We start from the raw sequence: 72,089 nt of genomic DNA, 5'->3' as shown, positions 1-72,089 counted from the left end.
TCAAAAGCGTTTCCTCAACCGCAGTTGCTAAGTCTGACAACATAATGTGCAAGTGAGTAGGGTGGCTGGCAGGTATTTTAATATTTTGGCAGTTAAACTGCCTTTGAAAAAATGCTGTTAAAAACAAGTAAAAAACCCTGAGAATCCTCTATGAGGAGATGGAGTAGTCAAAAAAACTGTCGGTTCTGTCAGATTTTAAAAACTTACTTTTTTCGCTGGAGTGGTCCTTTAACTGGAGCTGTATGTATGAACAGAATTTATAGCGCTGAGCATACTTAAAGAGAAACTCTAACTTTGTTGAGTTCAGCTGTATCTGTTGCTAAGATTAATGGCAAACATTATTTCATCTTGCTTTTCTTGTTTTGCGAGCATACAAAACACTTCCATTCCACAGCCTTCTTAATAGGCATTGCAAGAAGCAAAAACTTCTCCCAATAATTGCCTTAATCCAGAGGCTAAAAATGATTGACAATGGCTCTTGCCCTATGCCCATTAATCCTCTGCATTTTCTAAACCCAGTTCAGGAAGTTTTTATATGTATTTAAAAAGGCACGGCAGTGAAATGAAGTAAAACGCACTAAATCATTCAGAATACTCACTTTTACAGTCATTTTTGCTGAATACAGCATCAGAAACACTCCCTGTATACTGCTATATATTGAATGTAGCCACACCCTCCCAGTGATGTTTAGCCAAGGCTAATTAGCTATCTGGAATACTCCCCCACCCACCAAGCATTCTGGAAAAACAGGTATATTTTGTACTGGCTTTAGAACGCTCAGTAAATAAACTTTCCGCAGAGGTTACCTGACAGGACTAAAGATGTCACCACCTGTGATACATTTCAGAATGTAAATCAGGGTGAGGTAAGATTTTACAATGGGCAAACGCTGACTAAATAATTTATAAATGAATATTGTAAAAAAAACTAAGCAATATTTTTTATTACTCTAGGTTATTTTCTCTACAGTTCCAATGTTATATACATTTTATTTGAATTATGAATAAAAACATTTTGTAAAAAAAAAATGCAATTTTTCCAAAATAAGACAGGAAATGCACATCTGTATGGATTCACATCACAGCTTCTCATTTCTTCCTCAGCAATTTCCATCAGCTAGCTTACTTCCTCCTAGTCAGTCTGAAGCTATCATTGGCTATTATCAGTCAGGAGGAGGGCTGATAGGGGTCTCTACTCCGTCATACTCATAGGGTATGTTACAGGCTAACTGGACATGAGCAGGCAGCTATTAGTCCATAATCTGTGAACTTGTGCACTAGGTCTTATCCTTTTTATTGTACCAAGAATACATTTTTTTTTACTTTTTATGCAAATTTAATGCAAAATAATGCGTATATGAACATAAATGATACTTTGTAGATAGACCAAACAGCAGCTAAAAATAATAATATATGAAGGTCCACTAAAGGCAAAACAAATAAAAAATAAATGCAGAGCTATTGCTGATCAGTTAAGCACTGCCCTGCATTTCTTCATTTCTTACTGACACCTGTGTTTTCCGTACTGTAGTCACAGGTGTTGATCTCCGGTCCTTGAGGGCCATATTCATGCCAGTGTTTTGGATGGACTGAGAAATGGACATGTCATGTGTTCTACTTGATGACTCACATCTTTCCTGATTCAGCCCAATCAATTCATTAAGCTGTGCCAAAGATGTGTGAAAACCTCATCCCTTGAGGACTGGAGTAGGACATCTCTGCGAGAGAATGCAACCGCCATCCCCAACCTTCTCTCTCATGCCAGAGGTAAGACCTCTGCTCTTCTACTGGCCAAGTGCACTATAGATTAACATAGGTTGCTGTGCTCATGTACCGCCTAGCATTAATGAATGAAGGTTTTGAACACCAGTGTAAAATCCACAATCCTAGCTCTGACATTAGATGGGTGTCTGGGAAGGAAGGAACCTTCACACACCATACACTATACAAAATATCTCCAGAGATATGGGGCGGTAACATATGCAGCGCAGTTCTAAACTAGCCAGCACTTGGCGTTCTTGTTGTTATTTGTTTCAGCTTTAAAGTGTACCTGAGGTGACGATTAGGTAAACATACGTGTACAGTGCCAAGCATATAAATAACTAGGTTGTGTTCCTTTTCTTGTTTTTCTGTGTTATAGACTTAAATGTTCAAGTTCTTTGGGGTATGGGATGACATGGTGTCAGTGGAGGCCTGATTAGAAGTGTGGCAGGGTGTGCCCTAAAATTGTCCCTCCTTCTTATCTAAAAATGTTGGGAGGTATGCAGTTTCCCTCCAGTTGGGACCCAATTGGACTATACTAACCCTCACTGATCAGGAATAACCGCCAGGGACGGGATGTTCCATAAGGCACAGGTGCCTGATGTTGGAAAGGTGACTCACTCCTCTCCTCAAGTGCCTCCCATCTGCCTTACCTATGAAGAGTCCCGAGCGGAGTGTAAATGAGAGGTTACTCACCCGGGTTTCGGCATTCCACTGACCAGATCTCCCTTCAGTTGGGAGCACCTCTAGCTACCTAATACTTGGGGGCACCTCTAGCTACTTAATACTGAGGGTCCCTCTGGCTACCTAATACTAAGGTGCACCTGTAGCTACCTATGACAGGTAAGGGAGAAGTGACAGCTGAGCCAGCCAGCACACTTGCGGTGCAGTTCGGAGGGTGTTTGTAGGTTCATGGAGGGCAAAGTCTAGGGTGCCAGGACATCTGTGCCTATAGACTCATGTGATGTAAATCCAGGCCTGATAACAGGCATATATGCCACTCTAGTCCCACAGGTATAATCTGAAGAGAAGGGACAAATACTGGGGTGATTACTGCAAGATCCCTGCTGTCTTTTTGGCAAAGAAGTGAAGAGAAATCTACCCGATGGGTTACTACCAGCAACAAGAGATATACAGGATCCTCGGCCTTTTCCTAGGTTCTTCATAGCTAAAAAGCAAGGTTTGCCTTGATTCTCATTTTTCCCGAGTCCTAATGTTTAGGTTTTCGGAATATAATTCTGGCAAACATACTGTTAGACTTCCATCTATATATTTTCTGTGATATTTATATTTCATTGTATAGATAGCCCAAAGATAAACTACAACATGGAAAACACAGTTATCAAAAGCATCAAAGGAGTTACAGGGAAAAGAAATCTACAACCCTTTAGAGGCCATTATCAAAATCTTGACAAATTGTTCCCAGATGAATGGAACATCCTTACATAAACATTAGTTTAGCATGTGGGGCTTGTGCTTGTTTCCTGTCCATACACCATGCAGTATGTTTTATGGAATAATCTGTAATTCTTAGTAAAGTTTTATATCTATGTTGAAAAGGAGCTCTGCCAGCCAATTGAGAAAGTCCCAGTCATTCCCTGTTGTGCACAAATACAACTAAATGGTCCAACTGCTAGACTGAGGAACCGCTCGGACTGATTGTCGGTGTTAGGGACAGGAGAAACAAGTTGCTGTCTATGTAACACTAAAGGTGCCCAGACATGGTACAATTTTTTCGATTAGACAATTTAGCACGTTTATTCCGTTAGATCAAATATAAAGATTTTTCCAACATGTCTGATTGGATTTTTATTGAAAAAACTCGATAATCATTCATTTTTCTTGATTGAAAAAAAAAGATTCTTTTCAACTTTCATTCGATTTGATCATTTTGGTCAAAAAAACTTAAAAATTTAATGTTTTTATTGTACCGTGTATAGGCACCATAAGGCTGGGTTTCCACTGACATGCTGCATCAGTTCTCGGACATGAACGGCTATGGGGATTCGGGTGCATTGTGTGAAAAACTGCACACTATTGAGATGCAGCCTATTGATTTCAATAGGCTGCTATTCCACATCCAAATATGCCTGTGGGAAACTGCTGCGGATTTGCTGCAGTGAAAACTCGCCTTAAGGCCCCATTTACACTTAATCAGTTAGTGTGCGTTAGTACGCATTCGTGCACGTTGGTACACGTTTTTCCATAGCAGTGCATTGGGAAGAAGATTTCAGTTAAAACGCGTTAAGTGTAAGGGCCTTTTTCCACTACACGCAGATTGGATGCAGAATGGATGCAGAAAACTGAATCCAATAAAAGCCTATGGGCCTGTTTCCACTAAACACGATTTTTCTGATGCAGATTTTCCCATAGGCATTCACTGGTGTCAGTTTTTCTGCATCAATTCGGCATCCAATCTGCGTGTAGTGGAAATAGGCCCTGAAAGAGGCCATAGGAAAACATGGGCATTACTTTGAAAATCAGTTTTCTTACAGTTATAACTGAGAGCAACTGATTAAGTGTAAAAGGGCCCTTAGAAACAGGAATTAGAGGGAGGCACACTGTAACTTACAGCAGAGACTGGTGGCCATGTGCAACAACTGACTGAGATTGTAGGAAGGGGTTGGGGGAGCACTGCATTGTGGTGTTGGAGCAGTAACTGCTGTGAAGAGGGCCTGTGACTGTTGTGGGTAGTCTGAAACTGGAGAGGGGTGCGGGGTTGGGTTTGCCTTTTGCCACTGGGAGGTGCCAAATATTACTATTGGGGTTTGGCAAACAATGGGCATAGTTACAGAAGGTTGTTGCAGGGACTAATAATTAGCATCATTTAAAGGAACATAGCACAAAGTTACATGTTGTAGGCACTGTTTTAATGTGCCACACTGAAACAACATGCCTCATATAGAGTATTGTGCTATAAGCAAGCATCACTGCTTCTAGTTTTTCAGATGGCTTGACCTAGACTTGTGATCCACTAAAGCATTGGGCCTTCATACAGAATGGTAGCAGTAGATTAGAATATTGTCATTACAGACCTGCTGTATAATTTTAGGATCAATGACTCTTTATTGCTGCAGGGCCTCTCCTTTCCTAGCTCAGCAATACTGACACCTCTCCTGTTTCAGGTGTTTGCGGCTCCCTTCTAAAACTGGAGGAGATAGGTCCCTACCTAAAACATGCCGTCTTTTAGAGCAGGGTTTCTCAACATTTTATTGGTATGTACCCCTTATAAAACCCTGTACTCACCAAGTACCCCCTAGCATTGAAAACATTATCACAAGTACCCCTTAACAAATATATATTTCATTGTAGTACATGATAATTGGTTCTAAAACATTTCCAACATTTACTATTGCTTTTAATTAGCTAAAATACTAATTTGGTGCTGTTTATATAGGATTTTGTATTTTCAAAAACTTTAAATTTGTTATTCTTGGTTAAGTATATCAAGCCTGAGTACCCCCTGGAACCATCAGAAGTACCCCCTGGGGTACGCGTACCACATGTTGAGAACCTAGGTTTTAGAGCATTCAATAATTTGTATGCATACAATATGTGTGGCGCTGGAAACCTTGAGTCAGGCTTCACACGTAACAAAATGTGTGTGCATTTTGTTATTTTTTAATGGCATTGCATCTGCAACTTTAGAAGCTTTTTTTGCTTTAAAAAAAATGCCTTTTTAGTAAGTTTAATAGGTTGTAGTTTCAGTTTTATTCAATCAGTCAGCTGTTATAAGTCCTCTGCTGCCATCTAGTGAAATATTTGCCTAACTACAAAGGGAGTTATAGATAGGAGCGTATCGATGGTCAATGAGACCTCTGGCTTTCATGCAAATTGCATGCAGTTTGGAACTGGGCCAATCAAAACCATCAGGAAGTGCATATGAGTCAGTTCTGCATTACATTTTGCATTGTTTATACAGGAGGCTCACATTTTAAAGGTATGTAAAGGACAGCTGAAGTGAGAATATGGAGGCTGCCATATTTATTTCCTTTACCAGTTGCCTGACAGTCCTGCTGGTTTATTTGGCTGCAGTAGTATTTGAATAACAAGGGTCTATGGCTAAAAGTATTAGAGACAGAGGATCAGCAAGATTCCCGTCAAATGGTATTGTTAAAAAGGAAATAAATGTGGCAGCCTCCATATTCCTCTTGTTACAGGTGTCCTTAAAGAGAACCCGAGGTGGTTTATTGGGGGCACATGGGACGCAGAGGCATGTTCTCTGCCTCATGACATGCCTCTGTGTCCCCACACTGCCACTCTCTGCCCCCCACCGCCATGCTATAGTCCCCCTAGATAGGGACAATATTTGTCGATATCTTAAAGGTAAACATGTGGGAGAGGGTTTCCCTGTTGAATACGCTGGCCAGGGGCGTTCCAGCAGGGTTTCCAGAGCAGTCATTGGGCAGCTCTCTCTCCCTGACCATGCCCCCTGCAACACTCCGCCTCCCTGCACACTGTGAATGAGAGAATGGATCTCTCAATTCAGCATCGTGCCCCAGAGGTCACGAAAGTGAAAATGGGCCATTGCAGCCCACAGGAGCGGCGGTTTTGGAGGCTACCTGATCAGGTGCCTAGTTTTTCTTTTTAATTTCATTAGCCCACCTTGGGCTCTCTTTAAGGGCCAGTTCACACTTGATTAAAAAATTACCAGTTCAGGGCAGTTTTTTAAGCTCCGCTTAAACGCAGTAAGCGAATCCTATAGGAAGTGTTTCTGATGCTTAAACCAGGATAATTAATGTTAAAGTGGGGATTCTGTATAATTCTCTGCATTCTACTATATGGCACTGAAGTTCCTATTTAATACTTTTTAACATTACTTTAAAAACTAAAAATAAACTTAGTTGAATTATGGAAGGAAACTTATGACGGTTCAGATAGGGATTCCATACCAGGTGTTTGCATCTAGCAAGTGTAAAGTGTAACCTAAGGTCGGTCCTGATTCTGATAACCCCTCCCCCCACACACACACAAAAAAAAAGTTAATTGTACTCTATTTACTCTTTATTCTGGGGTTCCTTAAAACATTGAAAATGCTGTAGACAAGACAAGAAACATGACATAACATTCATATGGTGATAGTCTCCTGACAGACTGAAACTGCTTCAGAGTTGCAGCCAGTTAGGGCACTCTCCGCAGGCAACCAGGAGCATTAGGGAGCCTTGCCCAAAGACTCCTTACTGTTTCACATACTGGCTTGAGATGGAATTCCAACCCTGGTCAAAGTCTTGAACCCCACATCAATGGCAGCACCATTAACCAGTACACTATCTCATAATAAAGATGGGGTGCTCTCCAATATCAGGACAGAGCCTACTGGATGAGGAATGGCTTAAGCCCCGTCTACACTATGGGACATTGCGGCGATCCGGCGGCTCGATTAGCCGCCGGATCGCCTCTTCCGCGTGCCCGCCGCGTCCCCGCTCGCCGCGCGTGCGCCGCATTCGATTCCCCGCTCATCCCCGCGATGCGCCACCTACCTTCCGCTCGATTCCCTGCCATTGTCCCTTCGCGGGGAGCGAGCAGGGAATCGGTGGTGCGGAGATCCGTCCTGTCGCATCGCGGCCGCATCTACTCGTGTAGATGCGGTTTTAGACCGGCACACTGCCTGGCAGTCCGAGAAGAGTATCTTGTCCTCATGTTTGAGGTCTTCTGGCTAAGACTAGTTGTATGTAGCAGCATTTTTCATAAACGACTCTCAGAACTAAGGTAATTAATTGCCCAGCAATTCAGGGTACTCTGAAAATCTTGTAAATCACCATTAATCATTTGACATTTTCACAAAATGAACAGGACAAAATAATCTGGTTTTAATTAGATTTATTAAAATAATTAAAATCATCTATAGAAACAATAGTAATTAAAATACTTTTCAGGTTCTGCAAAAAATATTGTGAAATATCTACACAAAAATATTTCTCTTTATTATACATATATTGTACAGTCACATTCCATAAATACAGATGTTTGAAAAATACTGGAATAAAATAGTCATTGTGCTCTGATTATAATACTTAGCCTGCCTTAAAGTGAACTAAGCACTACATTTTGAAGACTTCTTAAAAGAACCTCTCACTAAGGAGGTTTGTTAATTGTGTGGGCTTAGGGGGTGCAGCAGGCATTTACTTACCTATGGGGCTGCTCTGTAGCCCCCCCCCCCCATCATCTATATGGAGGCTTCTATTTTCTATCCCCCATGCCCAGCATGCATTGCGGCTGCCAGGGACATAGTACATCACTGCGGGAACCTGTGATTCTGTGGTATGGGTGGATAGAAGATGGTGGCTTCCATATGGATAGAGGAGCTACATAGCAGGCTCCCATCAGTAAGCAATTGCATGCTGCACCCCAAAATCCTGCTCAGTTGAAAAAAAAAACTCCCTTAGGGGTAAATTTCTGAGCATATGAGCATCCAGGTGCTCAGTATGCTTTAATGCCAGATTTATAAAGGTAACCAGTGACAGGATTAAGTCTAGTAAACATTACCCTACATGTATGAAGGCACACAGGGTAATAGTACGTACTGCTGTAGAGCAACAGAGATGCCATCAGGTGGTCCGTCCTCTCCTTAGCTTCAGCGCTAATTTACCATGATGGACAACCTCACTAGCCAGTAGTGAGGCTGGGAGTAAGGGAGGTATGAAGCTATTCTTATTCTTGAATAGTTGGGATTTTTCACAGCAATAATACACAACCTGGGTTTTACAGCTACTGAAGTCCTCTGAAACATATTTAACATGCATGGCAATCCGGGCTGGAGTTTTGGAAAACCACAAAGGCCTAGATCTTGGGCTGCTGCTACTCAAAAAGGTGATTGGACACAGTAAGGGGGGTGGGGGGGTTGCTGCTTATGGAAGAGCAGGCTGCAAAGTTGCAAACGAGAGCAACAATTGTAAGAGGGGAGCTGCTGTCTAAAGAAGCTGTACAGGACAGGGGCTTCTGTACATGATTATTTGTGATCTATTAATTAACATAATCCATGATGTGGTACATGCATATGACTTATAGAAGCCAGGGCTACACCTGGATTGGGATGGGGTGCCAGCATAAGGAAGAGCAGCCAAAAACAAGAGAATTGGCCCAGGGTGAGAAAAAGTATAAATCAAGCTTTGGTGGCAATAGTAGCCATCCTGGGTTTTTCTGGCTACTCTGAAACACATTTAAAGGGACTCCGAGCTCACGAAAAAAAGAAAAGTTGTACTCACCAGGGGCTTTCTCCAGCCCAGTGCTGGTCGGGAGGTCCCACGCCGGCGTCCTGGCTCCTCTCCTTCTCCCCGCTCCGGTATAGCTGACAGGCCGCAGCCCGGGCGACACTCGGTGGAGTGTCGGGCTGCAGCTTCCGCGTATGACGCGGATTACGTCACACGCCGGTCGCCTCGCGTCATCACGGCGGCCGGCGTGAAAGTACTGCGCATGCGCGCTTTAATCGCGCATGCGCAGTACTTTCACGCCGGCCGCCGTGATGACGCTAGGCGGCCGGCGTGTGACGTAATCCGCGTCATACGCGGAAGCTGCAGCCCGACACTCCACCGAGTGTCGCCCGGGCTGCGGCCTGTCAGCTATACCGGAGCGGGGAGAAGGAGAGGAGCCAGGACGCCGGCGTGGGACCTCCCGACCAGCACTGGGCTGGAGAAAGCCCCTGGTGAGTACAACTTTTCTTTTTTACGTGAGCTCGGAGTCCCTTTAACAGTGAATGCATATAGTTCAAACAACATTGTACACATGTGGCTGACTGCACAATATCTGCCCAACAAATGTCTGACTTTATCCGCCAGATGGATTGGGCAAGATGCCTGAAGTCGTTTGGTCATCATTGAGGTTTTGCTAATTGTTTTGCACACGAATGTGAACCAATACTGTGAAAGCTGTAGTTTATCGGACGTTTCAAACAAATGTAGTTTAGCATGTGTACAAGGTTTTACACAACACCTCACTTCCAGAGTGCTGTAAAGCAGCCAGAAAATATATCTTAAAGAGACTCTGTAACAAATTTTTCAGCCTTAGTTCTTCTATCCTATAAGTTCCTATGCCTGTTCTAATCTGCTCTGGCTTACTGCAGTCTTTCCTAACTGCACTGTCTCTGTAATAAATCAATGTATCTTTCCTCTGTCCTGTTTGTCGGGCTAAGGCTTGATTGTGTGGAATGTGCAGGGCTGCTTGTGATTGGTAGAAGCGATACACACCCTCTGCAGGCCCCCTGCACACTCTGAATGACTCACACACTATGCTTAGCTGAGCCTATTAGAAGCTGGTTAGTTTGTTTGTAAACACTGCCTAAAACTGTTAATTACAAGCCAGGATTGCAGCAGAGAGTGGCAAAAACAGCACAGAGGGGCACAGGAGAAAATAAGGAATAGAATGGTATGCTTTTTATTGTAAGAATATTAGAGTACAGATCCTCTTTAAAGGATACCAGAGCCCAAAACATTAGGAGAAACATGTAAGGGGAACTGTGCTAATGTCCACCACTCCCTCCATTCCTCTCTTTCTCTCTCCTTTCATAGGCCAGTGCAGGCGCAGTGATGCCCGACTCCAGCGACCAAGAGGAGGCTGCCAGACGGGCTTTAGGTATGAAAGGATGCATGTAGAGGAGAATGAGGGGAGCGGCGGCATCAGCACAGCTTCCCTTACATGCCTGCTCCCTCCGTTTCTCCTAATATTTTGGGCTCTGGTATCCTTTATGGAGCTGAATTCCAATGCACTGGGAGCAAATGCTGTATACTCCTTTTTCAGCTTTACATAGTGCAAATAAAGTCCCTAGAACCTTGTACAGACATTAGGACCAATTAGCAGTAGGAGCACCTCCTTACCTTAAGAAGTGTCACTGCCACTTAACAATTTATTATAAATATATATTAACCACTGGGCCCCGCTTATTTTCCAGCTGGTTTGTAGCTACTCTTCCCATCCTTTGGAAAGATAATGATGGTATCCAATTTAGGTGTTTCAAGACAGCAGAAGAGCAATCTCATACAGTGACTGACAATAGGGATTTGGTCCTACGCCTCAAAATAAATAAAAAACCCTCAACGTCATTTAGTGGCTTCCAGGCACAATAACTGGTACCAAGTGTCTGAATGCCTTAAGCAGGTATGCATAACTGTATTTTTTTTCTTTGTTTAAAGCAGTCTGAGAATTTTAACTCCTTTTTTTAAAGAGAACCAGAGGTGGATCTTCGGGGGGGGGGCAGATGGGACACAGAGGCATGTCCTCTGCCTAATGACATTGCTCTGTGTCCCACAACCGCCGCTCTCTGCCAGACCCCAACCCCCCGGCCGTGCTATAGCCCACATTTATCGCTAACTCGTAGGTAAACACAGGGGAGAAGAATTCCCTTTCCTCTCTCCCAGCCCCCCCCCTACCTCCCCTGACGTCGCAATGAGAGACACTCAGTCTTTCAGTGCAGCGTTGTGACCTATAGGTCACGAAAGTGAAAGTGGGCCATTGAGGCCCACAAGAGCGGCGGAGAGCGGCGGTTTTTTTGCAGCTACCTGATCCGCTCAGCCCCGCAGATCAGGTAGACTATTTTTTTAATTTTTTTTTCATTTTTTGAGCCCACCTCAGGCTCTTTTTAAGTACAAACTGGAAGTGTGTGGCATGGTAACGTACCCACTTCCCAAATTTGAAAAATTTACATATGAACATTAACTACTTCTAAATTTGTATGTAAACAAACTTTTTCACATTTTACTTGAGGAAAGAGCTGTATTTCCTGAGTTTGCAGCACTGCCACATGCTGGAAAAGTCAGATATCCCATAGTATGACATGATGTATACAAGTATCTTTTCAGATGAAGATGGACTTTATTTAGTCCTCTTTGTAGATTGTTAATGGGTGAATGCTGACAAGTTACAGCAATTCCTTATAATAATGGATGGAAACCATGTACTAGCCATACCTTCTGAAAGGCAAATTGTAAGGCAAATGAATCCCTGAAACTGCATCTAAAGATTTAAGGAAGAAGGTAGTGGAGAGGTATAAGCTCCTGATGTACCGGTAATTATGAAAATATCAACTATTCTACTTCACTATTCAAGTTAAACTTTGGCTTTGTTCCTACCACTTGCAAAACTGTCTTCTGGATCCTGTGTGATGGCCAGCTTTACCGACCTACAGGAAAACTCCAGAGACTAACTTTACTTTCTGTTAATCTGACATGCTGTTATTGTGAATGAATATGATTATTATCGTATCGTATGCTCAATCTGCATTGCACAAGGTGTGACAGGCTTTAGGTTATACTTGCAGTTTGCTAGTTAACAGTTGGAACTCTGTCCAGAATTTTGCGTTGGATAGAGATAAGGAGTGCAAAACTACTGATATAGGTCTTTTTCTTCCTTGGTCTGGGTTCTGCTTGGAAAGATTTGCCTACACCTTCTATCTTATGGAATATTATCACCCAGACCATGAAGTGAGTGCATCTCCCTAAAGGCTCGTATATACGTTTGACTAAAGTCGGCTGAGACGGTCGATAACGATTGCTTCAGCTGATAAACAAGTGTGTGTACGGCAGCCCAGACCCCCAACCCGCAAGCGTTCCGCCTGGCAAATCGACTCACCCAACGTGCAGCAAACGTCTGAGGACTTTGATGTCAGGCAGCTACCCTGCATGACATCACGCACGCCCTGCGCAGTCATCCCTTTGCTGCCACCCCCCCCTTTCTGCATAGCAACAGTACACAACGTCAGCTACATAGCTAACACGCGTCTGTACAGGCTGCCCCACACGTCACACGCACCCATCTTTGCACCTTAAGAGTTGCAAAAAAAGGAGTTATTCTTTTACCATTGGTAACTCTCACTCTTCTCCTATTACTGCATGGTATAGTATTGTGAGTGTGATATACTAATCTAACACTAGGGAAACACCATACAGTAAAGCAGCAGAACAAGTATTACTTGACATTAGTGATGATCAAAATGTGCTAATTACACAAAATTTGATGTAAAATGTTACCACTAGGGTTACACGTAACTACGATTTTGAAATTCAAATGATTTTGTGCATTCCAATCGAAATTTTACGCAATTTTGTAAATTACGTTGAAGTCAATACCAACAATGTAGTGGTTGGTGGTTTATAGCAAAGCCCCCATACATGCTATTGCTACCAAAATTGTTAGGTATGTGAAGGGAAAAAAAATATTCAAAAAGACCTTACAGTTTTTTAGAAAACCGATTAAAAAAAAATAAAGGAGAAAACGTTTTAAAACTAGGTAAAAATCACATTTTGCTGCAGTACACTTTAACATGTACTAGTTCTGACCTCTGTACACACATTATACACTTTCAGAGAATGGACACTATTGGGTCCCTCCCAAGCCTCTTTAAGGGCCTGTTCATACTTGCTGCGTTTGTAGAACGCGTATAAATTCAAAGAAACGCAAGTTGAAAAACGCATGCGTTTTTCTTGCGTTTGAATGCGTTTTCTATTGCGTTTTGCACACACACGTGACCCAGGGGAAAAAAAAGAATTATGGGAACCGCAGAGGAAAACGGACGCTAAAAACGCAATAGTACGCGTTTTTGATACGCGTCCATAGACTTTCATTGCGTCCGTTTCTATGCGTATCGCACAGAACTGCGTGCAGCAATGCGGATAAGAAACGTATGCGTCTCATACGCATACATGTGAACTAGCCCATTCAAAAGCATTAGGAGCCGTTTCTATGCGTTTTTGGTACCAGTACGCGTTCCCTGAAAACGGCTAGGAACGCATATAGTGTGAACAGGCCCTAACTCCTTGTCAACCATGCAGGCTGGTATAGCCAGAATGCAGAAACCAGACTGCTTGGTCCATGCTATTGGGAGGCTCTAGAAGAAGGGGGTGGCAAATCCTTCCCATCTTCCCCAGAGCCTTTGTCCAAACAGTGGACAAGGGGCTCATCCCCACCTCTGGTGCCCAGGAGGATGGTGGTGGTCCCTACCCCAATGTTTGTAGGTGTGGGCCCAAGGGAAGAAGAGTTCAGATGCCCGTCCACTACTCAGATTAAATGGGTATAGGGGTACTGAAATAACCCTTACCACTAAGCGAGTTAAAAAAGACACAACCACAAGAAAAGTAGCTTATTGTTAATTAACCACAAATTGCTACCTTTAGTAAACGTTCCCATAACAATAACTAAACTATAGCAAGCACACTCCCCACCCCCCCTCCCCCGTCTATTGCCACCAGGACCCGCTCTATACCCCCTTCCCCAGAGAAACCACCACACGCTCAGCCCACTGACACAGATCACATTGCGCACAGCTAACCCTGACATCCGCCCCCGGGCCTAAACCCTTTTGGGCACTGGTGATGGGAATGTTATGGACAAAGGCTCTGGTTGCTTTGTCACCCCTCTCTTTCAGAGTCCCTTCATATCATAGACCAGGCGGACTGATATAGCTCAGGCTGCGGAGCCCCAGGCGGTCCAGGCTCTACAATCTGGCTATACTAGACTGCATGGGTGACAAGGGGTTAAAGGAACTTTGGAGGAGGGACCCCACGCTGTCTGTTTTCTTAAAATGTATATGGTGCATGTATAGAGCTTTGAAGGAGTATATATTAACCATTTCTGCCGCCCGAACGTGATGGTCATGTCCAGGCGGCTGCGGTGCCACGCTCCCGCGCGCGATCGCGGGCGCGCCCCTGTGCTGTCCCCCGGTAACCCTGGGATCAGTGAACTGGAACATGGTTCCCGATCACCGATCCGTGTCCCCAACAGAAAAACCGAAGCACTCTTACTAGAGGCTTCAGTCTTTCTGCAAATAACATTTTCCGCGTCCTCCTTGTGCATCCGGTTAGCGAGAAGCACAAGGAGGAAAAAAAAAAAACTCAAGGTGGCCATCTTGTGGCCAAATAGTAATACTACATCTACATATTTTTTACATGACAATTTACACATATAATAACATTAAAAATTAAAGCGGACCCAAACCAAACATTTTTTTAATCAAAAGTATTTAGTTGCACCACTCTGACACATACAAAGATAAATAAACACTCCTTCAAACCTATGAGCATTTCAGTGCATGCTTTTCAGCCTTCTCTTTCAATAACTAGGGTTATACAGGGGGCAGCCATTAGCAATTCCTCCATTGCTGGACACCACCTACTCCACTAGTTTGCCGGATTTTGTCCAGCAATTTGAATGGAAGGGAGGGGTTCCTACAATAAATGTAAAATATTTTATATTTGTCATCATGCAACTGAAAAAAGGCTGCTATTTATCATTATAATTTAGAAAATAGATTTTATTTCTGAAATCTTGTATTTTTAATTTGGGTCCACTTTAACTGTTTATTTCCCACACCAAAATATTACCCAAATAAAAATTTTAATGGAGAGAAAAAAAAAAAAAAAAGACAGAAATAGTTACCCAAGGGTCTGAACTTTTTAAATATGCATTTGAAGGGGGTATACTACGAACATTTTTAAATTATAAGCTTGTAAATAGTGATGGACGCAAAATGGAAAAAATGCACCTTTATTTCCAAATAAAATATTGGCGCCATACATTGTGATAGGGACAAAATTTAAATGGTGTCATAACCGAAACAAACGGGAAAATAAAATACATAGGTTTTAATTATGGTAGCGTAAATTATTTTAAAGCTATAATGGAAGAAAACTGAGAAATAATGTTATTAGCGAATGAATGGGAGGTGAAAATTGCTCTGATGCATAAGGTGAAAAATCCCTAAAATGGTTAAAGTGTACCTTAGATAAGGCAAAAGGAAAAATGTATACATACTTTGAACTGCAACGCAGCAAAATGTCATTTTACAGAGTTTAAAAAACATTTTACTATGAATTTGTAAATTCGATTTTTCCAAAAACTACAAGATCTTTTTGAATATATATTTTTGACTTGTTACCACTATTCCCCTCCACATACCTAGCGATTTTGGTGACAATAGCTTGTATGGGGCTTTGCTATTAACCGCTAAAGTCAGCAGTACTGACTTAAATACAGAATTACAGGCAAGGGTGAAATTATGAACCCATAATAATGGAATTACGATTTTTTCCAAAATGCATTATGATTTTGCAGATTACAATGTGAAATTATGATTATGCTAAATTTGTGCTCATCCCTACTTTACATCTTCCTGATATCACTGCATGCATTGCAAGGTGCATGTGCTGCTACTGCTATTTTTGCTAGATTCAATGTTTATATCAAATGTAACGTCCAATCTACTGAAAACTGCACGGTGCAAATCTACCTTAAAGGGAACCAGAGACGCCGGCCATAGAAAAAGAAAAAAGATTTCATACATACCTGGGGCTTCTTCCAGCCCCATAAGCCTGGATCGCTCCCACGCCGCCATCCTCCGCTTCCTGGATCGGCCGGTACCGGGTCCCGTCACTTCCGGCGGACGCGGCCAATTGTCCGCATGATCAGGGGCTCCCTCCATATCCTTACGCGCGTGACTGCGCAGTACGCAGTCGCACGCGTAAGGGTATGTCGGGAGCCTCTGTGATGCGGACAATTGGCCGCGTGCTGCCGCCGACTGGCCGAAACTACGGGACCCCGAACTGGCTGATACAGGAAGCGGAGGACGGCAGCGTGGGAGCGATCCGTCCGTATGGGGCTGGAGGAAGCCCCAGGTATGTATAACTTCTTTTTGCTGGCGTCTCTGGTTCCCTTTAATGTGCAAGTGGTCAGCAAAACACACCAAAAAGAAGTACTTACCATTCTCCACTATCCAAAACCAAAAACATTTTGGCTAAATGTTCTATCGAAAGCCTTTCTTATGGTTTGTGTACAGAGCACTTCCTAATCAAACTACTTAGTACAAAGAGTCACTGCTGTGCCCCACGTCTACAATTATCATGGTAGCAATCTGAAGACATGATAATGACCAAGACACATGTAATGTCCTTTACAGATGTCTGGGCTCAGCCTCGAAATCGTGCAAATTCACTGCGTAGCCAGAGAGAGTCGTGATAGTAACGTGAATCCCCCAGACTCAATGCCGTCCTCTTGTAGAAGTAGAAATAGAATACAGCCACTGCCAATGGAAAAAAAAAACATCACCACAACTTGCATAATATTCAAACAGAACAGACTCAAGGATAGAGCATGGTTATGGATGGTCAGAAAAAAAACTGATATGTTCTAACTGGGGGGTTATTCAACAGTGCAATGGGAAAATGCAGTTTTTCTCTCCCTTTTTTAAGTGCATGATAAAAAAAAAATTGAAATAGACAATGGGATCAAAATTAAGGCTGCTACTGCATAGCTAACTGGTACATTCGCTATAGCTACATCTTTATCTGAAATTAGGCAACAAAACTACAGTAGCTGAATTTCAAGTTAAAAATAGTGGCCACATGAATTAGGTTATACAGGCTGAGTGTCAGTTACCTCTGACATCACATGCTCCATTCTATACTCCTACATGCTGTGCAGTGCAAAAGGCAATATTAATCTGTGTGTTCTAAAACTTTGTAACAGTCTCTCACTATAGGGTGATCATTCGTGCAGCATTTTTTCACAGTTAAGGTTGGGGAGGTATTCCTGGCTGCAGTCTAGTAGCAGTATTAGGCCTGGTTCACATTGTACCTGATCCGGGACGGATCCGACAAAACGGATCCGTTCTCCGTTCAGTTCGATACGTTTCCATACGTTTTGTTCACGTTTTACAACCATTTTGCATACGTTCTGTTCCAGTACAGTATGAACGAAAACGTATGGTAAATAGACAATGGGGAAGAGAAAGGGGTTGGCCAGGATGGGGTTGGAGAGGGGGATGGTTTCAGTAGTTGTTTTTATCTATTGAGTTGTAGTTCTGTATGGGTGATGTGGCTTGTAATGGGCCTATGTTGCTGGGCCTATGCAGCAGACAGCCAGCCTGGAAAGTTGCTGTGTCTGGCGTGGTGTGCATCGATCTGTGCCCCGGAAGTAGAGAAAATCAAAACAGGAAGTGATCTTTTGGTACGATTCAGGTATGTTTTCTAGCCAATGGGATCAGTATTGTCCGTTTTCCATTGAGATACATTGCGTTCAGGTCCGTGTCAGTTCCGTGAAAAATGGTACAGGTTGGGAACGTCCTATCAGTTTAGCGGAACGTAGGAAGCGGATCCGTTTTAAAATACCAATGTGAACTTTCCCAATGAAATGCATTGCATCCCTCCACAGATGCGCTTCTACGCTCCGCTTAACGCTACGGTTTTTATGCAATGTGAACCAGGCCTAAATATAAGCTTTGACACAATAAAGAGGAATACGAAAAAAAAAATCATAGTCCTTAGTAAAATGTAGTTGTTCCTTCAAGACTGATGATTGAAGTGGACACAGGACAGAAAGAAAACATATTGAAATGCACCCTGTATGTATTTAACTACCTGACGACCGTGTCACGCCAATGGGCGTGAACGCGGCGGCAGCCTCAGGACCGCCTAACGCCAATTGGCGTCAGGTCCTGGGGCCGGCTACTGCAGGAAATCGCACACAGGGTGTGCGCATATCTCCTGCTTGAGGGGCGGAGCTCCGCCCCACCCCGCCTTCAATCTCCGTTCGGCAATCGCCGCTCGGGCGACAGTTAGAAGGCGTATTCGCCGTCTAATTAGCATGTACAGCGCTGTACTGGGGACAGCCGTGCGACATGGCTGTCCCCCTGGGGCACAAAAGAGAGATCGGCAGTGATAGGCTGAAGCAGCCCATCGCTGTGATAGGCTGGCTGGGGGAGGGAGAAAAAATACATATTTATAAAAAAAAAAGTGACTGTAAATATTTATAATAAAAAACTAAACAACTGGGGAGCGATCAGACCCCACCAACAGAGAGCTCTGTTGGTGGGGAGAAAAGGTGGGGGGAATCACTAGTGTGCTGTGTTGTGCGGCCCTGCAGCTTGGCCTTAAAGCTGCAGTGGCCATTTTCACAATAAAAGGCCTGGTCTTTAGGGGGGTTAATCACTGTGGTCCTCAAGAGGTTAAAGAGTTTAGCCTGTCTAATTCCCCTTCATTTGTGTCTAATCACAGGTTGTGATTTGATCCACATGACTGCCATGGCAGATAAGTTCATTTGAAAGCACAGGATGTTAACAATATGTCTGCTTCCATGGATTAGGAAATAGAGACAGTGCAAATTTATTTTAGGATTTGTATGAGCTGCAACAAAGAAATGTTTTTTGTTTAAAGGTTATTGGAAGCTAAAGTTCCTCTTAGTTTAATAAATGTTAGCACTTGTCTTGGATGCAGGGCATGCATTTTTCAGTCTGGCAGAGGCGGTGTATGCCTGTGCGATTAACCATTCAATTGCAGCATGTGTTTAGGGATGCGCAGCCTTTCCCCCCACCTTTCCTTAACTTTGTAACTATGTAACTGTCAGGTTAACTGCTCCCAGCACCTCCTTCTAAGTTTCCTGTTTGCATGATAAGTAGTAGCAGATTTGCATATGATTTGCATCTGAATTGAATGCGAAGTGTGCAGAAAATCTATTTAGGTGCTACACACTGAGCTGGTGATCATTTCAGATGCAGCCTTAGTGGTATGCGCTGGCGGTCTCCTCGTTATTATGCTTTTGTTTATCTTGTAGAGCAGAGAGGAGTTCTGAGTTCAGGTCCGCTTTAACAGAACCCACTCTTTCACAAATGTTTATAGAAGCAGTCTGCATGGCTAGGTGCTTGGTCTTATTCATCTGTGGCCATGGAACTGATTAGAAAACTAATGCTGGGAATACACGGCTCGATTCTGAGCCATTTAGATGGCTCAATAGATAATTTCTGACATATCCGATCTCTGGCCCGATCGTTTCCGCGCTCGATTCGGCATGGAGGACAATGGGAAAAGATAAGAAAAATTAGCGGAAGATAAGAGAATTGCCTGCAGAATAGAGCACGGAAAATGACCGGGCGCGAAATCGAGCGGCAAAATCGAGCCGTGTATGCCCAGCATTAGATTCAATGATTTTGAAAGCATTCCAAAACTTTTGGCAATACAGGGTAATTCGCTACTGTGCATGCTCAGAACGCTCCTGACGCTGGGAGCGCGACCAGGGTGCGCGCGGCTCATGACAACTGGCGGCGACAGCCTAGCTTTGCGGGGGTCGTCGCCAAGGCCGGGAGGGAATCAGGAGGACGTCGTGTGCACAGTAGGAGTCCAGGGGGCTGGAAGAAGCCCCAGGTAAGTTAAAATCCTTTTTTTTATTTTCCTCAAGATTCCCTTTAACACGGCAGCTTGTCAGACATGATCCAATCGTGGAACAGTCTTTCTTTCTAGTAAAAATTTATTTCAGGGACAAGTATGTTGGAGTTGGCCAAGCATACATTACTATTACCAGATTGAATCAGGCCATTTACAATCTGGTTCCTCTATCGGAGTTATTTGAAAATGCTCAAGGAGCTCATACATATAATTGTTTCCAATCTCATTCACCTAAAAGAGTTCACATTGGACAATGATCATCTATTTCTGTGCAATGGTTCAATATCAGCAAAAGAAGAAGACCCAACACCAAAATAAGAACTCACCCACTCTCTGCAGAACAAACAATGCCAGGAGTCCATCTGACCAGATGAAGACATTCTCACTCTTCCAGCGAAGGTTCTGAGCAGAGAATATAGTACAAGATATTATACAGATTACCGAGTCACTTAAAGGGATACTTAAGTTAAAAAAAAAGTTACAGTATTTTACTTGGTAAGATGTATAATTAATTGTTCCATGTCTGTTATTTTCTTTTCATATTCCTTTGTATGATGCTTTCACTGTTAATGAGACTTCCTGTTGGGGGGGGGGGGGGGGGGGAATAAGCTGATCTGAGGAAATAGACACTTCTTTAGTGACTGTGTGCACATTTCTCTATTGCCCTCTGTAATTATTTTTAGGCTCGGAGTTCCCTGAAAAAAAATTAAGTATGGAATCGCATTGTGTCAGACGGCACTCACCATACACACCATAGAGACGGGGCAGCTAGGATGAGAGTATTGAAAGGGGTTGCATGTTTCTGCTGGATCACATAGAGGTGAGTTTTTCACCCCCTCTATGTGCACCCTGCATGGGGACGGGGCACCCTCTCTGGCTCCCTGTACTGGGAAGGGGGGTCTCTCTTTGGCTCCCTATACTGGGGCCCACTCTCTGGCTACCTATACTTGGAGGGGCCTTCTCTAGCTACAGCTATAGTAGGTGAGCCTGGTCTGGCCAGTCTGTCTACCTACAGTGGGAGTGTCCTCTCTGGCAACCTATACTGCAGGGCTGCCTGGCTACCTTTACTGGGGTGCCCCCTCTGGCTACCTAATACTGGGGGTATCCTCTCTATGCTTTTTGGCCTAGAAACAGCCCTGGAACACCTCAGCACCTATCATAATATCGCTGTGCTCCCATATACAGTACATTAAAGCGGATCTGAGATGAAAAACAAACTATAGCAAGTAACTTGTCTATATATCTTATTTAAAGTTTAGATAGTTTACACAGCAAATCTAGCTGCAAACAGCTTCAACAGAATATGATTATTTCTTCCTGTGATACGACAGCGGCTATATTCTGTTTGTAAACATTACACACAGGCAAGCTGATCTGCATCTCTAGCCCTCAGCCTGTGAAAACCTAATTCCCCCTCATCCTCTGCCTGTGAAATCTCTGGCTAGTAACACCTCCCCCTCCTCCTGCCCAGACTGAGCTCCCATAAGCCCTTGCTACTGTCTGAAAATGCCAAGGCACTCTAAAAAGCTGTGGGCGAGGCTTGTTTAGTTAATAGGGAATTAGAGTATTAACCACCTTAGCGGTATGGACGAGCTCAGCTCGTCCATTACCGCCAGAGGGTGCCGCTCAGGCCCTGCTGGGCCGATTTACATGAAATAAAGAGCAGCACACGCAGCCGGCACTTTGCCAGCCGCGTGTGCTGCCCGATCGCCGCCGCTCTGCGGCGATCCGCCGCGAGCAGCGGCGAAAGAGGGTCCCCCCAGCCGCCTGAGCCCTGCGCAGCCGGAACAAATAGTTCCGGCCAGCGCTAAGGGCTGGATCGGAGGCGGCAGACGTCAGGACGTCGGCTGACGTCACTCCGCTCGTCGCTATGGCGACGATCTAAGCAAAACAAGGAAGGCCGCTCATTGCGGCCTTCCTTGTTTATTCTGGGCGCCGGAGGCGATCAGAAGAACGCCTCCGGAGCGCCATCTAGTGGGCTTTCATGCAGCCAACTTTCAGTTGGCTGCATGAAATATTTTTTTTTTTATTTAAAAAAAACCCTCATGCAGCTGCCCTGGCGATCTTAATAGAACGCCAGGGTGGTTAAAACAAAAAAGTATTTGGCTTGAGGAATGCCCTATAAACTATATGAAAGAAGCACAATTATGCAATGAGTAAAATTTATCTCGGATCCACGTTAAAGAGCCCCTTTCATGCAATACAAACACAGATGGACAGCTAGAAAAAAAAGCCGAATTATTTTTTGCCCAGCCCACAATTCCTGAGTTCATTAAGCAGCTAAGCTTGCTAAAGAGCTCAGAACATGCCCATTTTCAGGCAATGCTCTGCACATAACTCAGGTACCCTCCAATAATTCACATCAATACTTTTCTCATTTCTGTCTAAACATAATGAACATGGGCAAGTAATTTTTAGAAATGGATATTGAAATATTTGACAGATGATCTGAACCTCATTCTTTAAAGATTTCAGTAAACTTTTGTTTTTGCTCACTTAAACTTCAAGGAAATAACAGGCAAAATGCAAAAAACAGCTTTACTTACCTGGGGTTTCCTCCAGCCCCAGGAAGCTTATGTGTGCCCCGTCACAGCTCCATTCTCAGCAGGTTACCCGGGGAGAAAGAATTCTGGATACAACTGCTCTGTACTTTACAGAAGTTTTTTTTTTTTTTTTTTTTAGATATCGGTTTCCGACTGTTTGGCCTTCACCAGCAGGAGGGTTGTATTTCATATGGAGTATAGCTTGTGGGAGTGACAAGGAACACTACCCAGTTAAGGTGTATTCTCTGTAGTTCATGTCTTGGCAAGGATTTTCCATGGTGAGGTTTTTGTGGGGGGTTTTTGCTTAGTTTGTTTGAGATAAGTGCACTGTGTTTGACCTCAGTCAGCAGAACTCATTGTACTGTAAATTCTTGGGATGCTTTTATCTCTCTCCACTAGCAGAAAATATAAAAACTGAAAGCAAAAGTCCTCTGTTATTGTCTTACACTGCCTCCTAGTGACAAGTGGCCATAAATACACATTACAGCAGTACTAATTAGAAGCAGGGAAATGTAACAAATAAAAAATGTGCAAAAATAAATTGACCTGGAGCACTTACAACCCTCTAAATTGGCTGCTAAGTGTTAAAACATAAGGAAATAGCAGGCCATCCCTTCTACCAAGTGTCCAGAAGGCAAGACCATAATGCATCACTTCAAGTAACACTAAAGCAAAAAAAAAAAAAAAACCTTGTATGTATAGTACGGATAATTCATAGAACATTAGTAGCAAAGAAATGAGTCTCATATTTTTATTTTCAGTTATATAGCTTTTTTTTTTCTTTTTTTCCATAACATTGCATCATTCTCTAATATTTGCAGTTTACAGACTACACTCTGCATTTTAAACTATGAAACAGAGCAGAGCTAATGACCCTTTGAACTTTACTGCAGTAAAATCTTATCTGAAGTTATCTTTCACTGTAGCCAACCAAATTAGTCAGAGAACCTCAGAGAAGCTCTTTAGCATAGATAAAAAGTGAAGTTTCTTAACTCTTCCTGTACTGGAAACAATATGAGACTCATATCTTTGCTACTAATATTCTATTTCTTAGCTGGACTACACATACAATTAATTATATCATAAATGTATTTTCACTTAAGATTCCCATTCAGGACAGTGAATGGAGCCATGCAAATCATTCATTTATGCCTCTGTAGTCTGAGCATGAAGTCCTAAAATTCAGCATGCTGATCTTTTTTGGACACGTGCTGAAAATGGTGACTTCTAAGGTACATTATGGTGGGAAGCTATTAGGTTTCCTTTGCTCTGTAATATAACATGCTAAGTGTGTTTTATAAAGCTAAACTGGTACCCTGTATCATTATACCACTTAGAAACATCACAAGGGACAATCCTTACCATAAGCCAGACGTGTAATGCTACACTGAGGGCCAAGTGCAGAGCACAGAGGATGACTGTGGCCTGGAATCGCTGGCACAGCAAGCCCAGCAGTCCAGCTTGGAAAACAAAGGTGTTGAAAAGCATAAGGAACAAGACAATTGCTGCAAATAAGATGCCCACATCCTGTAATCTGTAATGACAGAGAACACAAAGGTAAATGGAATACATTGCTGCCCCCCCCCCCCCTCCCCCCCAAAAAATGAAATAGATTGTTACTAACATAAAGAGCACAAGCTGAATAACTGGAGCTGATCGCAGCAATTCTGAGAATGAATTTACAAATAAGTCATACAGGAGGAGCAGAGACTGCAGAGAAAGCACCAGGCTGTAGTTCCCAGGCTGTAGCATCCTCCACTGCCAATGTGACCTGGAGAGAAAGAAATATTATTATCACACAAGAAACCACATGGGTAAGGAACATCCAATCACCAAATAATGTCAGAAATGGGAAACACAGAGCAATGAGCTGAACTAAGAGTGGCTGGCCTGATACATGCAGGCAGTGGTCTGTTAGGAGGCACCATGAAGTTACTAAATCATAACACAGTAAAGAGGAGAGTGAAGGTGCGTACATATGCTTTACTAAACTCGGCCGAGGCAGCTGTGCATGGCCATCTCAACTGAGAATTGTAAGGAAACGCGGAAATGCCGCCGTCTCTCAAGGTGAGGCGGCTGTTTCCGCGTCCAGCATGGCGTCACAACGCGGAAAAAACGCTGCATGCCGCATAGGCAGTGCGGCGGAATCCGCATCAGAGGCGGCCCCCGCACTAGATACATTGCATGACAGTACTGGTGTGGCTGGGACTGATAGTCCACCAAGATTCAGACTTACACGCGCGCGAGCAGAGAGGCAGAGTTTAAATAGCAGTTAGAAGGGTGTCGGCTGACCAGCTGGGTCAGCTGACAAATTCCACTGCTCTCATTGGACCAGCAATTAGGGAGGTCCTGGAAAGGTCCTAGAGTATATATACTGCTGGTTGTTCACTTGCTCTTTGTCTGGCGTGCGATCACATATGTGGGAGCACCCAGATCCGTAGTCAGATCCTTAAGTGTGCCGGGACCAGCTGGAGCTGTAATCCTACACTTAGCTAGATTATTGATAGCTAAAGTACTAGTTTGATTGTGATTTTCTGTTATGACTTTTGCCTGCCTCGACTATCCTCCTGAACTCTGACCTTGTACCTCGATATTTCTGATACTCTGTTGCCGAACCTCGGCTCGTTCCTAGACTCTGTTTCTGCCTCCTGATTTTGTACCCTGATATATCTGATACCCCGTTGCTGAACCCTGCCTGTACTTTGACTCCGCCTTTGCCTACTGTATTTGTACTTTATCTGTCCGTGTGTGTACGACCTGGCTTGTCTGACCTCGAGAACCGACCTCACGATTGGAGGCGGTTCCCAGTCCTGTTAGTGACACTTCTTCCTGAGTGTCACTCTCGGACTTTCCTTCCTACTGTCAGTCTGACTCCTCCCGTCTTGGAGAGCTCAGGTCTGCGGAAGGAATCCGTGCAGTTCTCCTTGCTGCACTGAGGCCTAGGCCTCCTAGTGTTACTGTTACACCAAAACACTACACTCTACTCAGGCGAACAGAGGTTAGTTTGTATATCGGATTATCGGTGAGACTGCAGATCACTTATAATCTTGTATATATCAGTATTTCCGGCGATACTGCAGATCACCGGTAATCAGATACTCTCTGCGCCCACCGATCGTTACAGAACGCCAGACCACAAAAACGATGGAATCACGCACTGATCCTCTGACTGTGCTTGCCACTTCGGTGGATAACATTCATCAAGCACTGGGCCAGCACAAAGCCTTAATTGATGCCTTATCAGGCTCTGTGAAAACCCTACAGACGTCAGTTGATTCAGTGCGATCCCCTCCTAGTGATGACATACGTATGCCTGTACCTGATAAGTTTTCTGGCCACAAGACTTCCGGAATTTCAGGAGTAGAGTGTTGTCATATTTCGAGTTGAGACCCCGATCCTCGGGGACTGAGGCCCAACGGGTCATCTTCATTAAAACCCTGCTGACTGGCGACTCCCAGTCCTGGGCATATAACCTGCCTTCTACCGATACAGCTCTAACCTCGGTAGAGGAATTCTTTAAGGCTATGGCCGTAATTTACGACGACCCTGACCTTGCTGCATCCTCTGAGCGGAAGCTCAAACTTTTGCGGCAAGGCAGAGGTTCGGTTGAGGATTATGCGGCAGAATTCCGCAGGTGGTCAGTCACTACTAGATTTGACAACTTTGCCTTAATGGATTACTTCTTGTCTGGGTTGTCAGAGGAGGTCTCCGACTTAATGTTAACCGTGCCTGAGCCCAAGACGGTTGATGAAGCCATATCATCGGCCATTCGAGTGGATCGCAGGTTGCGCCACCAGAGGCAGGCTAGGGGCAGTCACCGTGTCAGGGTGACATCGTACGCGGCACCATCCGCTACACCCCTAGTGACACCTTCTCCGCCTGTCTCACCCTCCCTGGCCTTGCCACCGCCCGAACCAATGCAGATTGGTCGGTCAAGGCTGACCCAGGTGGAACGAAGGCGGAGAATGACAGAACAGCTGTGCCTGTATTGTGCAGCAGCAGGGCATAGAGTGCGAAACTGCCCTAACAAGTCGGGAAACGAGTTTGCCTAGGAGTAGTGGGGGGTGACACCCTGGGCACGCAAATTGCACCCCTTAAAGAGAAAAAATTACTTCTCCCTTGTACGGTTACATGGGAGGATAAATCTGTATCCACTGAAGCCTTTATTGATTCTGGCTCAGCGGCTAATTTTATGAACTTCGAATTTGCTCAGGAGTTGGGCCTCCCACTCACTCCTGTGAGACCCCCCATTCAGGTTACGGCAGTGGACGATTCCCCTCTGCAACGGAATCGTGCCCTGTCACAGACTCCGATGGTGAGACTTACCATAGGGGTTCTGCATGGGGAAGAATTACAATTTTTTTGTGCTGCACATGTCAACCTCCACTATTATCTTAGGCATGCCGTGGTTGCAAGTCCATTCACCGCACATCGACTGGGCCACGGGTCAGTTAACCTCCTGGTCTCCCCATTGTTTTCATCAGTGTTTGGGGAAGCTAACATTGGGGCAAACCAGAATTCAGGTGGAAGGGGTACCAGACCAGTATGCTGAATATTCTGATGTTTTCTGCCCTAAAGCTGCCGATAAATTGCCTCCACATCGCCCTTTCGACTGTCCCATTGATCTCCGTTCTGGTTGTGTACCCCCCCCCCGGGGTCGTTTGTACAATTTGTCGGGGCCCGAAAAATTGGCGATGCAGGAGTACATTAGGGAGAATCTGGCCAAAGGCTTTATTCGGCCGTCCCGGTCGCCTGCTGGGGCAGGCTTCTTCTTTGTAAAAAAGAAAGACGGAGGTCTGCGGCCTTGCATTGACTACCGCGGTCTCAACAAGATTACAGTAAAAAATCGCTATCCGCTACCCTTGATAGACGATCTTTTTACACAAATCACTGGCGCCCAGATCTTTTCTAAGCTGGATTTGCGAGGTGCGTACAACCTGGTACGCATAAGAAAGGGCGATGAATGGAAGACGGCCTTTAATACACCAGACGGGCATTATGAGTACCTGGTAATGCCCTTCGGGTTATGTAATGCCCCGGCCGTCTTCCAGGAACTCATCAACGAGGTCTTCAGAGAGGTGTTGGGAAGATTTGTTCTAGTTTATCTAGACGATATTCTTATCTTCTCCAACAGTCTCTCTGAACATAGGACCCATGTGAGGTTCGTTTTGAACAGACTAAGGCAGAATCTATTGTATGCTAAGTTAGAAAAATGTATCTTCGAGGTAACATCTGTCGCTTTCCTGGGGTACATAATCTCTACTACTGGCCTGTCCATGGATCCGGCCAAGGTCTCCGCTGTGTTAGAATGGCCTCAGCCGGTGGGCTTGAAATCGCTTCAGCGGTTTCTTGGCTTTGCCAACTATTATAGGAGGTTCATAAAGGGGTACTCTACGGTGATTTCTCCACTTACCAGTCTCACCAAGAAGGGTGCAGATACCACTCACTGGTCTCCCGAGGCGTTACAGGCTTTTGCCACCCTGAAGGGCTTATTTTGTTCTGCACCCATCCTCAGGCATGTGGATACGTCTTTTCCTTTTATTGTTGAGGTGGATGCCTCAGAGGTCGGGGTGGGGGCTGTGCTGTCTCAGCGATCTGGCTTGCAGGGTAGATTGCACCCGTGTGCCTACTTCTCCCGTAGATTCTCCCCTGCGGAAAGGAACTACGATATTGGCAACAGAGAGCTCTTAGCCATTAAGTTAGCCTTCGAGGAATGGCGACACTGGTTAGAGGGAGCGGAGCATACGGTCACGGTTTACACTGACCATAAAAATCTAGAATACATCGAGGGAGCTAAGAGGTTGAGCCCTCGCCAGGCTCGTTGGTCATTATTTTTTTCTCGATTCTCTTTCATTATTACGTATACACCGGGTAGCAAGAACACTAAGGCGGATGCCTTGTCCAGGTGCTTTGAGTCAGAGACAGCACAGCCCTCCATTCCAGAGACTATTGTTCCCCAGAGGTTGGTACTGGCCGCAACAGAGACTTGGGAGGATTGGAAGGGGACTTTAATTCCCTTCCAACAAGACATCCCAGAAGGAAAACCCGCAGGGGTGCTGTTCATTCCGCTACCGTTCCGTCTCCAGGTTCTAGAGATGTTCCATACGCATAAAAATGCTGGGCATCCTGGAGCATCTAGAACACAGGATCTGGTAGCTAGATGTGCTTGGTGGCCTTCCTTGGCAGCTGATTGCAAGGAATTCGTGAGGGAATGTGCGGTTTGTGCTAAGAGTAAACCCTCCCGGCTGGCACCTGTGGGTACCTTGCAGCCTTTACCCACCCCGAGTGAGCCATGGACCCATTTGTCCATGGATTTTGTAGGTGAACTTCCCAAGTCAGAAGGCATGTCGGTCATTTGGGTGGTAGTCGACCGCTTCAGTAAAATGGCCCATTTCGTGCCCTTGAAAGGACTCCCCTCGGCCCAGGAATTGGCTGACCTGTTTATCACACATGTGTTCCGGCTGCACGGCATTCCTGAAAACATAGTGTCGGATCGGGGAGTCCAGTTCATTTCTAAATTCTGGAGGGCATTCTGCCAACAAATGGGCATGAAGTTGTCATTTTCATCGGGCTACCACCCACAGACCAATGGGCAAACGGAGAGAATCAACCAGTCTTTGGAGCAATTCTTGAGGTGCTATGTTGCAGAAACACAGAACGACTGGGTCAAATTTCTGCCTTTCGCGGAGTTCGCACAAAACAATTTAAAAAGCTCCTCCACCGGATTCTCTCCATTCCAGGTGGTGTCTGGAAGATTGCCCAAGTTCTCACCATTGCCAGTGGCCTCCTCTCCGTTTCCAGCTTTGGAAGCCTGGCAGAGATCTTTTAAAGATATTTGGCGCACGGTGAGAGATAATTTACGAAAAGCTTTTGTTAATCAAAAGGGTCAAGCTGATAAGAGACGTTCAGTAGAGTGGAGCTTCCAACCTGGAGACTTGGTTTGGGTGTCTACACGTCATTTGGCTCTGAAACAACCTTCTGACAAACTTGGTCCCAAGTTCGTGGGCCCATTCCCTGTGACTAGGAAGATCAACGATGTCACATATACCGTTGATCTTCCCACCAGCATGCGGGGAGTGAGGTCTTTCCATGTATCACTTCTCAAACCCGCAGTCCAGCTGGGTCCCACTCCTCCTCCTCCTGTCTTAGTCAATGCCCAACCCGAGTATGAGGTGGAAAAAATCATAGATTCACGTACTGTACAGAACTCGGTGCAGTATCTCGTACATTGGAAGGGGTACGGCATTGAGGAGAGGCAATGGGTACCTGGGAACCGCATGCATGCGGATGAGTTAGTGAGGGAATTTCATACGGTACATCCAGAAAAGCCTGGAAGGAGTTGTCCGGAGTCCACTCCTCGGGGGGGGGGGGGGGTACTGTAAGGAAACGCGGAAATGCCGCCGTCTCTCAAGGTGAGGCGGCTGTTTCCGCGTCCAAACGCGGAAAAAACGCTGCATGCCGCATAGGCAGTGCGGCAGAATCCGCATCAGAGGCGGCCCCCGCACTAGATACATTGCATGACAGTACTGGTGTGGCTGGGACTGATAGTCCACCAAGATTCAGACTTACACGCGCGCGAGCAGAGAGGCAGAGTTTAAATAGCAGTTAGAAGGGTGTCGGCTGACCAGCTGGGTCAGCTGACAAATTCCACTGCTCTCATTGGACCAGCAATTAGGGAGGTCCTGGAAAGGTCCTAGAGTATATATACTGCTGGTTGTTCACTTGCTCTTTGTCTGGCGTGCGATCACATATGTGGGAGCACCCAGATCCGTAGTCAGATCCTTAAGTGTGCCGGGACCAGCTGGAGCTGTAATCCTACACTTAGCTAGATTATTGATAGCTAAAGTACTAGTTTGATTGTGATTTTCTGTTATGACTTTTGCCTGCCTCGACTATCCTCCTGAACTCTGACCTTGTACCTCGATATTTCTGATACTCTGTTGCCGAACCTCGGCTCGTTCCTAGACTCTGTTTCTGCCTCCTGATTTTGTACCCCGATATATCTGATACCCCGTTGCTGAACCCTGCCTGTACTTTGACTCCGCCTTTGCCTACTGTATTTGTACTTTATCTGTCCGTGTGTGTACGACCTGGCTTGTCTGACCTCGAGAACCGACCTCACGATTGGAGGCGGTTCCCAGTCCTGTTAGTGACACTTCTTCCTGAGTGTCACTCTCGGACTTTCCTTCCTACTGTCAGTCTGACTCCTCCCGTCTTGGAGAGCTCAGGTCTGCGGAAGGAATCCGTGCAGTTCTCCTTGCTGCACTGAGGCCTAGGCCTCCTAGTGTTACTGTTACACCAAAACACTACAATCTACTCAGGCGAACAGAGGTTAGTTTGTATATCGGATTATCGGTGAGACTGCAGATCACTTATAATCTGGTATATATCTGTATTTCCGGCGATACTGCAGATCACCGGTAATCAGATACTCTCTGCGCCCACCGATCGTTACAAGAATCAAGCGTGTCTACCAAGCCCGTTAACAGATCTAGAACACATTAATTGATAGCAACTCCTGACCACACTGTTCCCCTCTTTAACCTCCTGAGCGGTCTGGACGAGCTCAGCTCGTCCATCACCGCCGGAGGCTGCCGCTCAGGCCCTGCTGGGCCGATTTTTATCAAATAAAGTGCAGCACACGCAGCCGGCACTTTGCCAGCCGCGTGTGCTGCCTGATCGCCGCCGCTCTGCGGCGATTCGCCGCGAGCAGCGGCGAAAGAGGGCCCCCCTAGCCGCCTGAGCCCTGCGCAGCCGGAACAAAAAGTTCCGGCCAGCGCTAAGGGCTGGATCGGAGGCGGCTGACGTCAGGACGTCGGCTGACGTCGATGACGTCACTCCGCTCGTCGCTATGGCGACGATATAAGCAAAACAAGGAAGGCCGCTCATTGCGGCCTTTCTTGTTTATTCTGGGCGCCGGAGGCGATCGGAAGATCGCCTCCGGAGCGCCCTCTAGTGGGCTTTCATGCAGCCAACTTTCAGTTGGCTGCATGAAATAGTTTTTTTTTTATTTAAAAAAAACCCTCCCGCAGCCACCCTGGCGATTTAATCAGAACTCCAGGGTGGTTAAAGGGAACCAGAGAGGAATGGGGGGGTGAAAAAAGAAAAAGATTTTATACATACCTGGGGCTTCTTCCAGCCCCATAAGCCTGAATCGCTCCCACTCCGCCGTCCTCAGCTTCCTGGATCCGCCGGTACCGGGCCCGTCACTTCCGGCGGACGCGGCCAATTGTCCGCATCACAGGGGCTCCCTCCATACATGTACGCATGCGGCTGCGCAGTTAACAGCCACATGCGTATCTGTATGGGGAGAGCACCCTGTGATGCGGAGAATTGGCCGCGTCCGCCGGCCGACCCTCGGCAATGACGGGACCCGGTGGCGGCTGATCTAGGCAGCGGAGGAGTGCGGCGTGGGAGCGATTCGTGCGTATGGGGCTGGAGGAAGCCCCAGGTATGTATATTGCATCCTCTCTGGTTCCCTTTAAACTTCCCACCACAGGCTGCTTTGTTCTGCACTGGACTGTCGTTCCTCCTCCCTTCCTCATAGAAACATAATCTTTGCTATGTTATATCAGAGTAAAGCATCTGTACAACACTGGACTCCCGAATGGTCGCCAAGGGGATTGAGTCCTGATCCCTTTGTGTTACAACCTTTGTGCATGGGTATGCACCTTGGTTTTAAGGTTCGACCAGGAGACAGATCTCTCTCTGATCAGAGAGAGATCTGTTGGCTGCCCATACACCATAGACCGCTTCCCGATTGATTGCAGCATGGAATCTCACAGGAATCAAACTTGGGATGCTGCATCAGCCACTGCACACCAAATGTGCCTCCATGGTGCCCGCGCATTAAAATATCTCACCTGTCTGTCTGCCATGAGTGTACAGCTGCTTTCATCCTATTCACGTCCCACATGGCTACCACGCAGAGCACATGTTTGATGAAACGTGCCAGTGCCATGGCAGACAGATGGGACGTGAATGGAAGAAGTGGGAGCAGCAGGACATTCACGGCAATGGGAAAGGTGAGAGATTTTACTGCGCTGGTACCGGGGGGGATGGGAGGGGGAGGATACGGCACATTAACACATCGGCCGAGAGTACCGTTGCGTGTGCTACCTGTCCTGATATCACACACCGTTACCGCTGCACAACCGATCACACCATGTTGGCCCTAGATTTTCCAGCTTGCTCAATTGATAATTGATACATTAGACACATTTCCGGCAAATAGTCGCTCAGGCATTCTTGTTGCAGCACCAATTTTCATCCAATTCAATAACTTTCGAATGGGATGGTTGATTGACAATATTACCATTACCAATTGGCAAAATCACAAGATGTGGCCACCTTTCCTAGAAGAAAGCCAAGAGATTAATGTTGATCCATTAATCTCTTGGCTTTCTTCTAGGAAAGGTGGTCACATCTTGTGATTTTGCCAATTTCATCAGATAAAATGCATTTCATCAGATAAAATGAATTTCCTATTGTGACCAGTGCCATTCTCCAAGACCAGCTCTTACCATATTCTGGCACTAACTTGACCTGATGAAGCAGGCATAAGGCAGATCAAATGCACTGACCTAACTGCTGTATAACAAAACCATTAATCTCATGACTTTTTCCAGAAGTTTAAGGCTACTTTCACACTTCATACATTGCATCGCTGTACTCTACCCCACCGCAGTTTGTTGCAAGGGCAATATATCGTAAGTCTAAGGAGGCTTACACACTATTACAATGTGGTGCAACAGAAGTAGTGAAATCGCCACAAGCCTGTCACAAACTCTGCAGTGCGTTGACACATGATCTGTGCTTACCGCATGTATTATGCATCCATGCATGTCTATGGCAACAAATGCTAAAACAACCAATTGCTATAAGCGCGGTGCATGTACAGAGTGACGGGTAATCTAAACTTATCACACTGTTGATGGGAGGCAGATTCATTTGTGTGCTAAGTTGTATGGCTCTGCAGCGAGCTGTAGAGCATTCAATTGTAAAAAATCACCTGGTCACTAGGGGGGTGTAAGCCTGTGGTCCTTAGGAGGCTAACTGAGTATTGCAAGGGGGGGTTTAATAGTTTAACTTACCTGGGGCTTCTAAACCCCCCCCCCCCCCCCCCCCCATCCTGTGTCCACGGGACAAAACAATCCTCTGGTCCCCCGCCATGCGCATCCTCGCTTACGTCGCTGGGAGCGTACTGCGGAGGTGCAATATGCATTAAAGTCGTAAAAAAACGGAAGTAAGCCATGGCGGGGGACCAGAAGATCGTTTCGTCCTGGCGAGGGCACAGGACGTCTGTGGGGGACAGGTAGATGCCCCAGGAAAGTTAAACTCTTTTCCTGGACCAAACATGGCGGCATACATATGGGTATAAGCCCCGCCCCCTGACCCCAATAGGACAGTTCACTTATAAATTTGAAGAAACCGCCCCCTCTCACCATTCTTTTTTCTGTCCTCGAATGGACAGGTTCACTGTGTATTGCTTTCTTTTGTTTATTTTTTGTTTTTTTTTTTTTTTTTTTTCCTATACCTCCATGTGCAGGGTAGCGGGTTCAGCCTCTCCCGCGGGTCTGTGTGGCATTGAGACCCCTAAACGGGGTTAATATATGCCTGTCCTCCTATGCTGGCTTTCCTCCGCAAGCTTCCCTGGACTGTCATGGTGGATTCGGCAGTTCCGATCGACTGCGCAGAGCAGGAAGGAATGCTACTCTCGCGATAAGCGAGATTTGCGGTAGGACGCTGTGATTGGTCGCCTGGGCGGTATAGGGAGTCCAGGAAGTGCCTGTAGCGTGGTTGGCGTGGATTCGCCGGGCTGCGGCGGTGTGGATAGCGTCTGTTGGCGCTGGAGTCACACCAACGGCTGAAGACCAGGAAAGTCGCATTAAGTCTCAAGGAGCAGGTAGGGTGCATTAAAGATGCACGATGTGATCCTGCGTTATGTTTATGGATATGTATGCAGTAGCAATGCTATGTGTAAGTCCTAACTTTAGGCTCTCCGTGTGTTTTCTCTTAAAGAGAGATGGAGGAGATTGACCATGAGGAGGAATTGCCCCTGGATAGGTAACAGGATGCTAAATGCAAACCTGGTGTCTGGGGGTTTTAAGCACAGGGTGTCTTAGTAAGTTTCTACACCTTCCTTGCACATGGGGGAGAAAACCTTTTCTCTAGGAATAAAAGAGTGCCTTGGTCTTCCTTTCTTCCTCTTATTTTGCACGGATACATTTTTAGTGGAATACATCTTTTTTGTTTCCACAGTCCGCATGAGGGAGGAAGCGGAGTGGTCCCCAAAGGTCCTCAGCCCCCTTCAAAGAAGGAGTCATCTAGATCTCGCTCCAGGGAAAGAAGTAGGAGGAGGAGGTCATCCAGGGACTACTACTACTACTACAGAGATCGTTCTAGGAGTCCAGGGCGTAGAAGATATTATGAGGATTCCTATAGAAGGAGGTCTCCCAGCCGTTATCGATCCAGAAGATCGGGATCTCGGCATAGACACTATCATGATAGTAGAGAGAGACTTTCGCCAAGACGGCCAGTTTCTCATAGAGACGATCATCATTATGAGAAAAGTCCAAGGAAATCCCGTAAGGACGGGGCAGTTTCCTCAGACTCAGGAGAAATTCAGGCGTTTCAGCCAAGGGCAGTAGATCAATGCTGGGCTTGTAACCAGCCAGCTTTGCCTGATAAAAGACTGTGCGACTCATGTTTTGTAGAAGCAGGAAGAGATAAGGACTCAGAGAACCTGCAAGTGCTATCTTTTATTCAACAAGCGGTCCAGGAGACCTTCCAAAAGATGGCCTCAGACCAGCCAGCAGCCTCTGTGGCTCCACCAGGGCAGACAGATGATGCCTCTGCTGGGCCTAGTGACTTACCTCCTGTTGGGTTTAATTTTGCCCTAGTTCCTGCCTTCTTAACTGCCATAAAGGCGGCAATTGAGTGGCAGGAGGAAGGGGATTCAAAGACGGAGCCCGATAAGTATTATCCTCATTTGGAAAAGCAACAGAATGCTTTCCCATTTATGAAAATCATAAAGGACATTCTATTAAAGGAATGGGAGAAAACAGAACAAAAGCCTTCATTAGCAAACAGGTTTTCAAAACTCTATCCCTTAAGACAGGAAGATTCCAGCCTTATTGACACTGCACCCTCGGTTGATGCCTCCATTATGCGGTTAGCAAAAAATGTGACCCTGCCTATGGACAACGCGGGAGCATTCAAGGATCCACTGGATCGCAAGATAGATACAGACACTAAAAAAGCATATATAGCCGCAGGCTCTGCATGTAGGCCGGCTATAGCCTTGACTTCCCTAGCAAAGGCATCACGAGTTTGGATCGATAATATCGAGTCAGCTTTGAACTCAGATGCAGACAAACACGAAATTATAAAGGCTTTAGACGAGCTGAAGTTAACCGGAGACTTTATGGGGGAAGCAGCCATAGACGTAATAAGATCATCAGCCAGATCTATGTTATACAGTGTAACGGCTAGACGTGCTCTATGGTTGAAACCTTGGTCGGCAGACCAGGCATCAAGATCAAATTGGTGCAAGATTCCCTTTGATGGGGCCCATTTATTTGGTCCAAAATTGGATAGTGCCATTTCCTTAGTGACAGGAGGGAAGACAGGGCTAATCCCTCAGGACAGGAAACAGAAGTCTTCCAGACAGCAGGCAAGATCTTTTTCTAATGCTAGATATCAGCAAGCAAGGTCTTATAGGCCTGGGCGCCAATTTGGAAGGAACTGGAGAGGAACCCAATCCACTTTCCTAAAGGACAAGCAGAAGGGCTCAACAGGGCCACAGCAAGGGAAAAAGCACTTTTGATGGTGCGTCCACTCAGGGGGGTCCAGTGGGGGCCAGGCTAAAACTCTACTGGAAAACCTGGGTGGAAAAGATTTCAGACCCTTGGGTGATCAGAACGCTGAAAGAAGGTCACGCATGGAGATTCAAGCAGAAACCCCCTTTGAACCGGTTTGTGGCTACAAGGATTCCATCAGATCGGGACAGGCGGAGAACCTTAAAGGATTATGTACAGTTTCTGGAAGAGGAAAAGGCTATAGCTCCAGTTCCAAGAAACCAGTATTTTTCAGGAATCTATTCTCCTCTCTTTCTGGTGCCAAAGGCATCAGGGGGATGGAGGCCGGTCTTAGACTTAAAATTCTTGAACAAGTTCATAAGAGTGTCTCATTTCAGGATGGAGTCTCTTCAATCAATAATACCGATGATATCGATAAAGGATTGGATGACCACGATAGACCTCTCAAATGCTTATCTGCATATTCCTATTCGAAAGGACTTCCAAAGATTCCTCAGGTTCTCAGTAGAGGGGAGGCACTTTCAGTTTCAAAGCCTTCCATTTGGCCTGTCAACAGCCCCAAGAACCTTCACGAAGGTCCTCTTACCGGTGATTGCTTCATTGAGGACACAGGGCCTAAAAATATTTCATTACTTGGACGATATACTGCTATTACATCAAAACCCAAGTATTCTCAACCAACATCAACATCTGTTGTTGGAGTATCTGCAAAAACTCGGCTGGATAGTCAACCTGGAGAAGAGTCAGCTGGTGATTTCCCAGGATATGGTCTTCTTGGGGGCAAGGTTCCAGACAGTACAGAACAAAGTGAGTCTTCCAGATCAGAAGATATCAGTGATCCAAAGGAAGGTGAGAAGTGCATTATCAGTGCCCTTTCTAACTGCGAGTCAGTGTCTGAGCCTGTTAGGAACTCTGTCATCTACCATTCCGATGGTGAAATGGGCTCATTGGCACTTGAGGCAGTTCCAGGTGTTTTTCCTGGAACACTGGAACAAATGGAATCTCAAGCAGACTTTCAAGTTGACATCAGATGTCAAGGAGTCTCTGCGATGGTGGGTCAAGGAACTGAACTTGAGGAACTGTCATCCGATCCAGCCTCCATTTCCGGTAGTGATAACCTCAGATGCAAGTTTAGCAGGTTGGGGGGCTCACTGCAAAGACAACTGGGTCCAACAGAAGTGGAAGGTACGTCAGACTGGAGTCCCATCCAATCTCCTGGAGTTAAGGGCAGCTTTCATGGCCTTGAAGGCTTTTGTACACCAGATAAGAGGAAAATCAGTACTTGTACAAATAGACAACATAACGGCAGTAGCCTATATCAGGAGACAGGGGGGGACAAGGAGTCCAATGCTATTGCAAGAAACAGCCAGAATTATGAGTTGGGCCCAGAGGAATGTGGAACACATATCAGCCTCATACCTTCCGGGGCAGGTCAACTTACTTGCGGATCATCTCAGCCGGAACTTTGTAGACCCTCACGAGTGGGTCCTGAACAATCAAGTTTTCCAGGAATTGGTCAGGAAGTGGGGATGCCCGCAAATGGACTTGTGGGCCACCCCACAGAACAAGAAGGTGCCGATGTTCTTTTCTCGTTATCACCACCCGTCTTCGGCGGGGGTAGATTGCCTGGTTCAGCCATGGACTTTTTCGATGGGCTATGCCTTTCCTCCGTTTCCCTTGATCACCAAGTTTCTACAGAGGTTGTGCAGGGAATCGTGCACGATCATTGTTATCCTTCCATACTGGCCCAGGAGACCATGGTTCTCCCTAGTGGGTCTCATGAGCATAGAGGAACCTCTGAGGCTACCTATAGCCCACAACCTTCTTTCACAGGGCAACTTGCTTCATCCGGAGGTGTCCAAGTTAAGTTTAACTGCGTGGAAGTTGAAAGGAAAAAATATGAAGATCTAGGTTTCTCAAGTAAAGTGGTGGATGTATTACTTAAAGCAAGGAAGCCTTCCACTAACATGACTTATCATAGGATATGGGGGAAATTCGCAGAATTCGCCTCTATAAATGGCTTTGAGGTACTAGCTCCTAGTATTCAGAATGTCCTGGACTTTTTACAAACTGGTGTGGAGAAGAATTTGAGTGTCTCAGCCATTAAAGTTCAGATCTCAGCCTTATCTGCTTTAACAGATTTCAAGTGGGCGAACCATCCGCTGGTGATTCAGTTTGTGCAGGCAGTTTTGAAGATACGGCCTCCTAGAAAACCGTTCTTCCCGAAGTGGGATCTTTCGCTGGTTTTGGAAGCACTCTCAGAGGCTCCTTTTTTTCCGCTGGATTCCATCACTTTGGAGGATCTCACTCTGAAAGTGGTGTTCCTTGTGGCGATAACCTCTGGGAAAAGGGTTTCCGACTTACAGGCTCTAGGCTGTTCCCAAAATTTACTGGAATTTTTCCCAGATAGAGTGATAATCAGGCCAGTGTTGGACTATGTCCCTAAGGTAGCCTCATCATTTCATGTAAACCAGGAGCTGGTGCTACCTACCTTAATGGTGGATGAAGTATGCCATCCCCTCGATGTGGGGAAAAACATCAGAGTTTATCTGGACACTACTGCCGCCATTAGGGCATCTGATCGCCTGTTTATTAACTTTAGAGGGGCGAGGAAAGGCCTTCCAGTTTCCACAAGGACTATCGCCTCTTGGGTAGTTAAGCTTATTCAAAAATGCTACCAGATCAAGGGACTGCCTGTCCCAAGAGAAGTAAATGCGCACTCGACAAGGGGAATGTCAGCATCCTGGGCATGTTTTTCTAAGGTCTCCTTGGACTCTATCTGTAAGGCAGCCAGTTGGTCTTCTGTGCATACTTTTATGAAACACTATCATGTTGATCCAGCATCTTTGACTTCTGTTAAATTTGGAGAAGCTGTTCTTTTGTGTAAATAAATTGTTCACTTTTGCAGTATTCCCTCCCTCTGTGGTGATTTTTTACATCCCATATGTATGCCGCCATGTTTGGTCCAGGAAATCGGAAAATTGAATACTTACCTTCCGTAATTTTCCTTTCCTGGATCAAACGATGGCGGCATACGAATCCCTCCCTCTTGTCCATTCGAGGACTGTTTTTTACCGAGAATGGTGAGAGGGGGCGGTTTCTTCAAATTTATAAGTGAACTGTCCTATTGGGGTCAGGGGGCGGGGCTTATACCCATATGTATGCCGCCATCGTTTGATCCAGGAAAGGAAAATTACGGAAGGTAAGTATTCAATTTTCCGATTTTTTTCCCGTGCTTACAGTACGCTGCACCCAATGGCGCAGTGTGATCATCCCCAGGCTCGCCTGCCGCAGGACGATCATACTGCTAGATGTGTGAAACTAGCCTAAAGCAACACTTGTCGAAGTCAGTGTTTTTCAACTTCAGTGTACAGGGCTATGGCATTGTATATACAATGGTTCTATTAATTTTGGGAAGTTGAGTTACTGCTGCACATCTACCGAAACTGCTCTCATGGTATCATAAAGCAATACACTCTATTACTCTACAGCTACCCTGGCACTACAAGCTCCAGCACAGTGGCAGGGCAAGCAGCTGGTACTAGTGGTTGTACAGTCACAATCTATGCGATGCATAGATGCATACTGAGGGGAAAGGGCGATCACATCAATAAATAGGAGTTATTACATCAGCATGCAGACTGAAGAAGAAGTTATACACACGGACAGAGAGAATGAATCCTGTATCCAAGGCCCGCTCTCTACGCCTTCGCCATCATCCGGCTATGCTTGTTGCTATGACAACAATTATCTCTAGCCACGTGATTCACTCTGCGGGCGGAGCCTATTGCTGTTCACGTAAATAAGACTGACATTTTTGATGTGGGCAGATGCATCTTTTTTTTTCTGTTTGGCAGAAACTTCCCTGAGAGGCTGTGCGACCCTCAGCTCATATATGACGTAAGCGCGCAAGCTGGCAACGCAGCAAGAATAAGCGCAACACTGGCACGTAAAGTGTGCCTTCATGTTTTGGGCACATGGCTCCGCCCATTGTCCAGCGTGTGCCTGCGCTCCATAGGTTCAGGCTGACATGAAGGGGACGGGTTGGTGACGGTGTAGATCCTGCCAGCTCAGTAAGCGGAAGTAAAGGAAGATGGCAGACTGGGGTAGAGGTATGTGGAAGTAATGGGATAAGAGGACGTGACTGCATAGCTGGCCACCGTGTGTAAGCGTAGTAAACACTTGTGCTGTTGTCAGGAGGAGGGTGGTGTCTGTAGTGTGTTAGGTCTACTACTACTACGTGTGTCCTAATGAGTATTATCTCCCTAGCCTCAGCCTTTTATACAGGATATATACAGTATTTTTTTGTGTTTAGAACTACACTTCATGTAGTATGAGAGCTTACCTGCAATCTGTTCCTTGTATTTAAAAAAGTGTACCTGAGATGGGCGTTGTGTTATTTATACTTACCTGGTGAATCCTCCAGCCCCATTAGGTGCATGAGGTCCCGCCTCTCAAGCCGCTCCGTTCTCTAGGAAATCTACACAGTAATCCGTCCATTCGCATGCCCGGCCGCATGCATGCCCCCTCCGCGCTCCCGTCTGCGTTCTTTACCTGCTTAGTACTACTGTGCAGCTGCAGAATGCCCCTGGCTGCGGGAGCGCAACGTGGGGTGCGTGCAGGGCTTAGCTGTGCATGCCCAGAAGAGCTCGGCTGAGCTGCGCATGCGCGGAAGAGCGCGTCTGCTTAGATTACTGGGGGGGGGGGTGTTACTTAACATAGAAGATGTTAGGGATCCCATGCATCTAATGGGGCTGGAGGAAGCCCCAGGTAAGTATAAATAACCCCAAAACACCCATCTCAGGTTTACTTTAAAATTTATTGGACCTCTCTCGAACTGGAAGTCGCCAGTCAAAATTGTATGTGTGTATGTACTATAAAAGTACCCACTAATGGTACAATTTTCAGCAAATAAATTTGAGAGAGCGGCCGGGCACATACAGCATTACTAGTCACTGGCTAGCGATGGAATGATGGCAGCGGTAGGCAGAGCTGTACAGAGCATACAGCTCCGCCTACCACTGCCGTGATTCCATCGCTAGCCAGTGATTAGTAATGCTGTATGTGCTCGCCGCTCGCTCGAGTGGATCCGCCCCCCCGCTCATTAACTTATACATATTCACTGCTTCTGGCCAATCCGCGCACAGCGGGGCCAGAAGCAAGTTACAGACAGCGGACGGGCATTCCAATCCTGAGTGGGAGAAATATCTCTGTAAATGGACAATTGTGTGTAAAAAAAAAAAATCAAACAATTGTCATTTACAGAGATATTTCTCCCACCCAGCATGGGTATGTGTAAAAATACACCCCAAAACACATTATACTACTTTTCCTGAGTACGGCAATACCACATGTGTGGCACTTTTTTGCAGCCTAACTGCGCTAATGAGCACCTTTAGGCTTTACAGGGGTGCTTACAATTTAGCACCCCCCAAAATGTCAGGACTGTAAACACACCCCACAAATGACCCCATTTTGGAAAGTAGACACTTCAAGGTATTCAGAGAGGGGCATGGTGAGTCCGTGGCAGATTTCATTTTTTTTGTCGCAAGTTAGAAAAAATGGAAACCTTTTTTTTTTTTTTTTTGTCACAAAGTGTCATTTTCCGCTTACTTGTGACAAAAAATATGCCTCTCAGTGAATACTTTCGGATGTCTTATTTCCAAAATGGGGTCATTTGGGGGGTATTTATACTATCCTGGAATTCTAGCCCCTCATGAAACATGTCAGGTGGTCAGAAAAGGCAGAGATGCTGGAAAATGGGAAAATTCACTTTTTGCACCATAGTTTGTAAACGCTATAACTTTTACCCAAACCAATAAATATAGGCTGAATGGGTTCTTTTTTTTGAATCAAAAACATGTTTGTCCACACTTTTCGTGCTGCATGTATACAGAAATTTTACTTTATTTGAAAAATGCCAGCACAGAAAGTTAAAAAAAATCATTTTTTTGACATAATTCATGTCTTTTTTGATGAATATAATAAAAAGTAAAAATCGCAGCAGCAATCAAATAGCACCAAAAGAAAGCTTTATTAGTGACAAGAAAAGGAGCCACAATTCATTTAGGTGGTAGGTTGTATGAGCGAGCAATAAACCGTGAAAGCTGCAGTGGTCTGAATGGGAAAAAAAGTGCCTGGTCCTTAAGGGGGGTAAAGCACACGGTCCTCAAGTGGTTAAGTGCTTCAGAAAACAGGACAGTCTTCGACCCAAGTTAGGTGGAGCTCAGAGAAGCTCTTTTGCATAGATAACTGGAGTTTCCTAATTCTTCCTGCACTAGAAAACACTATGAGACTTTTTTTTTTTTTTTTTGCTTCTAGTAATGTTCTATTTCTTAGCTGTACTACACATACAGTTCATTATCTGACTACTGCACTTGCTGGGTGATTGGCCCAATAGCCTTGGTCCCGCCTGTGAGAGCATCGGCTCCAGTAGAAACACAAGTTGCTGTACTTCTTCCTTATTGGCTGAAGCTCAGAGACACAGCGGAATGGAGCTGGGGGGATATCGGAGGACACGGGACAGCATGGCATGGAGCAGGGGGTATTAGGAGGCTGCAGGGAGACATCAGAGGACATGGGGGATAAACAAAAACACAGCAGAGGACTTTGGGGGACACAGGAGGACAGGATATAGAGGACGACATTAGAACACTAAAGTCACAAGGGGGACACACGAGGTGGATCCAGCAGAGGAAGAGGCGGCACAGTGGGGGAGGCAGCAGAACACACATCACAGGAACTTGTGTGTTCATTGAAATATCCCATCCCCCTCTTATTTCCGGGGGGAAACAAGGGTATATTGCATAATTCTTTCTTAACCTAGAATTATTTGCCTTTCACTCTCTTTTCCTATTGGCGATTTGGGCACCTAGACCTATATGTGACCTATGGAGGTTTTTTTTTGTTTTTTTCCTGGTCTATTTTACAATCATAGCTTCATTCGGGACTAGCTATGTAGTATACCGTGGACTCAAACCTTCAATTTCTCGCTGCGGCCTCACATGCACTTGCACTGAGCGAAAAATGGATCCTTTTCCTTTCCAACGGATACCAAGAATCCGTTAAAGCGGAAGGTCCTAAAAACAGCCCTTTGAGATAGATGGGTATATCTGCTCTTGCAATGCAATTTTAAACCTACCTTTTATTTGTTTACTGCTTGCGTGGTAGTAAATCAAAGCCCTCTACATATGGTGCTCAATTCACTAAACCGTGACAACTCATATCACAGCCGCGCTAGTGTTTTTTTTGCACGCAATCGCAAAAATTTGCAAAAACGCAAGCACAGCTATGATATGAGTTATCACGGTTTAGTGAATCAAGCCCATTGTGTGGTTGTGGCCTCACACAGCCTCCTGCACTTCTGTAGACTGTGATCAGGCTCCCCCTTATCATGAAGGGCTGGTGAGCCTGGACTTGCACAATCAGGTCCTCTCTCAAAATGGCAAAAATCTTGCAATATAGCATAAAATAATCAATCCTCTATCTGTGTGGGGCACGTGCACAATCCAAACGTGTGCTGTATCAGAGTTCACAGGAAGTGGCTATGGCTTCAATTCATCAAGCATTACCGCATTCGGTAATGCTGAAAACAGCTGAGTTAACGGAGCACTTAAGAAAATGTTAATTCATCAAAGCTGTTACCGAATGAGAAGCTGAAATGACAGAGCAATGAGATAAATTACCGACTTGTGCTCAACACATTTCAGCAAATGTCAGTAAATGTTAATTCATCAAGGTTACCACATTCGCTAGCACATTCGGTGTTTATCTCCAGCTCTCCCCTGTCGTTACAGGCTTCCAAAGCCTTCTGTGTGAATGTTTTCATGATTAACAGGAGCAGGCAGCCAATAGAAACAGCCCCTGTTCTCCTGCAAGTGCCGCTGATAGGTCACACAGGCTTCTCCACACAAGCTTCCAGACCCCCCAGGCAGTGAGCAGAGAGAATGGGACAAAAGATATCCCCAGATGTCCTTCTGTGGTTTAACCCTTTGAGTCCCTGTTTGAATATGCAAAGATGCAAGTGGTGAAATCACCAAGCATGGCATTTGTAATGTCTCCAGGAAGTTTATCTACGTTGTGGCAAATAAGTAAAATGTTAAACACTGATGGACAGATTCAGAGCAGCAGAGGCAGTATAAGTAACAGTAAATATAACACGTTTACATGTAAAGGGATGTCTGGATGCCTTCTATTGTTATCAGCTTGTAACAACACAGAGACATTCCAAGCTGCTCTGCACCACTCTGCTGTTATCTGACAGCCTTTGATGAACTGAAGCCGTAGTACTTCTGTAACTTAACGAACCTCTACCACATGTGTGAAAATATTGATGAATTAGCACAGTGAAGTGTAAAATACCGAATGCGGTATTTTAAGGACTGGGATTTTGTTATCGAACACCCTTTGATGAATTGAAGCCCATGTCTTTTTTTATAGTCTGTGTGTTGTTTACATGTGTTTTCTCTTTGGCTCCCATGCACTGTCTCCGTTTTAGTTCTACTGCGCTCAGTTGACTATAAAAATCACTCCAGACCCAAACTTGCGGTCTGTTCAGTGGAGCATGCAGATTGGATCAGTTTGAACGTACCAATGTGAACGGATCCATAGAGTAACATTGGATCCATTAGAACAGTGGTTCTCAACCATTTTAGCACATGTACCCCTTTGTGAGTCATTCCTAGGCAAATGTACCCATGGCAATTACATGATGTGGGTGGAGCGAAATACAGGTAGTCCCTGGTTAACAAATGAGATAAGGGCCGTGTCTATTTTTAACCCGAATTCATTCTCTTTTGTCCCCCCTCTGTTCTCCCTATGCCCCCCTCTGTGTCACCTCAGTTTGTGCCTCATTTGTCACCTCATCTTCCCGTATCATCTCTGTTCTCCCTATGCCTCTTTTGACCACCTGTTTTCCCTGTGCCTATTTTCTCCCCCTCTGTTCCCCCTGGGCCTCTGTTGTCCCCCTGTGTCACCTCTTCACCTCCTGTCCTAGCTAGGTATAGGTGCCCCCAGTATAGGTATCCAGCCATAGGTGCCCACAAAATAGGTTAGCAAGGTACAGGTGCCCCCAGTATAGGTAGCCAGGTACAGGTGGTTCCCCAATGTAGGTAGCAAGCTATAGGTGCCCCAGAATAGATTAGCCAGGTGCAAGTGGTGCCCCAGAATAGATTAGCCAGGTGCAAGTGGTGCCCCAGAATAGATTAGCCAGGTGCAAGTGGTGCCCCAGAATAGATTAGCCAGGTGCAAGTGGTGCCCCAGAATAGATTAGCCAGGTGCAAGTGGTGCCCCAGAATAGATTAGCCAGGTGCAAGTGGTGCCCCAGAATAGATTAGCCAGGTGCAAGTGGTGCCCCAGAATAGATTAGCCAGGTGCAAGTGGTGCCCCAGAATAGATTAGCCAGGTGCAAGTGGTGCCCCAGAATAGATTAGCCAGGTGTAAGTGGTGCTCCAGAATAGATTAGCCAGGTGCAGGTGGTGCCCCAGTGTAGTTAGCGAGCCATAGGTGCTCTAGTATAGATAGCCAGGTAGTGACCCAGTATAATCTTACATATCCCCGTTCCTGTGCAGACTCCTCTCGCTGGGCTCTCCTCCTGTCGCCAGGCTCTCCTCTCGGGGCTAAGTAAGTTGCTGCACACCTGCCTGACACCTTTCTCTCCTGGGGGGAGATCCGCCATTTTGTCTGCTGCCCCAGGGGTCCGCGGACCCCAGTTTGAGAAACCCTGTATTAGAACAATACTTTCTGAATAGACAAAGGTTTTATTATTTTATCTACTAGATTTTGCAGAAAACTCATAATCCAGCTAATATATACTGTATCATTTTTACAAATGTGTTCAATGTACTGTGTATATTCTTCTATTAAAACTCATAATACAGTAGAATCTCACTATAGTAAACTCTGATATATACTCAGTCCTCAGGTTCCAGCAAATATGTCTGTATAAATATACAATGTAATACCAATTCTGAAATAGTAAACTACTTTTACTGGTCCCTTGGATTTTACTACAAAGAGATTATACTGTCATTTATTATAACAATAAGTTTGCTTCATTGTTACTGTGCACTTTTTGCTTTAAATGCAGCAAGTCCATTACACTGCAATGCTCTAGCCACACTGTGAACAACTCATAGGTAGCACATTGCAGTGCGGCAAGGCACCACTGTGTGTAGCCTAAAATAGGTACATATTCCTCTGAGTTTTTTTTCATTAGGCTGTTAATGTGGCACCAATGCATTATGGATTCCGGTCCTGTGTTTAACTGCAGGCAGGTTCTAATACACATACGTACAGTGTTGGTATCCATCTCTTTCCTCTGATGCTGGGGGTCTTGATGAAATATGTAGGGATTACAGTCAGGTCTTCCCCCGTCGCCATAGCGACGACCGGAATGATGTCAGCAACGCCGTGATGTCATAGGGAGTCCCGATCCACCCCTCAGCGCTGCCTGGCACTGATTGGCCGGGCAGCGCACGGGGTCTGGGGGGGGCGCTCGTTACACGGTGGCGAGCGGCGGCGATCGTCTACAACACGCAGCAAGCAAAGTGCTTGCTGCGTGTTTGAAAAAAAAAAAGAAATATTAAAATCGGCCCACCAGGGCCTGAGCGGCACCCTCCGGCGTCTCTGGACGAGCTCAGCTCTTCCAGAACGCTAAGGAGGTCAACCTCCTTGGCGCTATGATTCTTTCCGGATTTTAGGGTCTAAAAGCGGTGCAAATATTTTTTTTTTTTTTTTTTCACCCTTTCAGACTCTAAAGCCTGGAAAAAATCGTGCTGCCAGGGAGATCTGCAGTCGTTTTTCAGTCACTCACATCCCTGGCTCCAGCGCTGCAGTTATGCCTCCATCCTCCGGTGGCGCTGCAACTCTAAAGTGAAATTACCGGACAGCCGGCGATCTCACCAGCAGGAAGCAGAGCCCCAGGGGAGAGGAAATAGAATGCCGGCCGACGTCGGGATCCGCGGGAGGTATATAGAAAAGCTCCCACTGCGCGCATTGCTCTGCATACAGCTTCCGGTGGCTACCCCGAGCAGAGGTCAGGATTACTGCGCTTAGCTGCAGGTTTCCGCCCCGACCCTAGCTCGGGAATACAGCCAAAGAGGTTAAAGGGACTCAGAGCTGAAAAACTAAAAAGATTTTATACATACCTGTGGCTTCCTCCGCCTGGATCGCTCCCACGCCGCTGTCCTCCACTGTCTGCAGCTTCAGGAACCGGGTCCCCGCACTCCTGTCATCGCGGCCAGCTACGCAGGAGAAGTGCACTCTTTGCGTATCTCTCCAGCAGCTGCTGCAGAGATACGTAGAGGGCGCACTTCCCTTACATCAGACTGACGGAAGTGCGGGGACCCGGTACCAGCGCTGCAGACATTGGAGGACGCTGCGTGGGAGCGATCCAAGCAGATGGGGCTAGAGGAAGCCCCAGGTATGAATAAAATCTTTTTAGTTTTGAGCTCTGGTACACTTTAAAGAGACTCCGTAACAAAAATTGCATCCTGTTTTTTATCATCCTACAAGTTCCAAAAGCTATTCTAATGTGTTCTGGCTTACTGCAGCACTTTGTACTATCACAGTCTCTGTAATAAATCAATGTATCTTTCCCTTGTCAGACTTGTCAGCCTGTGTCTGGAAGGCTGCCAAGTTCTTCAGTGTTGTGGTTCTGCTATGCACTCCCCCCTCAGGGGGGAAAGAAACACACAAATGATCTCTTGAGATTCAAAAGGAAGGCTGTATACAGCCTGCTTGTGTATGGATGTATTTTCTATGTGTGGACATACTGTACATCAACCTACTTCCTGTTTTGGTGGCCATTTTGTTTGTTTATAAACAGACTTTTAAAAACTGTTTTTAACCACTTTTAATGCGGCGGGGAGCGGCGAAATTGTGACAGAGGGGAATAGGAGATGTCCCCTAACGCACTGGTATGTTTACTTTTGTGCGATTTTAACAATACAGATTCTCTTTAAGGGAAGTTCGTAAACTGTGTGCTGTGGTAGATAAAGCAGACATTTTCTTATCTGGGGGGCTGCAGAACCATAGTTTCCCGCTGGTTATTTGTCCAGCCACAACATGCATGCCGGGTGATGTAGTTCCCATTGATGTGATTACAGATGTGACCACATCAATGGCAATTGCGTCTCCCGGAATGCATCACAGCTGCTGGGGACATAGGACAATACTACAGGAACCTGCCACAAATTGTCTAGACGTCCTGCTGATCTTCTGCCTCAAATACTTTTGGGTGGGCAGATGAAGGACTCTGTATTGGCTGCCTGTCAGATGCTTTCCTGCACCAGCTGGGCACTTGTTAGCGCTCGGTATCGGCGCTGAACAGACGTGACATGTCACGGTTCTCTGCCATCGGGTAACGGCAATTGCTGACACGTGGTGTTATAATCGCTACCTTTCAGCTGCATTTTAATTGCACCCATTTGGCAGTCATGGGCGGCAGACGGGATGCTGAACTGCCCAACAAGTGCACAGTTCAGCCTCCTGTCTAAAAGAGGCTTTAGCTATAGGCCCTGAACAAGCATGCAGATCAGTTGTTTGACTACATTAGCCAGATGTTTGTTTCAGGTGTGTGATTCAGACACTACTGCAGCCAGAGATCAACAGTACAGCCAGGCAGCTAGTATTGTTAAATGACAACTGTAGTGAGAGGTATATGGAGGCTGCCATATTTATATCCTTTAACCAATACCAGTTACCTGGCTATACTACTAATTCTCTGACTCTAATACTTTCAGCCATAAACCCTGCACAAGCATACAGCAGATCAGGTGTTTATGACATTGTCAGATCTGACAAGATCAGCTGCATGCTTGTGTCTGGTGTGATTCAGCAACTACTGCAGACATATAGATCAGCAGGGCTGCCAGGCAACGGGTATTGTTTAAGAGAAAATAAATATGGCAGCCTCCAAATATCTCTCACTACAGTTGTCCTTTAAAAAGCAAATGCATATGGCACTCTCCATATGCCCCTCATTTCAGGTGTACTTTAATGCATCCAAGTAATTACCGTATTTTTCAGCATATAAGATGCTCCGAACGACCGTATGTTTTGGACTATAAGACGCACCTAGGTGTAAAGGACAAAAACCACGGGAAAAAGAATATATACTAAGCCTGGTGCATCCATGGTGAAGGGGCATCTTGTACCTCTTGTGTCTTCCTGTGTCCTCCTCTGCCCCTCTTGTGTCTTCCTGTATCCCCATGTGTCTGCCTCTGTACCCCTTGTGTCCTTCTCTATGCCCCTTTGTGTCCCCATGTGTCCTCTGCATGGGCACAGTCTAGGGAGTCCCCAACATTGCAGTGGTTTGGAGGTTCGTATTGGCAGGCATTCACAAGTCATGAACTCCCTGCGTTTGGACTATAAGACACAGTGACTTTTTTTCCCCATTTTTGTGGGAGAAAAAGTGAGTCTTATAGTCCCAAAAATACAGTATAAGATGCACTTAGGTTTAGAGGGAAAAAACCAGAGGAAAAGAAAATCTGTTGTGTCCATGGTCCAGGAGTGTCTTGTCGGTGTTTTCCTCCAATTGTTGTTCCACCCCCCCTCCCCGTACCTCCTGTGTCTTCTTGTGTCCTCCTTTGCTCCCCTTGTGTGTCCACTTCTGTCCCTGTGGGTCCTACTTTGCTTCCAATGTGTTTTCTTCTGCTCCCTTGTCCTCCCATGTGTCCCCTTCCATTCACCTGTGATATCCTCTCCCCCCCCCCCCCCCCCATCTGCTTCACTTTCCATGTATATATAGAAGTAGCACCAGGTGGCTCGGATCACCTAATCAACGGATCCAGCTGCGGCGATCAGACCTCTCTTCTCTCTCGCGGCTCCCCTAGTCACGGCTTATGCTGATGACGCTATCAGTTTGTAGCAGTTTGCTCGTTTATGTCACTATCTCAGTTTTAATATGGTCGTCCAATCCATAAATCCAAACAAACGTAATTCTGATACCTGATACTGAAATAAGTGAGCAGCCAAGGTAAAGTGGATCCGAGATGAAAAACTAAACTGATGAGATAAACAAACGTATTTATTCTCCTACCCCTACAATTTTTTAAAATATTCCCATGGTTTTATTTTATATGTAAACATTTTTAAAAAGCAGAATGAATGTTTTGTTGCCGCTGTTCAGTGGCAATCTATTAAGTGTCCCAGAGTTACAATACATGAACTATTGACTTTTTTTTTTTTTATCGCTCTCTGATCTCAGAAGAAAACTTTCATGGCTGTAATCTGCTTATCAGTGAGGCTTACTATATTCCCAGCAAGGCATGTCCCTTCCACGCCTAGAAATTAACTTTCAGGCAGCAAAATAAAACCAGCGAAACAGCCTGGTTATTAATGTTTTGTACTGTACATACATTTATCTCATCATGTCACATATTGCCTCGGGTACACTTTCAGATTTCTTACAATTTTGGCATTTCAGCTGTCACCATTGATATAGCAATACCTTATTTTTATTACCTATGCTAACATTTGAATTACACTTTGTACTTTAATGAAAAAGCAGAAGAATATTATTAGTATTAAAGAGAAACCGAGATGGCTGGATGGGGGGGCAGATGAGACACAGAGGCATGTTCTCTGCCTCATGACATTGCCTCTGTGTCCCCCACCACCCACAGAGCAATAGCCCCCGAATGAATTAACAATAACTGGTAGCCTTTTCCTTTTTTTGAGCACACCTCGGGCTCTCTTTCAAGATTTATATAGCACCATTATCTTCTGTGGTGCTGTAAAATTGAAGAAACAAAAAACGGTACATAATATTCAGACATTGGTGCATAATATAGAAGTGGTGGACAATGTAAGATAGTGACAGTTGTATGGTGATTACCAAAACATACAGGATTTTACAAGACACACAAGTGATGTTGCTTGAGCCACAACTCTCCTGATGCCCCCTAATGCTGGGCATACACGGCTCGATTCCCGCGCTCGATCGTTTCGCCGCTCAATTCTGCAGTCAATTTTCTTATCTTCCGCTCGTTTTTCTTATCTTTCCATTCACTGCTATCCGGAATCGAGCGGCGAAACGATCGGGCGGTAGATCTGACATGTCGGAAATTATCTATCGAGCCATGTATGCCCAGCATTACATGTATAGTTCTCCCTTTTTTAAAATTGCTCGGGCTCAAGTTGGGGCATATTTAAGCTGTAAGATTTTATATAGCAGTGACTTATTAGCATTGTGTACATAATCTCATTTAGGGTGGCCCACACACAATACATTTTTTTTTTTTTTTTCTTTTCACTTCAAGGATTGCAATACATTTTTCTGATTGTAACATTTGAAAAATCTGACCAATGTACCACACACATGTGTTCACCTTTTCTCCAATTATGAAAAAAAAACTTCTGAGAGAATTGCTTAGGTGTATATATATTAAGAAATTAACAATCTACCCAGCCCCATACAATTTTCATAAAAATGGATCAAAAAAAAATCTACCACTTCCAATCGACTTTTAGCAAAAAAAAAATCTAATTGGATTTCATGCTCGAATAAAAATTTTTTTAGGGAACTCCAATCGTTTTTGTTTTTTTTTTTTATCAAATTGCCATAAAATCAGATAATTTTTGTCTCGTGTGGCCACCTTAGGGCCCGTTCAGACTGCAATGCGCGGACGGCCCCGCATGCAGAACGCGACGCGTACGAACGCACGCCATCCGCGTTCGTATGCGTTGCGTGGCTGATCCCATCACTGAAAAGTGAATCGGACAGCCGTGCGTTTTTGTAAAATCTGCGTGCAGCATGCGTTCCCGGACCACACAGGTCCGGAACGCATGCTGTGTGAACATCAGACATTGCACTCTATGCAATGTCTGATGTCGTGGGTGTCGGCCACCTGCATGCGTTTCCAAAACGTGGCTGGAAACGCGTGCAGTGTGAACGGGCCCTTATCCTGTTTGGGTTAAAAAGTTGCTGTCGATCCAAGGATTTTGCATGCTGAGATGGTTGGGAAATCTACTCTACGGGTAACATATAGGTGTCAAACTCCAGGCCTGGAGGGCCAGACCGGTGCCAGTGTTTAGGATGGACTGAGAAAGAAATGAATGTCTTCTACCTGATGGACCACACCTTTCCTGATTCAGACCCATCAATTTATTTGAGCTGTGTCAAAAATGTATGAGGACCTCGGCCCTCAAAGGACCGGTTTGACATCCCTGGGGTAATCTTATGCTCAAAGGCAGTGTGTCAAAATCCCAGCTTGTAAAGTTTAATGTATGTTGTGACGGATCTCCTAAGAGTATGAGGTTACCCACAGGAGGGGGAGTGGGGAGAACACTGCGTTCCGCCAGTGCTCAGGCATGCGGGATCTTTAGCAAATGTCGAGTGCCCACTGTACACACGCTGGTTTGTCTCATGATTCTTGGCTTCATCATCCCTTTTGGGTGGAAATTCAAAATTGGCATTTGTAGTAACTTAAGGATTTCAGAGGTGTCCAGATATTTGTGAATTAGAGATATTCTGTAAGAGATATCCCTATGAGGATGCCCAGAGAAGTGAATATCTGCCCGCTGCTAGCATACTTGCTTCAGGATCTGCAGATACCTCCACTTCCCAGGTTTGGCCAGACAATGTACAGTGGTTTGCAAAAGTATTCGGCCTCCTTGAAATTTTCCACATTTTGTCCTATTACTGCCACAAACCTGAATCAATTTTTTGGAATTCCACGTGAAAGACCAATACAAAGTGGTGTACACGTGAGAAGTGGAACGAAAATCATACATGATTCCAAACATTTTTTACAAATAACTGCAAAGAGGGGTGTGCATAATTATTCAGCCCCTTTTGGTCTGAGTGCAGGCAGTTGCCCATAGACATTGCCTGATGAGTGCTAATGACTAAATAGAGTGCACCTGTGTGTAGTCTAATGTCAGTACAAATACAGCTGATCTGTGACGGCTTCAGAGGTTGTCTAAGAGAGTATTGGGAGCAACAACGCCATGAAGTCCAAAGAACACACCAGACAGGTCAGGGATAAAGTTATTGAGAAATTTAAAGCAGGCTTAAGCTACAAAAAGATTTCCAAAGCCTTAACCATCCTACGGAGCACTGTTCAAGCGATCATTCAGAAATGGGAGGAGTATGGCACAACCGTAATCCTACCAAGACAAGGCCGTCCACCGAAACTCACAGGCTGAACAAGGAGAGCGCTGAACAGAAATGCAGTCAAGATTCCCATGATGACTCTGGACGAGCTGCAGAGATCTACAGCTCAGGTGGGGGAATCTGTCCATAGGACAACTATTAGTCGTGCACTGCACAAAGTTGGCCTTTATGGAAGAGTGGCAAGAAGAAGCCATTGTTAACAGAAAAGCATAAGAAGTCCTGTTTGCAGTTTGCCACAAGCCATGTGGGGGACACCGCAAACATGTGGAAGAAGGTGCTCTGGTCAGATGAGACCAAAATGAAACTTTTTGGCCAAAATGCAAAACGCTATGTGTGGCGGAAAACTAACACTGCACATCACTCTGAACACACCATTCCCCACTGTCAAATATGGTGATGGCAGCATCATGCTCTGGGGGTGCTTCTCTTCACCAGGGACAGGGAAGCTGGTCAGAGTTGATGGGAAGATGGATGGAGCCAAATACAGGGCAATATTAGAAGAAAACCTCTTGGAGTCTGCAAAAGACTTGAGACTGGGGCAGAGAACCTCTGCCCCAGTCAAGTCTTTTGCAGACTCCAAGAGTGAACCACCTTCCAGCAAGACAACGACCATAAACATAAAGCCAGGGCAACAATAGAATGTTTTAAAACAAAACCTATCCATGTGTTAGAATGGCCCAGTTAAAGTCCAGATCTAATTCCAATCGAGAATCTGTGTTAAGATCTGAAAACTGCTGTTCACAAAAGCTGTCCATCTAATCTGACTGAGCTGGAGCTGTTGTGCAAAGAATGGGCAAGGATGTCAGTCTCTAGATGTGCAAAGCTGGTAGAGACATACCCTAAAAGACTGGCAGCTGTAATTGCAGCAAAAGGTGGTTCTACAAAGTATTGACTCAGGGGGCTGAATAATTACGCACAACTCGCTTTGCAGTTAGTTATTTCTAAAAAATGTTTGGAATCATGTATGATTTTCGTTCCACTTCTCACGTGTACACCACTTTGTATTGGTCTTTCACGTGGAATTCCAATAAAATTTAATTCATGTTTGTGGCAGTAATATGACAAAATGTGGAAAACTTCAAGGCTGCAAAATACTTTTGCAAACCACTGTATGTACACTTGTGCTCTCAGGTATGATGAGTTGGACTCTGCTGTGATCTTGTATCATCTAATATGTCTGCCAGTTCTGATCTCAGATCAAATGCATTGTGTCCCAATACAGGCAAGTTCCGTTACATGTCTGGGATGTACAGAATGAGGAGGGATTGTGCTAGGAGCTGATCTTGAATCTCAAGTAACACCAAAAAGCCTCCTGGCCGCAATAGCAGCATAGGGGGCGATATACAGGCTGGGAACGCGAAGAATCACTCGCGGTCCCATGCCTGTCGGCCGGTAACGGCCAAACCGTAAGTGTTCGCCGGTGGGTCCTGGAGCGTCAGAGCGGGGCTGCGAGGGCACCGATTGGCTGCAGGGGGCCGAGGGAAGCCCCAGGTGAGTAAATCTCGTTTTTTTTATACTTGACTTAAGGATCACTTTAAAGCGGAACTGTAGATTGCTAATAAACAGTGTTTCACTTACGTACTTGGGGCTTCCCCCAGCAGCTGTCCTGTCCCGCGCCGCTCGGTCCCGTACCTCGACTTGTAAGTCGATCCCAGCGCGGCTCTGGTCAAGCGTATCCTTTCTTTGTGTTCCCCTCTGCAATAGCCGGGAACGCGAAGAAAGGATACGCATGGCCAGAGCCGCGCAGTGGCCCGGTGGCAAAACCGAAACTAGCTGGCGGTGGGTGAGCGGAGGCTGTTTGAAGAGCGGCGCAGGACAAGACAGGCGCTACTGGGGGCTTGGGGAAGCCCCAGGTAAGTGAAACTCTGTGTTTATTAGCAATCTACAGTTCCGCTTTAAACTGTTCTGTTTGGACTTTTCTTCACAAGATCTGTGCTGCTGAGATTGGAGTCCCTTTGAGCCTATATTTAGACTTGTCAGGCTAAATAAGACTTGAGCGCTATTTGACCATTCGTGTTTAAAGGATCTTATGTGACTGGATAGTGTACTGGTTAAGGGCACCGCCTTTGGCACCGGAGACCAGGGTTCGAATCCTGGCTAGGGTCAGTACCTATTCAGTAAGGAGTTCAAGGCAAGACTCCCTAACACTGCAGGGTGGCCTCTTGAGTGTGTCCCAGTGGCTGCAGCTCTTGAGCGCTTTGAGTCCGACAGGAGAAAAGCGCTATACAAATGTTCAGATTATTATTATTATTATGTGGTCTAAGGATCTAGTGAGTCATTCACTAGCAAAGAGTGAGGTGGTACATTGAACCTTGAAGGAGCACTAGCAAGAGGACATATAAGCACCACACCTTGATTTTACTTATTAGTGCTGTTAGAGTGACCTCTTATTTGGCAGCTGTTCAGTCTTTGTCCAGAGTGAGAGCACTGAACTTTGTTCTTTTGATTCTACTGAAGAGCCTGTTCGATTTACTGCCAGATCTATGGCCCTTACCAATGTTGCTAGACAAGCACTCTGGTTTAAAACTTGGGAGGGCAGTTTGACCTCAATGTCTGCACTGTGTGCAATCCCTTGTTCCACTTGTAGAGAAAAATAGTTTACCACATCTGCTAATGTAAGCCTACTTTCAGAGTACCAATTAAGTATTTTTAAATCCTTAATCAAGGACAGTTTACATTTAAAGGAAGTGCTATGTGAGAGACTACAGGCCCATACACTCACTAGATTAAAGTCAGCTGAGGTGGCCGATCATGTGTACAGCAGCCCCTGACCGCTGCCAAGTATACTACCAGCAATTTCATTTGGCAGTGTAAATAATGTCGTTTTTAGCTTTTAAAAGGAAACCCGAGGTAAGAGGGACATGGAGGCTGCTGTGATGATCATTTCCATTTAAATAATGCACATTGCCTGGCTGTCTTGCTGATCCTCTGCCTCTAATACTTTAAGCCACAAGCCTGCAGAACAGATGCCTATGACAAATCTGACAAGATTAGCCGCATGCTTGTTTCAGTTGTGTGTGATTTAGACCCTGCTTACCAGAAAGAGCAGCAGGACTGCCAGGCAACTGGTATTGTTTAGAAGGAAATAAATATGGCAGCTTCTCACACCTTGGGTTCCTTTTTTAGGCCCTGCACTGACCTTTTCACCAGCAATCTGAGGTTTGTAAAAACATCCCTTGAGTAAGTCAGCTGGATAAGATGTGTTTGCTTTGTTCCAGCCTGCAGCAGAGAGTCTCCTGCAATTTCATTTCCCTCATCTCAGCGTAGATGACCATGCATGACTATGACAAGCTGTTGCTTGGCTAGAAAGATTGTGCACGATCATTTAGGCTTTCATAGATGAATGTCTGTATGGAGCCTTATACACTGAATCCGTTTTTGTCATCTATAACGCAACAAACTGGTTAGGAGGAATTTTCTATGTTTCCCTATGGGTCAGTCTGCATCTGTGTTATAATGCATTTACATTTTATCTGCCAGCAACTGATTCAGTGTAACCCAGCCTTAAGGCTCATACACACGTCCAACTTAATGCACAATCAACCGCATAACATGACCAACCACACAAGTTGTCTTCCTGACAAGTACGTACACACACGCCAACCAACTGAACAACTGACATTCATCTGCAGATCAGATCCACCAGGATGGATTGTCTGATCTGCAGATGAATGTCAGTTAAACAAGGTGTGTATGATGATCTGCAGATCTCATAGACTATGAATGCAATTTGCAGGAACGGATCTTTTGCAGATACTGATCTTTTGAATGTCTACAGCATCTTTGTGTGCAGCATCTTGCAAAGATTTCTGTCTGATGGGGAGTTCAGCTCAATAGAATAGACTGTGAAGGTATGGCTCTCATACTACATGAAGGGTGGTAAGATTGGTCTGTGATCTTTCATTTTCAAAAGACTATGGTCTGATGTGTGTATGTGGCCTTAGCTTGGCTCTCCTCCTACCTCTCCAACCGCTCCTTCACAACATTTTTCAATGGCTCCTCATCCACTCCTACACCCCTCTGTTGGTGTTCCTCAAGGTTCTGTCCTAGGACCACTACTGTTCTCACTCTATACTGCCTCAATTTGTAAAATCCTCTCCTCCATGGGTTTCAATTACCACCAGTATGCCGATGACACCCAGATATACCTCCACACCCCAGAGCTCTCCTCCTTTACCATGGACAAAGTCTCCGCCTGCCTCACATCCATTTCCTCCTGGATGGCCGCCAGGTAGCTGAAGCTTAATTTGGACAAGACTTGGCTTCTAATATTCCCACTGCGCACTGCTCGCACTGCTGCACCGCTCCCAGATCTGCACATCACTATCGAAAATACTACCATCCGCCCTACCTCCCAAGCCTGCTGTCTAGGCGTTACCCTGGACTCTGAACTTTCCTTTACACCCCACATCCAAGGTATTGCCAGATCCTGCAACTTCCACCTCCGCAACATCTCCAAGATCCGCTCCTACCTGTCCCCTGACACCACTAAACTCCTTATCCACGCCCTTGTCATCTCCCGCCTAGACTACTGCAATTCTCTTTTGTCTGGCCTCCCCTCTAACAGTACTGCCCCACTTCAATTGGTAATGAATGCGGCAGCCAGACTGATCATTCTTCTCATCGTAGTGCCTCTACAACTCCGCTCTGTAAAGCCCTACACTGGCTCCCCATCAGCTTTAGGATCAATTTCAAAATCCTGTGCTTGACCTACAAATCGGTGCACAAGATCTGCCTGACCTACATCTCTGATCTGGTCCACAGGCACATACCAGCCCGCCCCCTCCGATCCTCCAATGACCTGCGCCTAGTCGCACCACGCATATCTCAGACACATGCACGATTGCAGGACTTCACCAGGGCTGCCCCTACTCTCTGGAACTCGCTCCCACCAGCCATTAAACTCGCCCCCACCTTTAATACCTTCAAACAAGCTCTCAAGACTCACCTTTTCATGCTCGCATACCCCCCCCCCCCCCCCTTCCTACACCAGCACCACAATATGTTTTGTTAGACACCCTTTCAAAAGATGCACCTATTGTCTCCACCCCCACCCTTTAGATTGTAAGCCTCTGGCAGGGCCCTCCTCCCTCGTGTTTCCAGCTTGATTATGCAATCTTACTGACAATCGCCCCTCTTGTGGACTAGAACAGTCTCTATTTTGACCTATGACACTGTATTGTTATCAAATCATTTGCATGATCTTGTTTTGTTGTGAGTTTCTTGTATGTCCTACCTTGCATGTTAACCCATTTATCTATTGTGCAGCGCTGCGTAATATGTTGACGCTTTATAAATACAAATAGTAAACCAAAACCTATAGATTTTAATAGACCGTCTCACAAATGCCACACTGGAGGTTACATCCCAGCACCCTCTTCACTCACCGTGTGGCATTATCTTTACAGAAATTATTTAGCACAGGGGTGTTCAAATTTTTTAGGCCAAGATCCATATCGCTGTTATTAAGAGTGCTACAGGGCCGAACTAGCGAAATTAAACCCCATTTTTGCTGATTGCAGTTAGGTACACTATGCCTGTGACAATTTGTCAAATAAAACATTTCCATGGGAAATATCCCAGATACCATGTGTCATTAGCATGCCCCTTTCAGTATGCAGGCTTAGTGCTACTGACACAGTGGCGGCTGCTAATCAGTGGCTGTTACTGCTACAGGCGAGCAAAGTGGGAGGCAGAGCAGCAACATATGGTGGCCCCTGCATGTGGCACTACAGCTATGGCCTACGGGCCGCAATTAATAGCTGTAGAGAGCTTGGTGGGCTGCATTTGACCCCCGGGCCGGACTTTGGACATGCCTGATAATCCTGTCAACAGCACTGTAAGGAATGGTGGCATGCAGGGCTTTGTGTCAGCTTAAAGAGACTCTGAAGTCTCTTAAAAATCCTTTTTTTTTTTTTTTTTATCACAAAATATTGTTTAACATGTTAGCCCCAACTAAACCGCCGCATTCCTGCCTCTGTACACTATCTAAATCCCCCTAACTCCCCAGGGGGCAATCCGGGCAGCGCTTCCGTGAGAGGCAGAGCTATGAGCCACAGCTCTGCCTCTCAGCGCGTCTGTCAGCCCGGATCGCCGCCTCTCCCCCGCCCCTCTGTCTTCCTTCACTGAAAGGGGCAGGGGAGAGGTGGAGATCTGCCGCTGATAAGACTGACATGGTGGCAGAGCTGTGGCTCATAGCTCAACATCCACAACCAAGAAAGTCGAGGATTTTGCAGGGGAGAGGGAAGGGGGAGTTAGGGGGGATTTAGATAGTGTACAGTGGCGGGGATGATGCAGCAGTTTAGTTAGAGCTAATATATTAAACAATAGTTTGTGATTTAAAAAAAGGATTTTTAAGAGACTTCAATGTCTCTTATTAAAGAACTGAAGCAAGAGGTATGTGGAGGCTGCCATATTTATTTCCTTTTAAGCAATACCAGTTGCCTGGCTATCCTGCTGGTCCTGTCTCTCTAATACTTTCAGCCATAGCCCCTGAACAAGCATGCAGCAGATCAGGTGTTTCTGACATTGTCAGATCTGACAAGATTAGCTGCATGCTTGTTTCTGGTGTGATTCAGACACTGCAGCAGCCAAATAGGTCAGCAGGACAGCCAGGCAACTAGTATTGTTTAAAAGGAAATACATGTGGCAGCCTCTATTCTTCTCACTTCAGTTGTCCTTTTAATGATGTGGGATGCCTCAGCATCTTGCTGTATCTTATAGGATGAGGTGTGATCTGGGTACCAATAATGGTCTGGCAGGAGGAAAGCACATCTGTCACATCACTACTACGATTTAGCTGGAAAGAATATTTCTAATACTGTACTTCTGTCACTGCCACTCTGTCTGCTGTTTGTTACATTTTACATTTCTTACACAGTCACTTTGTCTGTTCAGGTCCAAGTACTGGGGCAGTGGATGAGATGCTCGATGCGGAAAACAAACGTCTTGCAGATAACCTCTCTTCTAAAGTCACGCGACTGAAATCAGTAAGTGTTTTGAAACTTATACAAAATGTAGGCAGGCCATATAGTCCATTGCATCATCGTGATGACACGCTGACTGACATATAAAGAAAAGCCGAGTTTGTAACCACACCTGTCAGCAAAATTCTGTATGGACCCTTACACACTGAATGTTGCGATGCGATTGCTATTTTACAAGCTTGCCTTTTGCTGCAATTATTGTAGCCATTGTATGGTTCAGTGGGGTTTTCAAGGCTGGATTGTGGAACGATTACAATTGCTGCTGAGGAAAAAAAAAGCTGACAAATTTTTTCTAAAATGTGAGATTGCAAAAAAATCACAAAGCACCGCGTTTTCTATGCAATTTTCAATCTCTCCCTTTTATTTAACCCAGTCACAAACGTAGGAAGAATACAGCAGGTACTCTATTTGCGGTTGAGCACTGCTCTGGTTCAGGGCAGCAGGATTACTATGTTAATGATGGTGCACTTCACGATCTGTGGAAGGGCCCTATGTCACACCTAGCAGGCGGCCAACTCATGCAGGGGACAGAAGTCTCCACACTGCTTGCCAGCACCTGGCAGATCGGCAGGCGCTGCTAATTGGCCAGCGGGTTGATGTCACGGGTGGGCGGAGCCTAATGCCGGCGGATCTGCGTGCGATCCCCAGCTGTTCAGTCCCCCAGGTGCCGCCGCCGATCGGCATTATGCGGTCCTGGGGGTGCCACTTTGCCATCGCCTATTGGTAGTCGGCGGTCGGCAAGTGGCTAAACACTGTGACACAGGTGAATGTGCATTGTTTACGGAGTTTCGCTATGTGAAATTTGTTTTATACCCTGTAGGAATGGTAGAGAGCGCAGTTCAGCAGCTTGTTATATACAAACTGGGGTGGAAAATTCTGAAACTAAATTGTATGGTGGTGGATTTCTTTTTATCATCACAATCTATCACAAAAATTGATTTGATATTTTTTTTAAAAAGCTCTAAAAAAATAAAGAAATTAAATAAATAAAATAAAAAAATCCATTTGTCCATGTTTAGTTGCAGAGCTTGTTGCCACCTGTGTAGATGGTTGCTGATTAGCCGTTGCTATAGGCTGCATTCCTTGTCTGTCGTTGCTATAGGCTGCCCCCTTCCCCTCCCGACTGGCATTGCTATAGGCTGCCACCCCCCACCCCCCCGGCTATCATTGCTATAGGCTGCCACCCGGCTATCATTGCTATAGGCTGCACCATTGGCTGTCATTGCTATAGGCTGCCTCCTTGACTGTCATTGCTATGGGCTGCACAAGCCTCATTTCACACACAAGGTAAAGTCTAAGCATTGAGCTAAGCTGTTAGATGGTATTTTAGATCTATTCCTTGAGATGGGCTTTAACCACTTGCTGTTCTGAAGACAGTTTATTTGCATCCTCTGTAACTTCATCTGCCCATTGTCTCCTTAGATGTTCATCCCACCTATGCCCTGGGACCCTCTGAACATATTCGACAAGTGTTTGTTGTGTATGTTTGCACTGCTGCGCTCCTGTCCATGTGTGAGCACAACCACACTGCAGTAGCATGGAGCCGCTCATGCACTGCTTTTTCCTCCCTGCACGAGTGGCTCTGTGCTACTGAGCAAGCAGTCACTGCACCTGCACAGTGGGGTCAAACTCTTATATGGATGGGACTGTGGCCATGAAAACAGTCCGGTCAAGCAGCGGTGGAGGATGAAGCCTTCATGTTAGCCATGCTAGCAGCTGTCCGCTTCCTAGCCAGTACCACCCCAACACTCCTATAAGCAATGCCTCTGGCCGCAGTCCTTGCTGTTTCTAGATGGGCTTTAATAAAAGTATATGAGAGCAATTTACTGGTTTTACCAAATCTATGCCTTTTATTTCACCATGACTGTATTCCCAGCTGCATTCTTGGCAAGATTCATTAATGCGTGGGATATTCATTTCTATTGCTTTTTAATACTGCCAATGATCATGCTATATACTGTATTTTATATTGGTGTTGTGATGATATGAGTAGTGATGGTCAAGTAGATGCAAATAACTGAGTTGATGCAAATTTTTATGCAAATTGATGCAGCTTGAAAATGAACCAATCAAATCCTGCTGAGGTAAAATTCAATTGGTTCATTTCCAAGCTGCATACCAAAATTGCAAAAATTTGCATCTACTTAACCATCACTAGATACAAGTATAGTGTAATGAACCCAGCACATAGTATTTTGGCTCTTATCAGCATTGTAAATATCACAAGGAGAACAGAATCCCATTTCTATCTAACCCTTTCCTTCTCCTTGCAGATTGCGCTGGACATGGACAGGGAAGCTGATGACCACAACAAGTATTTAGATGGAATGGTGAGATACATTTAATGCATTGTCTTTCCAGAAAACTTCAGCCCAATAAACTAAAGCTTGTAATATAAAACTGGCAGCATTCTTACTGTAAACTCTTGTTTGCAATAGACATTTTTCACTGCTGCATGAGTGTGTCTTTCTGTTAAGGTTTCTGGAGCAGTACTGGAGGATATCAGCTGATTGGGAGGCAGGGAATGTATAGGGAGATACTGCAGTACAAAGGGAGATGGGTTCAAGAGTTGTAATTCCTCTTCTGTACCAATTGTCTGAAAAAGATTGTTGTGTATAAACACACAGCAGCTGTGGAATGACCTTTAACCACTTCACCACTGAGGGGTTTTACCCCCTGAGCACCAGAGCAATTTTCACCTTTCAGCGCTCCTTCCATTCATTCGTCTATAACTTTATCATTACTTATCGCAATGAAATGAACTATATCTTGTTTTTTCCGCCACCAATTAGGCTTTCTTTAGGTGGGACATTATGCCAAGAATTATTTTTTTCTAAATGTGTTTTAATGGGAAAATAGGAAAAATGTGGGGAAAAAAATAATTATTTTTCAGTTTTCGGCCATTATAGTTTTTAAATAATGCATGCTACTGTAATTAAAACCCATGAAATTTATTTGCCCTTTTGTCCCGGTTATAAAACCTTTAAATTATGTCCCTATCACAATGTTTGGCGCCAATATTTTATTTGGAAATAAAGGTGCATTTTTTTCAGTTTTGCATCCATCCCTAATTACAAGCCCATAGTTTATAAAGTAACAGTGTTATACCCTCTTGACATAAATATTTAAAAAGTTCAGTCCCTAAGGTAACTATTTATGTTTTTTTTTTTAATTGTAAATTTTTGAATTTTTTTTTAATTACAAAAAAAAAAAAAAAAATGGGGAGTGTGGGAGGTAATGAGTTAATTTTTTGTGTAAAAGTCATTTATTTGTATGTGAAAAATGTGTAGGGTGTAGTTTACTATTTGGCCACAGTAACTTTTTGTTTTAATGCGACCTCCAAGCGTCCTTCCGGAAGCTTGGAGGAAGTATAAGGAGGCTGGACACGTGAGTTTTTTTTCTCACAATGATCGCGCTGCCCATAGGAGAGCAGCGGATCATTGTGGGGCTTAGATCAACGAACGGGAATGGATTTTCCCGTTCATTGATCTCCGGGCGGGCGGCGGCGTGTTTACTAGCGGCGGGCAGCGTGTTTACGAGCGGGAGCGCGGACAGCGTCGGGAACGCGGAAAGTACGGATTTCTCCGTCCCTGGGGGTTAAAGGATGGAAAAAGGGACGGAGAAATCCGTACGGGCGGGGGTAAAGTGGTTAAAATCTGGGTGGATATTTTTCTGACTGAATGTTTCTCCTGCCATCAGGCGGGCTGTGAAAGGGAGAATACACTTATCCACCTTTTCTCCTAATCCATGCACAGGGCTGGAACCCACAGGAGCGCTTTTGGCAGCGTTTTGGCAGCACTGCGATACGCTAGCAGTTTGCCAAAACGCTGGGCTAATGTTAATGGATGGGGCAACTTCCACAGGAGCGTTTGCGTTTCCCAGAAACGCAAACGCAGGACCTGCAGCATTTTGGGAGTGTTAGCGCTTCAATGTAAAGTATTGAAACGCTAGCAGAAATGCTCAGCAAAACCTAAACTGAGCGGATTTGCTAGCGTTTTGCGGTTCAGCACACTGTAACAAAATTAAAAATTCACAGGACCAATCGGGATCAAAACGCTACGCACCCGCTGGGCCAAAAAATACAATGTTGCAAAACACGACCAAAAACGCGCATGAATCCGCTTGCAAACCGCTCAGACAAAACGCTAGCGGTTGCGTTTTGCGTTTGCTGATTTCAGTGGGTTCCAGGCCTCAGTGTGCTTGTGTACAATGCGCAGGCAGCGTCTCTGTGCAAGCTCAGTTACTCCATTTAATTCTATAGGGCTGAGTTGGCATAGACATGCTCTCAGTTGAAGCATAGATTAACTTTTTACCACCTACATATAGTATTAGAATTTACCTACACAATCTGCACATAATACTCACAATCTGACAATCACACAACATGGAGGGGGTGAAATTGGCCAATCAAAATTGAAGGTGTGTTCCAGGCTTTAGTGGCACACTCCCTCTCTTGCACTGAGTTCCATTGGGTCTCTAGTACAGCAGTGCCTACATATAACTGCGTTAGGGCCTGAGCCCACTAATACTGTTGTCTGCCTTTCAGCTACACATCAATTTTACAGATGCTGAAAAGCAGACATAACTGGGTTAGTGGGCTCAGGCCCTAAGGGTAACACAGACCTAAAGGACAAGTCAACTGTACGGAAAGGTATATGGAGGCTGCTGTATTTATTTTCTTTTGAACAATACCAGTTGCCCAGCAGCCTTGCTGATCTGTTTGCCTGTAGTAGTGTCTGAATCACACCAGAAACACGCATGCAGCTAATCTGGTCAGTTCTGACAATGTCAGAAACACCAGATCTGCTGCATGCTTGTTCAGGGTCTATAAATAAAAGTATTAAAGGCAAAGAATCTGCAGGATAGCCAGGTAACTATGGCAGTCTCCCATATACCTCTCACTACAGTTGTCCTTTAACACCCTTGTGACCGCGTAACGCCAATGGGCGGTGGAAGGGTGGTGTTGCCATGACTGCCTAACGTTGAATGGCGTGAAGTCATTGAGGCAGGGATAAGCAGAGAATGCATGCACGCACGCGTGTTCGCTGCTGTGATGTAGAGCAGCACACAGTAAACAGCATGCCGGCCATGATCAGAGCTGGCAAGCTGTTCAAACTTTTTTTTTTTTTCATTTTGTCATTACATAGCTGTCCCCTGGAGGGCTGACAATCTAATCCCTCTTATTGGCTAACGCCTATGTAAGATGATTGCAGTGAGGATTTTTTGGGGGGGAGCGCTAAGTTGTATGGCCAAGAAATAAATTGTTAAAGCTGCAAGTGCTGAATTGAGAAAATGGCCTGGTCACTAGGGGAGTATAAACCTCTGGTCCTAGGGAGATTAAAGGGGAACTGAAGAGAGGTATATGGAGGCTGCCATGGTTATTTCCTTTTAAGCAATACCAGTTGCCTGGCAGCCCTGCTGCTCCTCTGCCTCTAATACTATTAACCATAGCCTCTGAACAAGTATGCAGCAGATCAGGTGTTTCAGACTTTAAAGTCAGATTTGACAAGACTAGCTGCATGCTTGTTTCTGGTGTTATTCAAATACTACGGCAGAGAAATAGATCAGCAGGGCTGCCAGGCAACTTGTATTGCTTAAAAGGCAATAAATATGGCAGCCTCTGTATACCTCTTACTTCAGTTGCCCTTTAAATTCAGTCTGGACAGCCATAACGATGCAGGTGAGTGAGGTAGAAAGAACTCTCAAAATACAGGTATGGGCTAATGTAAACTATTGCCTTAGCACATCTGTTTGTTGTCAGCAGGCTAGTGTGGGCCTGCTACAGCCCCTCAGACTGGGAGATCCTCAAGATTTTATTTATTTGCAATGAGGCAGGAGGTACCAGCCTCGGATACAACATGGGGGAAGGGGGGGCATTTCTAAATAAGTAATATATAGATGCTTCCATTGATGACCTCTAATGAAAATGCTAAGTGCATAGATGTAATGCTGGTCAAATGCTGATTCACTCACCTGAAACAAGCATGAATATCAAGAGAATCAGGTTATAGGCAAAGTCAGTCAGCTGGTTTGGATGGAAATATATCCTGTCACCATCCCAACCCAGTAAATGAGTACCGTAAATATGAGAAGGTTGCGAGTAATGTTAGCATCCATCTTTCTCACTTTGTGTATTGCATGAAACTGTAGCATTGCCTTAGCTTATGTTTGGAGCAGACAAAAGGTATAGGTTTGCCAGCAAAAAAAAGTTAGCAGACAAAACTGATAGGTTTTGGACTTGTGAATCCTCTCATGGGGGATTCTTAGGGTTTTCTTTGTTTTTAAAAGCATTTCCAGAACTGCAGTTGTGAAGTCTTACTTTTGTTTGCTATAGTGGCCCTTTTAATTGCCCGTTCTAATTGTCAGTGCAACAACACTTGAAGTGAGCTAATCATGGTGCAGTGATTGTAGCTGCCATTGCTTTGTTATATTTATAAGTCATGCTCATCCAGCTTGAAAGTGTATCAGATGAAGCTGAGGTGGTATTCAAGCAGTCCATTTTCCAGCTGCGTACACAATCCTGCATCTGCTTAGAATTCTTTCCATTGACTATCCCGACTGCTGAGCCATGACCAGGAACATGGGAGCAGCCAGTGAAGAATGACTGTCCTACATGCTGCTTCTGTGTCACAATTCACGGATATCTGAAGCTATGGATGGAGTAATTACATTTAGCAGACAGGCTTATTTAAAGAAGAACGCTAGATCTCTTGGGCTATGTTTGCAGTGGTGCATCACGGCACAACTGCCACTTTCTAATCCGGATTTCCTATGGGACGTTTACAGTTCAGCAGGCGCGTTGTGGTATAGCGGCATGCAACATTGTAACACCCTGCATGCAGTGCACAACTGCAAAATGTGTGTAATAACAGTGATTGCAGAGTATAATTTTCATTGACTGTGTGTGACAAAGTGCGCTGCGGCTTTCCTGCTGTCACACTGTGAACATAACCCTTAGTTCTATCAGTTCTCATTATTAAAGGATCATTGTAGCAAAAAAAAATTGTTAAAATTAAAATACATGCATACTTTTGTGTGCAGGGTAGGTTTGAAAAAAAATTCAAAATTGGGGAAAAATTTAACGTGTGCGATACATTGATCAGATTTTAAATCGTTACGATCAATCAAAAAAAAATTGGATTGTAATTCTTGAATCAAAAAATGTAATTAATTGTATGGTGTGTGGCCACCTTTACCGTAAGCAATTAAAACCTGACCTCTCTAATCATCTGGTTTTGGACTAGTCAATCTCCTCCTAGTGGATTCTCAAGGTTTTCTTTATTTTCAATAGCACTTGCTGAACAGCAGTTGCTCAGTCCTACAGACCAAATAGTAGTGTGCAAATTAGGGATGTTGGCCAGAAACTTTGTATAGATTTTTTTTTTAGGGAGTGTTTTTGAAATTTATAGACTAAATACTGAGAATCTCCCATGAGCAGATATACTAGTCCAAAACCTGTTAGATCTTTTTTTTTTACTGTACCTACTGTAAGTGACATAGGAAGAAAGTAGTTTATAGTGCATTTTACTCTGGAAAAAATGAATACATCTTATATGCGGAGCAGTACTTTTCAGCGCTGCTAGATTTGGGCGCAGCTATAGACTACAATAGGAATCACTCCTGTTGCAGCGCTCAGTGAGTAGCGTCGGCTCCGTCAGAAGACGGAGCCGAGGTTGCTTAACATAATAATTCGGCCTCCAGCAATCGCTGGAAGCCGAATTATTTCATTCCCCCACTATCCATGGCGGCCTGGAGGGGGAAATTTTAATTAAATCGGCCCGGACTTGTGCAGAAGCAGGATCAACCATATACCGCTGTATCCTGCGCCAAGTCTACTGGCGCCGATTTCAAATGTACTCCTTATATGTACAGGTTTAAATGTATTTTAATTGTAAGCCCTTGTGGGGGAAGGACAGAGCCTTGACAGGCGGATGGAGCTCAGCACTGGAGACACAAATAGACTCCAGTGCTGGACTTTGGGCGCTTTTTTCCCCTTGCCTTTCAGCCAAGACTCTTACAGCCAAGCCGAATACTGCATGAGTTCACCTGGTGCTAGCAGACCCCAGGTTGAGAATCACCGGTCTAGAGTGTGTTTTGAAAGGACTAAACCTTTCAGAATTTAGTTTTCTTTTTTCTTATAGCTTGAAATAGCTTTACATTAATATTTTTGAGTTGCAAGGATCAGCAGGTGTCTGCTGCAGTATGCGCTGGTAAATCATTAGAAGTCTGAAACTTCAGAACACTTTGAATAAAACTGACCTAGCCCTCTTGCTGATAGAGGGGGTGGAGTTTCAGACCACTAATGATTTATAGGAAGCTGGTAAGTTACTGCTGCTGACATCCACCAATCCTTGTAGCTTTACCTGAAATGTTACAATGTGAATTAAAAAAAAATATATAATACAATAAAATGTGCACATTTTTATTGTATTACAGATTTCTAGTAAGTTCAGGCTAATTCCAGTTTATGATGTTTGGCAACAGAAAATGCTCAGCTGTTTATTCCATACTTGGCCAGTAGAGGTCTCTGAGGATCAGATTTGTAATCTGCCTTTACCTTGTCTTCCAGGATTCAGACTTCCTGAGTGTGACTGGCCTGTTAGGTGGCAGCGTCAAGCGCTTCACAGGAATGGCTCGTTCCGGCAAAGATAATCGCAAGCTCTTATGCTACGTTTCAGCAGGACTTATAGGACTGTTTTTCCTGCTATACTTCCTGGTGTCCAGGGCCAGTACGTGATTTTATTACCTTTCCACACAAGACACTTACTCATTCCAACCACCCTGTGACCCAGATGTGGGAGGAGCTTCCTGGCCACAGACTTGGCACCTTCAGATATCCACGTCTACAATACTTCATCACATGCTAATAAAACCCAATTAGAGCAACTGTGTGATAAAGAACCTGATTATCCCGGCTGTGTGATGGACCAGCTGAGTGATTAAGGACCTGATTTTCCAGCATTGCAAAAGGGGGAAAAATTATTTTCGGTTTACAAGAGAGCATTGTGCTGAAATTCTGTTTTGTAGCCTCCTGTCAGTAATTTAACACTCTTTCTATGCATAGATATTCACATTATATGCAGTAGGGATTATTTTTAGCACCTTAACGTTTCAGTCCACACAGTCCGAGGGGGGGGGGGGGGGGAAGGGAGGAGAACTATAGCCACTAGAATGTTTATGTAAAAGGACTTTATCTTTAAGAGCATTACTAAAGACTTCAAAGCACAGTATTGCCTTTTCTAAAGCGAAGGTGTTGTTGGGTTATCATGTGTGCAGAAAGCAGGACCCGAGTTTGCAGCTGGCTGTTTCAGCCTGAGCAATGCAAGCTATGGATATTGCATAACTATGCGCAGAGCTTGTGTGACTAGCAGTACAAGGAACACGCTTAAAGCATACCTGAGCTGAAAATAGATTTGAGGTAGGTAGCTGTATTTGTAGTAGCATCTGGCCAGGGCAAGGGAACATCTGACAGGTGTGAGGCCTCTTGCACACTGCAAGCAAATCAGATTCAGATTCAGATTTTTAATCTGTTTTTACATCCGATTCAGATTTTTAATCTTAACTGCATGCTGCGTTTTTTGATCCGTTTTTCTGTTGAATGTATTCAAGGAAAATCGGAAACGGAATCGGAAACGGAATCGGAATACGGATTTGCAGTGTGCAGGGAGCCTTAATGGGGCCTAAAACTAACATTTCAGTTTCAGACCCTTTTGAGCCAGGATATTTATTTACATCGGGCCTGGAGATCACAAGTGATTCTGCAAACATGGACTGGAAACATTGCTTGCCTGATGGTTAACTCTTTCAGCAAAGCTCACTGTGATCTGATTGACCTCCAGTTGAAGAAATGGAGAGGGCCAAGGAGATGCTAATAGGTGTGAGTTGATGCAAATCTTATACAGCTTGGAGTTTGACCTGTCCAATCCAGCAATTATTGTTCCATTTTAAAACTATATAAAATGTGCATCAACTCAATTATTAGCATCTCATCCCCAGTTACAAACTTGTGCATTAGACAGGAAGTCTTTAGTACATACAGACTAGATTGCAAGTTCCCACTAACTTAGGCCTATTGGCTTCTCAAATGAAATTAAGAGAGCATAGATCTATTTATAAATATCATTTGAACTGTAATTTTCCAATAAATATAACTGAACATGTGTTGTTGGTATAATTTGTGTTTTAAAGTCCCTTGCTCTGTAGTTTTTTTAAAGTGAACCAGAGATGAAGCACCCTCATGTATTTTACCATATATATCTGTGGGAACATTAGAGAAAACACCTACCTTGCTTTCTGTTACATTCTGCACTTCACAGCTTGCTTCTAATCATCCCTGATAAAATCCCAGACTGTGCATTCAGTCTGGCTTTGCTCAGGAATATTTATAGCTCAGTCTGTGTTCTCTCATGCCAGACAATGCTCAGTCAGGGATTTTATCAGGGCTGCTAACAAGCTGTGCAGTGTAGAATGAAACAGAGAGCAAGGTAGATATTTTCTCTAATGTTCCCACTGATCTATATGGTAAAATACATGAGGGTGCTTCATCTCTGGTTCACTTTAACCTCTTCTGTACCAGCCCCCTTAAGGACCAGAGACTGCTGGTACCAGAAACCACTGAATAGCTGCCGCTATCACTGTCCATGCTGAACATCTGTCGCCTCAGGCCACCCACTCTGTAGTCTCATGGCAGAGCTCTGTGAGCTGGTCAGGAGCAGCTTTTATTAGCTCCTGACCCTGTGATCAATGTAAGCCAGTGGGAGTTGCTTCCATTGAGGACAGGAGCAAATGAAATCTGCCACTGACCAGCTCACAGGGCTCTGCGATCATAGAGACAGCAGGGTGAGTGAGCTGCAGCAGTGATGAGAAATCTATGCCTGGCAGGTATAACAACGAAAAAACAGGGCGTAAATTTTAATCTCCGGCATCCAGAAGCCGTTAAAGTCCAGCTACTTCTGAATTCTCTAGGAGTAATCACAGGATTTGTGCATCAATTTAGGTTTCTTCAATTTGGAATCAGCAAATATAGATGAACATGAAACAGATGAAGTATTGTGCAAATTGTGCATGCACCTTAGTTGTAAAATCAAATTCCAGCTCAGCAGGATGTGACTGGTCCATTTTCAAGCTGCATACATTTGCACAGTCCTGCATCTCATGGACCATGTCTGTCAGTATATGGCTTTTCTAGTGGAGGTAAGAGCTAAACAGATTATTCAGAGGGCTGGAACTCCCCATGAGTGTTGCATACAGAGGTTAGCTCTCTTGCTAATAACCCTGAACCTATATATAGCAGGGATGGCTAACCTTGGGATGTGTAGTTTTGTCACAGCTGGAGTACCATCATCCCTCTGACAGCTCTAAGCATAACTCGGGGAGGCAGAGTATTGGAATGCTGCATGGGACTTGTAGTTCCACCACAGCTGGAGTGCCAAGGTTAGCCATCACTGCTATATAGCAACCTTAACCTCTAGGATGAGACTGCACCCAGATGTAAATAGTACAGATGTGAGAGAATGGGCAGTGATTGGGAGATGCAGTGATTTGCTGTACATGCAGGAAGTGCAGAATAAATGTTCTGCTTTATGCCAGAAGCTGGTTCTGTCTCATCCAGAGATCATTTGTAGCAGCTAGTGTTTATTAATACTCATGGTGAAGTTTAGAATCTAGCAGACAAAAATTATCAATTTGCTGTAATTACTTCAGTTGTAGCACATATTATCTAC

The 72,089-nt window shown here is 45.0% G+C and overlaps 2 protein-coding genes across 4 annotated transcripts; one reads left to right on the top strand and one right to left on the bottom strand.

Annotated features, from left to right (window-relative positions):
• Nucleotides 1-16,370: 16,370 nt before the first annotated feature.
• Nucleotides 16,371-40,148, bottom strand: TMEM138 (transmembrane protein 138). Of its 3 annotated transcripts, none has more exons than XM_068261339.1 (5): nucleotides 39,890-40,148; nucleotides 24,066-24,212; nucleotides 23,804-23,975; nucleotides 20,225-20,300; nucleotides 16,371-16,762 (listed from the first exon to the last, which is right to left on the bottom strand). In XM_068261339.1, exons 1-5 carry the CDS (start codon nucleotides 39,895-39,897, stop codon nucleotides 16,650-16,652), a joined length of 516 nt encoding a protein of 171 aa, XP_068117440.1. In that variant the 5' UTR covers nucleotides 39,898-40,148; the 3' UTR covers nucleotides 16,371-16,649. The 3 variants fall into 3 exon arrangements, with proteins under 3 accessions (XP_068117440.1, XP_068117441.1, XP_068117442.1); XM_068261340.1 differs by having other exon boundaries at nucleotides 39,925-40,147; XM_068261341.1 differs by having other exon boundaries at nucleotides 39,929-40,147.
• A 21-nt stretch (nucleotides 40,149-40,169) lies between these two features.
• On the top strand, nucleotides 40,170-70,526 carry LOC137538912 (BET1-like protein). Its single transcript, XM_068261343.1, has 4 exons — nucleotides 40,170-40,373; nucleotides 60,278-60,369; nucleotides 62,640-62,696; nucleotides 68,936-70,526. The coding sequence occupies exons 1-4, from the start codon at nucleotides 40,355-40,357 to the stop codon at nucleotides 69,101-69,103; spliced, it is 336 nt and encodes a 111-aa protein (XP_068117444.1). The 5' UTR covers nucleotides 40,170-40,354; the 3' UTR covers nucleotides 69,104-70,526.
• Nucleotides 70,527-72,089: the final 1,563 nt, after the last annotated feature.

Source organism: Hyperolius riggenbachi, chromosome 11, assembly GCF_040937935.1.
Source record: "Hyperolius riggenbachi isolate aHypRig1 chromosome 11, aHypRig1.pri, whole genome shotgun sequence".
NCBI lineage: Eukaryota > Metazoa > Chordata > Amphibia > Anura > Hyperoliidae > Hyperolius > Hyperolius riggenbachi.
This window is presented reverse-complemented; position numbering and strand designations above follow the sequence as displayed.

What these genes read in the sequence shown, in the direction of transcription:
- TMEM138 (XM_068261339.1), bottom strand. An exon ending in CATTACACGTCTGGCTTATG is followed by an intron (nt 20,301 to 23,803) that starts GTAAGGATTGTC and finishes TTCTCTGCTCAG; the next exon opens with AACCTTCGCTGGAAGAGTGA. An exon ending in GTTTGTTCTGCAGAGAGTGG is followed by an intron (nt 16,763 to 20,224) that starts GTGAGTTCTTAT and finishes TTCCATTGGCAG; the next exon opens with TGGCTGTATTCTATTTCTAC.
- LOC137538912 (XM_068261343.1), top strand. An exon ending in AAGTCACGCGACTGAAATCA is followed by an intron (nt 60,370 to 62,639) that starts GTAAGTGTTTTG and finishes TTCTCCTTGCAG; the next exon opens with ATTGCGCTGGACATGGACAG. An exon ending in ACAAGTATTTAGATGGAATG is followed by an intron (nt 62,697 to 68,935) that starts GTGAGATACATT and finishes CTTGTCTTCCAG; the next exon opens with GATTCAGACTTCCTGAGTGT.